Source organism: Aricia agestis, chromosome 1, assembly GCF_905147365.1.
Source record: "Aricia agestis chromosome 1, ilAriAges1.1, whole genome shotgun sequence".
Classification (NCBI taxonomy): Eukaryota; Metazoa; Arthropoda; class Insecta; order Lepidoptera; family Lycaenidae; genus Aricia; species Aricia agestis.
In genome coordinates this window covers 16,138,271-16,209,648 of record NC_056406.1, presented here as the reverse complement: position 1 = coordinate 16,209,648, position 71,378 = coordinate 16,138,271, and the positions used below count along the sequence as shown (strand labels likewise).

The following is a 71,378-nucleotide window of genomic DNA, read 5'->3' as shown; positions in this document are numbered from 1 at the left end:
AACTTGAAGTGCATTCTATAGTTTCTATTCGAGATAATGCATCTGCTACAATATTATCTTGTCCACTAACATGTCGTATATCTGTAGTAAATTCACTTATAAAACTTAATTGCCTAATTCGTCTTGGACTTTCTTTCTTATTATTTTTACTTAATTTAGAAAATGCAAAAGTTAATGGTTTGTGATCGGTAAAAATTATCAAGTCACGACCTTCAAATAAACTTCTAAAATGTTCTACACCTAAAAATATAGCAAGTAACTCTCGGTCATAAGTGCTATAATTTTGTTGTGCCTGCGTTAACTTCCTACAAAAATAACCTAACGGGTTCCATTTACCGTCAACATGTTGTTGCAAAACTGCACCTACGCTGTTATTCGATGCGTCTGTAAAGAGTGCAAGCGGCACGTTGTTCGCAGGAAACGACAGAGTCGCTGCGTTCATGAGACCGTGTTTACACTCTAGGAATGCTTCTTCAGCATCCGGTGTCCAATGTATAGGAGTCTTATCGTTCTTTTTAGCTTTATGAATATAACTATTTAACTTATCTAAATATTCTATCGCTTTAGGTAAATGACTTCTGTAAAAATTGACCATGCCTAAAAATTTTCTTAACTCGCTAACATTTCGCGGTTTAGGGTAGTCGATAATTGCTTGTACTTTAGTTTTTAGTGGCCGAATCCCCGATGTTGAAACTTGGTATCCTAGAAATTCTACACTCGTAGCTTTAAAAGAACATTTCTCTAAATTAATTGTAATACCATATTCATTTAATCGACTAAATACCTGCTCTAAATGTTTTTCATGCTCCTCGTCACTAGAGGACGCTATAAGAATATCATCACAGTAACAGTATAAAAAATCTAGTCCCGATAGCACGATATTAGACATGAAACGCTGGAATGTTTGCGCTGCGTTTTTCAAACCAAAGGTCATGCGCTCGAATTCATATAATCCGAAGGGCGTAATTATTGCTGTCTTAAGTACCCCGTACACGGTAATTCAGCATGACCATTCATTTACGTGAATTACATGCTGCATGATGAACGCTCATTTTTCATCATGCAGCATGATAATTCAGGAGGATAATTCAAGAGTATTATAATAATGTTATTTACTAAACTAAAAAATACGTGGGAGAGCCATGCTTCGGCACGAATGGGCCGGCTCGACCGGAGAAATACCACGTTCTCACAGAAAACCGGCATGAAACAGCGCTTGCGCTGTGTTTCACCGAGTGAGTGAGTTTACCGGAGGCCCAATCCCTTACCCTATTCCCTTCCCTTCCCATCCCTACCCTCCCCTCAGGGGCGTCTTTCCCATAGGTGCAACGTGTGCGGTGCACACGGGCGCCGCGGTCCTAGGGGCACCGAGCGCCGCTCGCACTTGGCGCGCGCCCGCGCTGGCCGGCCGCCACGGCCCACGCTTTATTGACCAACGTAAAAAGAACTCCAGTTTGAAAACATTTTTGGGTAATTTTTTTTTAAAGAAGGCAGGTCTCTGTAGCCCTGACGTCACTGCGACCCATGAGGATCTATTGTGACTCCTTCGCACTAGAGTATCATCCCCAACCCAATACTGCTCATAAATTGAATGATATGGTTGGGGTTGGTGCCACGAATTTCCTCTGTGGACGAGTATTCGTGGCGACCAAGGTGCCTGTTCCTGCTCTGAGTAGAGCAGGGCAGTCGAGGAGAAGGTGAATAGGTGTTTCATCCTCCTCTTCACAGAATCTGCAAGTCCTAAACAGAATGGGTATTTGTAGCATAATTTTTGTGTAATATCCGAAGCTCTTCTTATATTTGTAGAATTACAGCAAAGCAAGGCGCGCCATTAGCAGCTCGGCTTTTGCAATATAAATATTATAATCTTTATTTTTCAACGTGAAATGAACCTTAAATGTGAAAAGCATAGTGTTCTAATTTAGAAAACAAACTGTGCCATGCTGGCTCTTCGGATGTAGAGAAGTTAGAGCTCTTCAATGAAATCGAATAATGAAATCGAATTAATACCGATGTTGTGATGATGTGATGTTAAATAAGTATATAACATGAAATTTAAAGTAAAATTGAAGTACTTAAGCGATATAAAATTTATGTTTTGGGGTTAAGCTTGTTAGGGTCAGTCAAGACATCATGGTCAAAACCGAAAAAAACTTCAATCTACAAACAAATAACAATAGAGTTTGTTATCTATTTATATTGGAGAAATTTGACAGTACCTATACTAACTTGATGTGCTGTTATAGTTCGTCTGGTGGAACGAAGGAAGCCACCGCCTAGAGTCCTCACCCTCAAACAGCCGGACAAACTGTACTTTTACTTTGTACCCATTTCATTTTGACCGCGCGCACGCTTCTTAGGGGGCGCTAGGGTAATGTTTGCACACGGGCGCCACATGGGCTAGAGACGGCCCTGCGGCTCCCCTATTACCCTATTCGCTCTTAAAAGGCCAGCAACGCACCTGCAGCTCTTCTAATGCTGCGAGTGTCCATGGGCGACGGAAGTTTCTTTCCATCAGGTGACCTGCTTTGCTCGTTTGCCCCCTTATTTCATTAAAAAAATATACAAAATTTTAATTGTTCTCAATAGTTTATAATTTATATTATAAACTATTAAAAACTAATTATTATAATTTATGTTATAAACTATTAAAAATAATAATTAAAATTTAGTGCTGGTGTCTGTACACGGGTGGCGGGGCTTTTGTCATAATAAACACACTCGTGTTATTAACAAGTTAATTAAAACTAGCGACCCGCCCCGGCGTCGCACGGGTAGGTATAAAATATATAGCCACTAAAAAACTGATTAAAATCGATAGCCTATGATCCTTCACGTGGGCTACTTCTTATCTGTGCCAAATAACATAAAAATTGCCGCAGTAGTTCGCGAGATAAGCCCTTTCAAATTATTTCCTCCGTTTTTTCCGCATTCTTCTATTAGTCTTAGCGTGATAAAATATAGCCTATAGACTTCCTCAATAAATGGACTATCTAACACTGAAAGAATTTTTCAAATCGGACCAGTAGTTCCTGAGATTAGCGCGTTCAAGTTAGCCCTTTCAAATAATTTTCCACATTTTCATCTCTTTTTCGCTCATATTAGTCTTAGCGTGATAAAATATAGCCTATAGCCTTCCTCGATAAATGGGCTAACACTGAGAAAATCATCAAAGTCCGTTGCGTAGTTTTAAAGATTAAAGGGAACAATGGGACATGAGGGAGAAAAAGCGACTTTGTTTTATAATAAGTACTAGCTGTCCCGGCAAATGTTGTTTTGCCTGTTTACCCAGTTTTCCTGCTTTTCTCTTGAGGTTTTTCTGATTTTTTTTTGTTTTATAAACCTCACGGAGCCCGAGACCTTTCCAACGAATGCAAAATCGTGGAAATCGGTTCGTGCGTTCTGGAGTTATAGCGTCAGGAAGGAAACCCCGACTTATTTTTATATATTAGCTGTGATATTAGATAGATACAGATATGTATTGAAAGAAGTTACATATTAAAACACTATATTGAACAATAAAACTAAAACGTAAATTAATAAACTAATAAAATGAAATAAAATGAAATGCGAAAACAAGTTACCGCGTGGAGCTCGGAAAATTATCTCCTTCTCTATTCTATTATTAAATTTCGAAATTCAGAACAGAAGAAAAAAAAAACACATACCTATTATCATAGACATAATATATACCTAAAGACCAACAAAGAGTGCGAAAGAGAAGAAAATCCTTTATGGAATTATAACATGATGAAAAGAGAGAGGCAGTCTAATGAAAATTGTAACAACTTTTATTTGACAGGTCGTCAAAAGTCGTCAATCGTTTTTATGCCCTTTCGGTATTTGCAATTTATTATTTAAATCGTATGTTATTTTCAACAAATACTATTATATATAACAATAATAACTTGTGCTGTGAGTGATTGCAGTGTAAATCATAGGAATAATCCTGAAAAATATACATTTCACCCGTAATTAATCTTCATGTCCTAATTGCTACGATGTGTTTATTTTTGCTACATTCTGGTCTTTAGTTCTCTATTTCAAATAAAATATTGTGAATCCTCCCTTTTACTTTCATATTTTGCGTAACTAAAGGTACTATTGTTCCTATATTACACAAATTTTGAAGAAAAATTTTTCATCAAAATTTCTTACATATACGCTAGTGCTTGAATCAAATTTATCGATATGCTTATCGATATTTTACAATAACATAAATCTAAAATAAAAATCATTTACCTTTATATTTATCACCTTAAGCCCGGCCGCACATTATCCGAAATTTCTGATCAGAAAAATTCGGACGCCCGGCGCAACGCACTCTGTTCATACATTTTGTTGTAGACCCATCATACTAAAATAATTTCTGACGTGTCAAAATGTATGAGCGGGGCGGGGCGTCCGAATTTTAGTGATCACAAATTCGGATAATGTGCGGCCGGACTAAAAGGACATATTATCTTATTTTAACTAATAGTATATTATAATATAGCTAATATAATATAACTACTATAATATAGAGTGACTCTAAAACTAGAGGAAGGTTTATATTTATATATCATAATCATTTGTTTTACAGATTCCCTCAAGATCCTCTAATAAGAAGAAAATGGCTGAAATTAATTGGGCGTGTTGGTTGGAATCCCAAAAAAAAATTCAACAATATGTAGCAAACATTTCATTGAAAATTTTTAAAGAAAAATTAGAATAAATACTATTTTGTTTAAAGGAGCTATCCCAACTTTATTTGTGCCAGTAAGTTTGACATACTGTTGCACTTGTTACTGAAGCAATTATTAAAAATAAGCAATTAATGCTTTTTAGTTCATTTAAGATTATACTTATATGAACTAAAAAGTATCAAATAATCCTTATTCTGTACTCAATCTTCATTTCGTGAACGTTCTTGAACATTTTCTGGGACCATATGTTCCCATTTGAATATCAAGGAGTCACTTCGATTTCTCATTGTTTCCATCACCAGACCACCACTTTTGTGAACATGATACCTACTCGGAACAATACAATGTACAGCAAAAGAAAAAATTTGAAAATCGGTTCATAAACGGCGGAGTAATCGTTGAACATACATAAAAATATATCCACAGGCGAACGTCTAGACTCCTCCTGTTTGGAAGTCGGTTCAAAATAATTGTAATAAAATATTATGATATTTTATGATATGTATTTAATTTAAGAATAAAATATAATATACTATGTGTGTTGTTTACTTTCAACGTTTACTTTCAATGTAAGGACTGATTTACCAGATAGATTTTACCTGAGTAATAAATAAGTAACTTTATAATGTGTTAAGTGTAAATTATTTACCCCTATAAGAACCTCATGTCATAACATATCCAACGATTGAAAAATCATTCCAAAAGAAAATGTGTATCTACTTTTCAATCGTCACCTTTTTTTGCCAATTAAAATTTATGATACCTAATTTGAAATACAAATCTATCAAAGTTGCATATTATTTATTTCTTATAGAAACTCAGGTAAAATAACTCGAACGGACTAAACTATCGATAGCAAAATACTATACTATCGATAGTAAAATATACATCACTAGCACACGCACACATTGACAGATCAAAAATGGTCACGCATTTTCGAGTTGTCAGGTGGTCTTTACGACAGTATATAATAAGTCTATGCCTATTATATCCGATAAGTACTTATATTTTTTTTTTAATATAAGTTTAGGCACAGAATATATATTAGTAGTACCAAGTATAGGTTAAACATTTTAAGAAACATTTCAGTCTAAACTCTAAACTGCCAAAAATTAAAAAAAAAAATAGCTCGAATAAATGGCCGTGTTCGTCGGCGTATTTTTGGACAAACCTTTTATTGCGCATGTCCAGGCCATTTTGACTGCGTGTGAAGGTAAAATGGACCACGGTAAAGGGCAAAATGGTCCCAATGCATATGTCATTTGGGGAATACCTTTTACAAATAAATGTTGTATACAACTAAACTACAATGTGCCTAGAGGAGACAAATCATGCACTGCACCCGTCTTTTTTGTTTTTAGGTTCTCATGAATAAATGTCACATTTTGAAGTTAACCGTTTTACCCCTTTCATTCTTTACATACTATATTAAAGTTAAAATCATGCAGAACACTGTGTCATATCATTAAATAGAAAATATTAATTACAACAAAAGTGCGGACTGGTCAAAAATTGTGTTTTTTACATCAAAATGTGAAAAAAATATGTAACCGCAATAAAAATCCGCTGTTCCGTATGACAGTTTCGCCGGCAATGACCGAGAACGGGAAGGGCCCGAGTAATTAGTAGCGTTACCTAGCAAATAGATGGCCCTAGTAGGTTTCAAGTAATTTGACCGTTCCGTTTTGCCTGCATGGTCCGTTTTTCATGCAGTTCCCCTACACTCAAAAATAGACGTCGCTTCACCGCACTGTTCAATGCCAGAGAGGGGGAGAGAAACAAGCACTACCGCACGGCTTACAACTATTTAGCATTTTTGCTATAGTTTTTAAAGTAACTAGTATAACATGTAAACTGGACCTTCGTTCCATCCGGGTGTCCCTTGACACCTCTCAAGTTTTTTATGATGATAATCTTATTCATTGCACCTTGAATAAATTATTGTACAAATATTTCCGGTTTCCCACACCGGTTTTGGTGACGGTGGCCGGTTTCATTGAGAAGCCCACAGGAGTAATTTTATAGTGCTCAAATGTGTGCACAGTACACAAGAGTATACTCTCTATTCCTTTTACTCTCCTAGCCCAGTGGGCCGAAAGAACGACACGACTGGCGAAAGATCAGGCGCAGGGCCGACTTTTTACATGCCCATCCGACGCATGGATCATTACTTGTCAGACGATTAGGTGATTTAGGCCTGCATTGTCCTAACCAATCTTGGAAATAAAATATTGTTTCCAACGCGAGAATCAAACCCACGACCACGCTAAACCACTGGACCACGGAGATCACGATACGTTCTTGTAAATACTTACCGACGTTTTTTGTATAAATTAAATTGAAAAAGTTATTTCATCATCATCATCATCATCATATCAGCCTATATTCGTCCAAAAGTTATTTATTAGCAATAAAATATTATATTATGGCAAAATATATTATTTGATTTATTAATTTTGCGCACATTAACAGTTTGTATGCCCTGTTCAAAGAAACGCATAATTTTTTTAAGTGTTCGGGAGCACCACCCTGGAACTGAGTTGTCCCATGGGCATGCCGATGACATGCCGATCGCGCGATCCGCTGCATTATTGCATGACGAAAAATTAAACCACTTGTAAATCAATGTACAGCACGTAGTTTGCATGTCATTCGCGTCATTCACTACAATAAACGATCATGCGTGAATTACAGCACGTAACTCATGTCGTGCTGAAAAATTAAAGAAGTTGTAATTCAATGTACAGCACGTGGTACAGCACGTAGTTTGCATGTAATTCGCATCATTCACTGCAATACACGATAATTCGTGCATTACAGCACGTAATGCATGTAATGCAGAATTACCGTTTAGCGAGCGCATTACAAATATCCTCTGGATTAATTAAAATATTATGATAAGCCTTTTTTATATCGATCTTAGAAAACAATTTTTTTCCTGAAAGTAAATACGTAAAATCCTGCACGCGGGGAATGGGATATCTGTCAGGTTTAGTTATTGCATTTAAAGCTCTATAGTCACCACAAGGGCGTACCTGTCCATCTTTTTTAGGAACTAAATGAAGTGGGCTCGCCCAAGCAGATTTGGACGGCCTACATATGCCTGCTTCTAACATATTTTGAAATTCCTCCTTAGCGATTTTATAACGCTGTGGCGCTAACGGTCTAGGCTTACAAAAAACGGGTGGACCCTGCGTGTCAATATAATGATAAATAGAATGCTTTGGGGCCTCTTTAAATGACATCGGCTTAAGAATGTCCGGATATTTTTTTAAAATTTCGTAAACTGGATGGTTAATTTTTAATGTGGAAATCGTACTTTCACAATGGTTTACGATCGTTCCACATACGGCCAAGTTAGTTATTTTATCTACTAAGCAGCGTCCATTAATATCTAAAATAAGTTTAAAATGATTTAAAAAATCTACGCCTAAAATTGGCTGCTTAACGTCACAAATTACGAATGACCATTTAAAAGATCTCTTCAATTTTAAATCTAAGGTAAGAATTTTAGTGCCATAAGTCTTAATTTTAGAACCATTCGCTGCGAAAAGCGAGTAATTAGAATTTAAATTTATGTCCAGTCTATTTTTTACTACACTCTTTGGTAAAACAGAAATACATGCTCCTGAATCTACTAAAAATTTTAAATTGGATATTCTATCACTTACAATTAGGCGGTGATCGGAAACTGCGCTGCCTCCCGCCACCGGCTGCAGTTCTGCTAGTTTTCCGGCCTCGGGACGGGGGCTTCTCTCTTGTTCTCCCAGCTGCATGGGGGCTCGCATCGGAAAGCTCGTCCTCGATACTTCCAGTGGTACGTGCACAGCCAACCTGGACTCCCTGGCGCTCGACGTGGTCTCGATTGTGTCCGCTCCCTTGCATAGTTCCCAGTCAGCCTGCTCCTGCTCCTGCTTCTGCTCCGGACTCCATCTCTTTGTGCTTCTAACTGGTTAATTTTCAGGTTCATTTTCGCGATCTCTGCTATTATGGCTGCTACCTCGAAGCTGGTTGACGATGGCTGCTGCTGACCACTTGCTACTTCGCCGATATTACAGGGCTGGTGAGTGTCCATGATTTTATCTGCTATTCCTGCTAATTCTTCTAGATTACTAGTGGACGTCACTGCTAGGACCGCTTGGACCGAAGAAGGTAAGTGACCTTGCCACAAAATCTTCAGGGTCTCGTCTTCGATTTTTCCTCTAGCTAATTCCTTCATTCTTCTAAGCAGCTGACTCGGTTTCTGGTCACCAAGCTCGATTTCGGAAATTAATTTTCTTACTTGCCGCGCCTCCGATTCTTCATAAATTTGCAGTAGTCGATTTTTCAGCGCTTCATATTTATTCTGCTGCGGCGGATTTGCCAAAATGTCTGCAACTTGCTGAATGGCGTCCCTGTTCAGCTTCGCGACGCACATAAAATATTTATTCGCATCTGATGTCTTTTGTGGAGCTAGAATTGCCTCGACTTGATAAAACCACAGGCGAGGGTTATCCTTCCAAAATTCTGGGATTCTGCTACCAATGGAAATTGTTGCTAATTCTGTATCTTCTTTCTTCATAGCTGGCGAAAATCCGCTTGTTGAGGCTTGTGGTGCGGCGCCCATCAGGTTATGCTGCTGCTCGTTCATTATATTTTCAGCCCGGTGGTCGTCTGGGTGGAGCCTTCGTTGGTCGGAGTCTTCGCTGTCTTAGTTTTAGCCGGAGTCGGAGCTGTCTTCGTGTTCAGGGGTCACCAATGTTATGTCTATGCTGTATGTCTACGGTGGTATATGGGACACACAGAGACATAGACTACGGAGCAGTAGCAGGAGGGCACAAGTGAAAGACTCGAGAGCGTTGGACCAACTGTTTATTGAAAATAATATTTTACTTATTCTAAGCTCCGTTCATACGTCACATCTTACATACACGATTGCAACTCGCACGCGTCAGCATTCACACACTTACAAACAGGGTTCAAAGTACAGACCCCACACACCCAAATAAATGAATGTAAAATATTATGTTGTGTCATTTTATCAATACATAGTGATAGCAGAGACCAGCCATGATAGTTACAAATAATTACTAATAATATTTTAAAGATCGTATCGATCTTCCCATTTTTAGGGTTCCGTACTCAAAGGGTAAAAACGGGACCCGTTACTAATGCCGGTATAAATAGTCAGTACTTAAGATGCGACGCGGTCTCAAGACGCGGTTCGGCTCTGTGATTGGTCCAAATTTTGACAGCCAACCAATCACAGAGCCTGAACCACGTGTCTTGAGACTGAGATGCATCTTGAGCACTGACTATTTATACCGGCCTAAGACTTCGATATCTGTCTGAAACAGTACCGTCCTGGCTTTCACCCGCGCAACCCGTGTTCTCGTGCTCCGTACGTCGAGGTCCCTCCGTACGTCGTAGCCGTCCCGCGAGTTGTGCGACCGTGCCGACCTTACTGCAGTGCGCCGTGAAACCAATAGCGATCGATATATCCAGCTTATATTTGTCAAATATAAGCGGGATTATCGCCTGCTGGGAGCTGCACTGCCTTTGACTCACCCGTCGGGAGAAATTCTGACGTTGGGGTCACGGGGAGCCAGTTCCCCTTAGTGTGTGTGCCGTGTTCTTGTGCGTACACTAAGTGACCACAGTTCTGTGTTGTTGTGACCTTTTCGTGTGTGTCCCGTTACGGAGTATTACCGTAAGTACTTTTAAATTCTAACTGTGCAACATGATAGATATAACATAAGTGCATAGACAGTATCAGACTTTAATCATGGCCGATCGCGACCCGCGGCTAAGCCGCGACCCGCGTTTCCGCCGCCGAGCCGACTCGGAGTCGTCGAGGAGCTCGACCTCGAGCAGGTCCAGCTCGCGTACGCGTCCCGAGCAGGCTACTTTTACTCCGCCCGCCGAACTGAGCAGGAGCGAGACGGACACCGCCCGCCACGGACCGTCTTCGGCATTCGCGAGGGGAGGTACTGATACCCTCCCGCCCCAATGCGCCCCGACGATGGCCCGAGGCGAGACCGGGCTCCCGCCCCGCCCTGCCGACACCAGTTCGGCCGCCCAGCCGCGCCCACAGCGCAGCACAGCCGAGGTGCGCGACCCCCGCCACCCCCCGGCCTCATCCGGACGCCTAAACGTCGACAAAGCGGGTCCCGCCCGCCCCCCATCAGGTACAACCCGCACCGCAGCGCCCGCCCTAACGCGCGCCGCCCGCCCAGACACTCCGGCCTCCCCGCCTAACGTGTCCGACCAGTCCGCGACGCCGCATAGCCGCCGCAGCACCGCCGCCGAGGCATTCGCGGGTGAGGGGCATTCTCCGATGCCCGCCCTAGCCCGCCCTACACCCGGAGCACCCGAGACGCGCCGCCCAGCAGCAGCATCGACCTCAGGTGCGGCCCCCATCATCCCAGGCGACGGCCGCCCTACGTTGGGTGATGCCCGCCCAGCCGCTAGCCAGCGACCCCTCATCGCAGCCCGCGCCCTCCGCGCAGGCCACCAAGCGCCCACGGCAGGATGTCGCTTCGTCGAACGTGTCGCCGCCTGCCAAGCGTACCGACCGCCCGGAGACGTATGCAATGGCCGCCTCCCCGCCCGCCCAATCAACCAGTGGCGGAATAACATCGGGGCACCCCCGACCCCCCTCACCAATGGACACCACCGCAGCAGTGACGCATACTGCAGCGTCCTCAATGCCTTCCCCGCCACTCCGTCGTTCCCCCCGCTGCCCTCCGCTGGTAGTGGAGGCACTTAAAGACTGGGTGGGCCATTTTCGTCGCCTACGAGAAATCCTAGGCCACGCCCCCAACGCCCGCCCTTACGGCAAGGGCGTCAAGTTTGCTCCCCAGTCCGAGAGGGAGTACCGTGCCATTCAGCACTACCTGACAGAACTGAGTAAGTCAGAGAGTCTGAGCTGGTACTCGTACGCCCTCCCCCAGGAACAAGGGCTGAAGGTAGGCATTTATGGCCTGCCTATGACCACGAGCACTGAGGACGTGACTCAGGAGCTCGCACACCTAGGATACGAGGCCCTTCACGTATCCCGTATCTTCGCCCGTCAGGGCAGACCAGGGTGCACTTTTTTCGCACTCCTGAAGCGCACCCCAGGCCTTACCCCCGGCATATTTGAAATAACTGAAATCCTAAATATGCCGGGCATTAAAGTCGAAGCCTGGAAGAAGAAGGCAGGACCTGCGCAGTGCTACCGCTGCCAGAAGTTCCGGCATTCAAGCCAGAACTGTCACAGGAAGGTGGCCTGCGTCAGGTGTGGAGATGAACACGCCGCAAAAGACTGCCCCCTTCCCCCTGATGGAGAGCCCCGTTGCGCGAATTGCAAGGGGCCCCACCCTGCTAATTCCAGGGACTGTGAGGTGTACCAGCGGGAAGCGAATAACAGGTATGCAGGCCCGCTGGCACAGACCACTCGAACTGAGCGCACCCTACCCCCCCGCACAAGGGACCCCCCCATACCGGACCAAGAGGTCCCCCCCCCCCCTCCGCCCTCTGCCACTTCTCTCATGGCGGAGGCAAATCCTCCGACTCTTCGGATTGCTCCCATTTCCGCTCCTGAAACCCAGGAGCGGAAAAAGAAGAAGAAGAAGCCCTCAAAAAGGAGGAAGTCCAAGTCGGGTGGTGCGACTTCCACAGCCGCCACCGACTCGGAATATGAGGCCCCTGCCCCTCCTCCAGCTAATGAGACGACTCTACCGCCTCCCCCCCTCCCTCAGCGCACCCCACGCCCCCCTCGAGCCTCTCGTACTACGCGAGCAGACAGACCTGCCACTACATCTACCGAAGTAAACTCGGTGAACTTTGCCGTCTGCCGGCAACGACCCCCTCCCGCCCTCCCCCCCCCCAAGACGGGAAAGGAGTAGGCATAGTAGGGATCCCACCCCCTCCATGGTGGACTGTATACAAGCATTGTTCTCTCTGGTCATGGAGACATATACGAGGATTCAGGCCGGAGAAGCCACTCTTTCCGCCATTTTACGGGCGCTTCCAGAGGGATTAACCCTCTTATCTAATTTCATTTCCCAATGGGTACCCCAACACCCACAGAACTAAAGGTCGTGCACTGGAACGTCCGGGGGGTCCGCGGCAAGGCTGTCCGCATAATACATGTTCTAAAAGAATACGGTGCGGATATAGCCTTGCTGAGTGAGACCCTCCTGTCCCCTTCGGACCGCTTCAGTGCTCCAGGGTACCACGTGTACCGTCAGGATTTCCTGGGTGGAGACAGAGTCTGCAGGGGTCTCGCTGTCCTGGTAGGCAGGAGACTACTGCACCAACTCCTCCCAGCCCCCAATGTTTCCACTATCTACGCTCTCGGCGTAGAGGTGCTCCTAGGCCATACCCGCACGCATTTCTACGCGAGCTACAAACCACCCGGAAGGCGTTTAGATATCTCCGACATCACCGGACTCCTATCAGAGGAACCCACAGTGATTGCCGGAGATCTAAACTGTAAACATCCTGGGTGGGGCTCGCGCACAGCGAACGCGGATGGCCGCCGCCTTTTTTCTGACGCCGAGAGGGCCGGGTACTCTGTGGTGGGCACCTACACGCCCACCCACATTCCAGACCACCCAGCCCATTCGCCAGACGTCCTAGATGTGGCCATCACACATAACCTCTCCGGGGACTTCCATCAAGAGGTCCTCGAAGAGGTACATGGCTCGGACCACCTTCCGGTCCTGGCCATTATCCGGGCTGCTCCCGCGAGCATTCCCCCATTGCCTCCGCCCCCTTTTCGTGACTGGGAGAAGTTCACCTCCCAGTTGCACGAAAACACACCCAATTTCCCGGTGGATTCTGTGGAGTCTGTAGATACTATGACTCTGCAGATCACCGAGGCGATCACGACGGCATTAGACGCGGCAACCCAACCGCCCCGCCGTAGGTTTAAACGCCCCTCCCTGCCTCGCCACATAGCCGAACTCTTGGCCGAAAAACGCAGGGCCCGCCGGCTTTGGCAGTCCACGCGGTGCCCAACCGCAAAAAATAGGCTTAACCGGCTGAACGAGCAGGTCGGCCAAGCGCTGCACGACCTGAAGGCGGCAGACTGGACCCAGCGCATCCAGGAGGCAGGGGAGGACTGGCCGTCCCTCCACCGCTTCTGCCGTACCCTTACCAAAACCTCCCCCCCAGTGAGACCTCTCCTGCACCCGGACGGTAACCCACGTTACCGTGCCGAGGACAGAGCGGAGATACACGCCGACCACCTCGAACGCCAATTCTCCCCTCTACCGACCACCGCAACGGACCACGCCCGTGCTGTTTCCGAGGAGGTAAGGACAGCTCTTCTAACCCCTCCAGGCCCCCCAACTTTTAGTTTTTCCCCGAGAGAGGTACAAAAGGTACTCTCCCGGCTCAAGCCTCGAAAGGGGATACCGTCCGCCCCGGGGGGGGCGGACGGTATCCCCAATTCCGCCCTGCGACATCTCCCATTTCGAACAGTGGCCGCCCTGACCCGCCTTTACAACGGGATAGTAAGGACCGGCCACTTTCCCCCCGCCTGGAAAAAGGGGATTATCATAACGATTCCCAAACCCCATAAGGACCTTTTAGAGGACCGGTTGGTCTCTCTAAGAGTTCACTAGAGGTCGGAGGAGTAAATAGTAAAACTCGATTTACTGTGGTGAACTGAAGTGATTTATTTACAAAAATGCGCTGCTTATATACAAAAAAATGAGTTAATTATTATTATTACAAAATGTACAAAGGTTAAAAGATTGATTGTGATTGGCTATTACAATTAGAAAGAGATGTACAGAAAGGGATAACAACATTTACAAAAATTAGAAAGGGAAAAAAATTGAATAAGAAATATTTACAAGGTAATTATGATTGCCGCGCGAGAAACTGGCCGCGCCGCGGCGCGCGGCGCTGGCATCGCCCGAGTATAAATATGGGCTCTCGCGGGCCGCGAATTCAGTTCGCCCGCGCGCGCCATTCCGATATCGTCTCGCTGCTGCTCGTCGCTACGCCGGTAATAACAGTAGTGCCGCCATTTTGTGAAGATGTTATGAAGAATTCTTATTAGAAAAACGCCCTTTTCAGGGCCGGTTCATGTCCGGTATTATTACACGGACAGCTGTTTCTCTTGTCATTGCGAACGTACGTTCTTTGCAGAGCGATTTTCTTCTGTGTTTCAACTTCTATAACGAACGTATACAAAGACGGCGTGCGTTCTTTTCAGAGCGCGTTGTTTTCTTTGTTTCATCGGCGAACGAACGTAGGTACTGCTACAGTGCTCCCCCTCAAGCGAAGCGTACCGGCAGTCTGACGGCACGGCCTGTTCTTGTTGTCTTCTGTGCTGGACTTGCTGGTAACTTCTGCTTGATCGGTGTTGCACTTGGTAATGGTTGTGAGGTAACAGGTAAAGGTAATGAGGTAACGGTAAAAGGTAATGAGGTATTTTCAGGTAAATTATTGGTATGTGAAGGTAAGGTAACAGGTAAATTGGTATTAGGTAAGTTGAGAATTACCGGTGACTGTTGTACATTGCTCGTTGACTCGCCGAAGTAATCTTCACTCAGTATGTAGGCGGGCTTCAAACGATCGATGGATACTGTTGCTGTGCGATCGGGTAGTTGTATTACGTAGTATTTGTCTTCTCGTCGGAGAACTCTGTACGGCCCGTCGTACGGTGTTTGAAGTGGTTTTCTCACGGCGTCGTTACGTAAAAATACGTATTCGCACGTAAGTAGATCACGATGTATGAAGATGTTGCGTTGGTTACCGTGGCGCTGTACATTGTTTTTCGGCTTGAGAGAGTTGATGTTTTTTCGTAGTTGCTCAATGTAGGTATGATCTAAGCTCGATGATGATGTTGTTTCGAAGAAGTCGGCCGGTAAACGTAGGTTACGGCCGTAGGTTAATTCGGCGGCGCTGACTCCGGTGTCCTCTCGTATGGCGGCGCGTAGTCCGAGTAAAACTGTAGGTAGCTCGTCGATCCACGATGTATTACTGTTGATGAGTCTTGTTTTCAGTGAATTCTTGAGACTTCGATGCCAGCGTTCGATCATTCCGTTAGATTGCGGGTGGTACGGTGTTGTACGGGTTTTTTCTATTCCCATACATCGAGTTAAGTTGACGAACAGCTGACTCTCGAACTGGCGTCCTTGATCGGTTGTTATTGTAGTCGGACACCCGAATCTCGCTATCCATTGCTCGTAGAATACTCTTGCGACGGTTTCGGCGGTGATGTCGGTGAGTGGTACAGCTTCAGGCCATTTTGTCGAGCGATCGATCATAGTAAGTAGGTATCTATGACCACTCGCTGTTGTAGGCAGCGGACCGATGATGTCGGTGTGTGTGTGTTGAAAGCGGTCGACTTGTGGGAATGTCGACACGGCGCTCGATGTATGTCGTTGTATTTTGCTTCGCTGACATTGTATGCAGGTTTTCGTCCACTCGCTAATGTCGGAGTTCATTGACGGCCAGAAGAATTTTTGCGCGATGAGTTTTCTTGATGCTTTTGTTCCAGGATGACTTATGTTATGAATGGAATCAAACACGGCGCGTCGAAAGTCTTGCGGAATGTACGGCCGGACGTATTTTGTTGAAGTTTCGCATACAATCTTGATATCGGAGTTAGGTAGCGTAGTTGTTTTGAAACTTAAGTTTTCTTGGCTGTAGAGTGTAGGTAGCGTGCTATCTCGCTCTTGCGCGCGAGATAACTCTTCATAATTTACAGCTGACGGCGTGTTGATTGTTTCGATGCGGCTGAATGTATCGGCGACTATGTTGTCTTTTCCACTGATATGACGAATGTCGTGCGTGAATTCGGAGATAAAAAGTAGTTGTCGAGTTCTTCTCGGAGTTTCCGATGTCGCTGTTTTCTTCTGTAGGGCGAATGTCAACGGCTTGTGATCGGTGAATATTATGAGTTCTCGGCCTTCGAATATTTTTCTGAAATATTTTACTGACATGTAGATGGCTTGAAGTTCGCGATCGTAGGTGCTGTACTTCGTTTGCGCTGTTGTAAATTTCTTCGAGAAGTAGCCGAGTGGTTGCCATTTGTTATTGTTGAATTGTTGTATGACAGCTCCCGCTGCGGTGTCCGAGGCGTCGGAGAAAATAGCGATCGGTGCTTTGTGATTCGGGTGGGCAAGCAAAACAGCGTTTTTGATGCTATTTTTGCAAGCCGTGAATGCTTCCTTCGATGTTTCGTTCCACTCGATCGGTGTCTTGTCTCGCTTTTTCACATTATGTAGGTATGCGTGTAGCGGGGCTTGAATTGTAGCGGCGTTCGGAATGCTGTCTCGGTAGAAGTTTAGCATGCCGAGAAAACGTCGTAATTCTTCTATGTTCTTCGGTAACGGAAAATCTTCGATGGCTTGTAATTTATCTTGTGGCGGCTTGATTCCGTCGCTGTTTACGGTGAAGCCGAGGAATTTAACTTCTTGCTTGCCAAGTACACATTTAGCTGGGTTGATTGTGATACCGTTTTCTTCTAGACGTTGAAGAACACACCGCAGGTGTTGGCGATGTTCTTCTTCGCTGCTGGATGCGATCAACAAGTCGTCGATGAACGAGAAGACGAAGTCGTAGCCTTGCAGTATTTCGTGTATAAAACGTTGAAATGTCTGGCCTGCGTTCCTAAGGCCGGGACACATTCTCGGGAATTCGAATAAACCGAATGGTGTGATGATTGCTGTCTTCTCTATATCCTCTTCATGGACTGGTAATTGTTGGTAGGCTCGGTTCAAGTCGATCGTCGAGAAAATAGTTTTTCCGGCGAGTTGGAAAGTGAAATCTCGAAGTCGTGGTATAGGGTAGCGGTCGGGCTTCGTTACTGCGTTGAGTCGTCGGTAGTCGCCGCACACCCTTATGTCGCCGTTCTTCTTTGGTACGACGTGAAGTGGAGAAGACCAGGCGCTCTTGCTGGGACGACAGAGACCTTGTTGCATCATATTTTCGAATTCTTTTTTTACTTGATTGTAGCGATGTGGCTGTAGCGGTCGGGCGCGACAATGTAGCGGTGGCCCAGACGTCTCGATGAAGTGTTCGACCCTGTGTTTCGGTGTAATATTCATCGCTGTCAATCTCGTGATGCCGGGGAAGTCTTCTAGTATGTCGTGGTACGCCTGCGTGCTGTCGACACTACGGACAGTAGGTACGTTCGTGTAGCGTCCGGGAGCGTTAATATGTAGACTGGTTCTCCCGTCGATGAGTCTTCTATTTTTCAGGTCGACGATGAGTTCGTGGTGTTGTAGGAAGTCGGCACCGAGGATTGGTTTCGAGACTGCGGCGACGATGAACTTCCATTTGTATGGTCGGCGAAGTCCGATGTTAAGTTCTAATGTCTTCTCGCCGTATGTCGGTATGACGGTGTTGTTGGCGGCGTAGAGTTGAAAAGGTAGCGGCTGGAGATGGAGGCCTTTCTTTTTTGGTATGACGGATATGTTTGCACCCGTGTCTACCAAAAAAGTGAGATTCGTAGTCTTGTCCGTGACGAATAGGCGGTATTGTTTATTGTGAACGCCGGATTCCGCCGCTGCCAACGTTCGGTCTAGTTTTCCGACTTGTTGTTGAATTTACACGGTTGTGTACATTTCCTCGCTTCCTTACCGAATCTGTTGTGGTAATAACAGAATGGCGATGGTGATGAAGAACGTGGACGCGATGTTGACCGCTGCCGGAATCTTGATGATGATCTGTGTCTTGAGCGTTGATAGTATCCTCTTCTATAATTATTGCTATCGAACTGTCGTTTTTTCAGTTCGGCGACCTCTAGGGAGAGTTTTCTTATTTCTTCTATGAGAAGGCACTCGATGTTCGATGAAGTTGATGCGGAGCTATTTACACGATGACTGGATGAGATGCTATGTACAGTATTTACATGTGACTGCTCCATTATTTTGTCGGCCAGCGCAGCTTGCTCGTCGAGTGTGGTCTTCGACTGGAACGTTTCACTGACGGCCAGGACGGAGCGAATATTTGTCGGGAGGAGGTTGGCCCACATGAGTTGTAGGGTGGAATCGGGGACCTTGTTGCGAGCCAGGTTTCGCATTCGTCGTAGTAGTTGTGACGGTTTTTGGTCTCCCAATTCCATGTCCGACAGCAGCGTTTGGAATTGCCGACTGTCGGATTCTTCGTATGCGGAGATGAGCCGGTCCTTGAGAGCTTGATACTTGTTTGTTTCTGGCGGGTTGTACAGAAGATCGGCGATTTGCTCGATGTCTTCTTTTTCTAGACGAGCGATGACCATCTGGGAGAGCTGGCTTTGGTTCTTCTGAAGGCTGCTGGTGGCTGCCTCGAAGGTGACGAACCAGAGCCTGGGTTTGTCCCTCCAGAATGGCGGAATTCTCATGGAGAGTGCGATGCCGGCGATCTCTTGTGATGATGGTGACGTAGCCGGGTTGTTCGTGATGGGTGCCGAGGTTTCGGGCAGGGATTCGCCTCTGGGTTCCATTTTGAAGAGATTTTCTTCAATATAATTTTGAGCAGCGATTCGTCGAGCAGCGTTTCCTGGTGCAGCGTTTCGTTCGAGCAGCGTTTCGTCGTGCAGCGTTTCTTCGAGCAGAGTTTTGTCGAGCAGAGATTTCCCGGGCAGAGTTTTCTCTTGATGGTGCTTGTTGTTCTTCGGGCAGAGTTTCTTCTTGCAGAGGTTGCTTGTTGTCCTTCGGGGTCACCAGTTTAGAGGACCGGTTGGTCTCTCTAAGAGTTCACTAGAGGTCGGAGGAGTATAGAGTAAAACTCGATTTACTGTGGTGAACTGAAGTGATTTATTTACAAAAATGCGCTGCTTATATACAAAAAAATGAGTTAATTATTATTATTAAAAAATGTACAAAGGTTAAAAGATTGATTGTGATTGGCTATTACAATTAGAAAGAGATGTACAGAAAGGGATAAAAACATTTACAAAAATTAGAAAGGGAAAAAAATTGAATAAGAAATATTTACAAGGTAATTATGATTGCCGCGCGAGAAACTGGACGCACCGCGGCTCGCGGCGCTGGCATCGCCCGAGTATAAATATGGGCTCTCGCGGGCCGCGAATTCAGTCCGCGCGCGCATTCCATACCGACGACGTCTCGCTGCCGGTCGCCACCGTGCCGGTAATAATTATAGTAGTGCCGCCATTTTGTGAAGATGGAAGCTCTGCAAACGCCATGAAGACCGTAGCCACGCTGCGAAGATCCCTCGCTCGACGTAGCCGCGATGTGAAGACGCGTAGTGTTGTTGCGAAGAATTCTTATTAGAAAAATGCCTTTTTCAAGGCCGGTTCATGTCCGGTATTATTACACGGACAGTTTCTCTCGTCATTGCGAACGTACGTTCTTTGCAGAGCGATTTTCTTCTGTGTTTCAACTTCTATAACGAACGTATACAAAGACGGCGTGCGTTCTTTTCAGAGCGCGTTGTTTTCTTTGTTTCAATCGGCGCACGAACGTAGGTACTGCTACAAGCCCAATACTGAATTCAAAGGAAAGAAAATTATAAGAATATTATAGATTCCATATAGATAGATGAATATTATCACAACTTTATATCAAAGAAATGGGTATTCATGAATAAATTATGTAGGTATTGCTAAATTTGATATAATAATAGTATGATATGCACTTAACCGAGGTGAACTCAATAAAAATTCACTTGCAAGTAATTCTAGGTACTTAAGTAAAGACAGAGTTATATTTTGTAAAGAATACTCACACGTTTCCACCGTTGACCACTTTTATTAGCTCCCGACCCATGAGCGTTTAATTTTTGGGCAAGATCGTTCCACTCTCTGTCAATGGTCTCTTTCGACCTTGCCCCAAGACCAACACCTTTGGCTAATGATGAATGACCAGCCAAGTGGTCCAACAGTTCTTCGATCTGTGAGTTGGAGACTCTGTGTTCCATTTTATACTAAAAAAATGCAAATACAATAAATTGTACGCGATTATACCTCAAAGAACCAACCTCGGTGAAAACAAATCTCATAATACTGAATACTCACTTGTTGCCTGCATACGTATAAGTTTCTTGAAAGTTTGCTTCGAGTGCTTTTCCAGAGCCAATAAATCCACTTTTTCTCACCACTCCAGCCCATTTTTTGTAATAAATAACTAAGAATTCACTTGTAAGTTTTGTAAACAAAACACGTCTTGACGTTTTAAATTAGTTCCACGTGTTGCTACAAGATCGCTAGTGGCGCTTTTTTTGTCGCTAAAAATGCATTTTAATAGCTAGCGGACAACAGCAGAGCGACAGGCTTATATAATACGATTTTTTTCAGCGATTAGCAACCGATCGCGCGACAACTGCGCGACCGGTTGCTGTCTGCTAACCATCTGCTAAAGATACATAATCAGCCTGCCGAAATCCCTGCGAAGTGCGAACATTTTGACTGCCATCCTTCGTAAGGGAATTAAAAATTCAGCACAAAAAGTATAAAAAGTAAATTTCGCAGTTGTAAAAGTGGGAAAACTAAGTTAGAGAAAAATAGAGGAATTAGTTCAGGTACTAAGTATATTAATATCTCAGCAGTTTTCCTTTCAAACGTTTTTTTTTAATTCTTCAAGCCCCCTAAGAGCACCGGTGATCGCGACAACAATAGAATACAATTCCTGGAAACTGTGATCGAAGTATAGTATAGAAAACTATAGTGTCTCCTTTTCAGGCGTTCTTAAATTACCTACGCACGTCAAAGAAAACCGCTCCTCGACAAACAAGGCATCATACGGACAATATAGTTACCTATACGTCTGGTGTAGAGCTTGAATTTGAAGCTCGGTACTAACAGGGCCGACAATTAGTGCACTGCGCAGGCCCTCAGACGGCCCTTCACCGACTGACTTCACTAAAAGTTGAGAATAAACGTGACAATCGCCGTACGCCTTTATTGACTCAAAAATGATATTTCGCAGACTTATGTCCTTTCGAAACATTCTGTCCCATAAATTGGTACCGTACTTATTATTGTATCATATTTAAACTTAATAAGTACGCTTTACGCATGAAAAATTTTCATTTAGTAAGCAGGTAAGTGTAAGTAAGCACTAAGCAGGCACATAATCATGTGTGTACCCATTTATGTAAAATCCCTATCTCACTGCACCGATTTTCGGACATTTCTGGTAATATTACATACATTACGGATCTAATTAATAACCTCCTAATAAAATTTTTGAAGTCGGTCAAAAATTAGGTTTTAAGGATTTAAGATTTTAGAAACTTTGTCACCAGCGTATTGGTGAAAATAAAGGATTATTGCACCTCATCTATTCTGAGATAACATCGCGTTTATTTTAGTCTAGAAGGCAGAAGCGCCGTTATCTTGTCATTTAGCCGGCTAGTTGGAAAAGACATAGAACAATTTGCCATATTTAGACATAGCCTCCTGGAGGATAAACAGTTACTGAAGTTTCAACTCAGTACCGTTATAGAAGGTTCTTTTCTAGTTTCTACCTACCTAGTGGATAAAGATACCTAAATTATTATACCCGATATGAACTTTTAGTAACTAGGTACATATTAATACTTACTCATTAATAATATGTTAGACTTATAATAATTATTGTATTGAGTCCTTGTTCTTTCGTCTATTTGTAAATATTGTGTTCAAGTGTGATGTGCATTCTCCAATTATATCTGCTATTATTAACACAATCTAAACTAATATTAAGTAAGTATGAAAGATTATGGGCTAAAAAATTTACCGGTAATAAGTATTATGAATTGAATATCGAATCTGAATCTCTTTGCGAGGAATCACCGTTGGAAAAATTTATCCATCCCATGGTAATGCAGAAAATTTCCGAGAATCAAATTTTGTTCAAAATCTCGTTACTTATCTCGTTCCCGTCCATACTTAATATTGTTGTCGAATGTATAGCTATATTATAATAATATTTCTGCTGTCTGCGCAGAAAATATTTATTCTGCGAGATATTTTCTTTTATTGCGACCGGATTAAGGCTCTGGTCCAAGGGAGACATGGGGTGTCCGAGCCCATATCTCCCTTGGACCAGAGGCTTTTCATGGGTTCGGTACATAACTACTCGTGGGTCTCCTTAAAAGCAATCATAATGGATTATTATGCATATTCAGAGACGTATTTATGTGTTTCTTATTTTATATTGCAATTACACAAGCTACTTAATATATTTATGGTTCCATAGTTCAGTCTTAAAATAAAACGTTCATAATAGAGGTATTACAGTTTCATCGTGTCTTATTGTTAAGTATGATTAACATTGATTAAACAATATAAGTACAGGTATTTTATTTACTTTAATCTAACAACGTTTATTATTTAATTATCTAGTCCTAGACTAATGCTCTAAATTAAATGTGGAACATGCTCTCGGTTCTGTAGACTTAATCAAAAGGAAACAATCTCACTTGCCACCGCAAACTGTTTGAAATCTGAATAACATTCAAAAGCGATGAACAAAACGTGTTTATGATATTTCTATATTAATACTTATATCATTAAGTACAATGGTTTCGTGGTTTGCTGGTTACGACAGTTTCATTAAACTCTCTGATGTTTCATGTTTAGTTCTTTGTTGTTTTAATTGAATCTCGCTTTTACAGTCGTAACTCGTAAGTTACCACTTTACCAGCCATCCGATATCAACTGATACTAGGGTTGCCAACTTTTTTCACAAGAAATAGAGTATATTCAGATCACTGAAATATTTTAAACAGTATTTTAGAAAAATGAACAGTATATTATTTATTTATTCGTTTAAATACGTACATTATTAGAGCTTCTCGCCAAACTTACTAAAAATAAAAATAAAATGTCTAAGCGTCTAAGTTTAATATGGCATAATAAAGTGTTCTCACTTTGATGCTAAAAACAGTATTTTGTATACTTTATTTTTGTTCAACAGTAAAAAGTATAATTTAGTGAATAACAGTATAATACTGTTCAAAACAGTATAGTTGGCAACCCTAACTGATACCTACATTACAGATCTGTTTAATAATTAAATAAAGCTGAAGACTTTCTTCAGCTTTATTTAGGAAGTAATGGTAATAGGTACCTAGTACGGGAGCCCTAGAACTTTTTTTTTATTACGGTACTATCAAGCTAATTTTTTGTGAGTAGCTTCATTTTATTAAGACCAACAACATATTTTTATCTGCGAAAAATGGCGAGACAGTCCCGCTTTCAGCCAGTCTGTCCCGAGTCCCGACTCCCGATGTCCCCCGCGAGGCCGAAATTGTCCCGCTTTTGCAGCTTAAAATTTAAATACATTACTTATATTATTATCATTCACAAAACACTCAATTATTATTGTAAGTATTTAGTTATTTACCTCTATACTTGCATAATCCATATCCATATTAATATTATAAATGCGAAAATGTGTCTGTCTGTCTGTCTATTTCATGCTCAAACCACTGTACAGATTTTGCTGTTTGGCATGAAGATACTTTGAGTTCCGGGAAAGGACATAGGATAGTTTTTATCTCGGAAAAATGTACAGTTCGCGCGCGATAAATGAATGTTGGCACAACAGAGTTGCGAGCGACATCTAGTTAATAATAAAATGAAATTAAAATTAATGGGGGGGGGGGGGGGGGTGACCCGTAGATGTCCCGCTTAGGGATTGCAATCCGGATACTTCGAAATCCGAAAAATCCGGATTATCCGGATTTTTTGGGTCTTTACAAAATCCGGATTTTTAAATTTCAAAATCCGGATTTTCGGTTTTTTCGAATAGTAGATAAAATTATGAAATATAAGCTTTTACTAAATATAAAATTAATTTAAATGTGTCGTGTAATATGTGACATACAAATTCACATTTGTTTAAAGGCGCTATCACAACTTTGCGTTGTCTACACGTACCAAAGTCGGAATTTCGTATGTCTAATATTCCATTGTATTTGGTGTTATTTGGTGGTTGTAATTACATTTCTTTACATTTTTCATTTTATTTAAAAGAAATAAGGACATATAAATTAGCATTGTTTACGTAACCAATGCTGATTTGTGATTATGTCTAATTAAATAAAGGAATATAGTAAGTTTATAATATAACGAAATGTTGATTTAAAGTTTAAATTATTATTTTAAGTCATTATTCTGTGCAATGGCCTAAATATAAATATATTATCCAACTGCTGGGCAAAGGCGCCGCCCGAATCTTTCACTTATCTTGCTCCAGCGTCACCGTTTACCAGCCCTGCTGATATGCAGTTTTTAAAGTCTTCGCAATCCTTGGTTCCTCATTGGTAAATGGTAACGTAACCGCTGACGAGTTGGCTAGTAAGGAAAAAAAGGAAAAATAGAATCCTTGCCAGAAGCCTAACTGGACAAACAAAAACCCTGGTAACTGGTACCCCTCTTAGGGCCGCGCTACACCGGAATGGCAGCGCTGAAAGTGCTCGCCTTGCCGCTGCCATTCCGGTGTAGCGCGGCCCTTAATTAATCAAAATACCCAAAAACAGCTGTGCAGTGTGCACATAATCTGTCTGTCTGTCTGTCAGTCTCGCTTTCACGCCAAACGCCAAAACTACCGAACCGATTGTAATGAAATTTTGTATACAGATAGTCTAAAGCCTGAGAAAGGACATAGGCTACTTTTTTACTGAAAATGCGGGTGGAAATGCGTAAATTTGTTCAAATTAAGTTAGTTCCAAAAAATCCATAATAGATGGCGCCGTGCGTCTTCTACATCGCGCTGACGCTTGCTCAAAAGTCTTTCTATAAGAGGTAGTATCATCTTCCATCTAAGTTTCGATTTTTTTCGATTGTTGATCTATTCTACGGTAGGTATTAAATAACTCAGTACTTTATCTGTGCAGTGACGTAACCTTAAACCTATCAATGATAAATAGTTTATGGGTAAAGTTGTGTAATTGGGGGGCTAAATAAGCTTTAAAATTTGGCATAAAATATAAAGTTTAATATAAAAAAATGAAATACTTATTGTGTGCACACTGGACAGCTGTATTGATTTAAGGGGTACCAGGGTTTTTTTTATAAAAGCAATTGACACCAATTTTGTTGACATCGCGCGCTATAAACTGAAGTCCACGCGGACGAAGTCGCGGGCAACAGCTAGTAATATTATAAAAGCGAAAGTTTGTTTGGATGTATGGAAGTTTGTTACACTTTCACGCAAAAACTACTGAATGTATCTTAAGGCGGGGATTAATCTCAATCCAAAACGATAACTTTGCACACAACCAAAGACCAAGCGTATACGTATTGCAATAAGATTCATTTTAGCTTAGCATAAAACTGTAGTCACTCGAGCGGATCTTCTCTATTTTTCATGTTTTTTTTAAATATCTTTGGAAATAAACATTAAGAAACAAAATTGTTCGGTTAAAGAATTTTTAATATAGATTTACTTAACTATTTATTCAAATAAAATGTATAATTATCCTAGTTATTACTTATATTTCGATGAAATAGATTTTTATCGGAGGTGAGTTTGTAAATTAATTACAGCCAAAGTATTAAGTTTTATTAAAATGTTTATAGTTTAAGATATTTTAAATATTGTGCTTTATACCTCATATTTTTTAAAACTTCGTTATTATATTGGAACTAGGTAAACCGGAAGTCGCGGAATAACAAATTGGGGTTTATCCTCGCCTTAATGAAACTTTACAATAATATAGCTTTAAATACATCAGAAGTGTGGCAACATTGCAAACATGTCGCGAACTTTGCGAGTGTGGATCAGTAAATTTGGTAGAATACGCGATGCGCGCCGCGGCACGGGGCGCGCTGTCGCGCGCGAGATTGGATCAGCAGTAAGAGGTCTTAAAAGCTGTATATGTCGGCTTTACGTTTTTATTATAAAATAAAATAAAAAAAATCTCCACAGCCGAACATATAACCTCCTCCTTTTTGGAAGTCGTTTAAAAAAGAAACGGCATCAATGACAGTTTGTTTGACACATGTTTGACATAAACAAAAGTTGACATTAGAATTTGACAGGAGTGCTGTGTGTTTGTCGTAAAATTGTTTCTTTTGTTGCTTCTGCTGCTAGAAACATTCTTTTAACTATAGTATTGCTTTCTTTTTACATCCAATAATGTTAAAAATACCATTATTGTAATAGCATGTAACGATGAACAAGGTATGTAACTCATTGTTTCTGAATATGTGTTGCATAGATTGTATACATTGCTACGACTGATACCCTCTCGACCTGTGTACTTTTATTCAACGAACACTGTGTTTTTCGACATTAATGTTGATAAATACAGACAAACATGAAGTACTTAAAGGCAAACAGTATTTCTACATCGTTATATAAATCCTTTGTTTCCTAAGAAGAACCTAATGTTCATAATAATATAGTATGTATAATCAACATCTCAATTTATCTAGAAATAACCTTAGCAACACTATGTTTTGTAGGTAGAAGGTACCTTATGAGGTCAATAGCTCTATTAAAATAACAAGTGTTACAAAATATATTATTCTACTATATTGTTATCTTTTCTTAAAGCTTAATATTATCTTTAAGGAAGGTTTATATAACCTATACAAGAATATTGCAACTAAATTTAAGCTGCTCTAGTGCACTGAATAGATCAGTTCAATAATTCAAGATTAATTGTCAAAAATGCTGTAAGGGGTTTTCATAGTTTGGCAAACACCTGTACATTTCTCAGGCCCGGTTTCCGGGGCAGGAGGCAAGCAGAGTAAAAGCACTTGTAAAATTTTAGTGTTGACAAGAAAAACCCATAGTATAATAAGTAATATTTAAATTACTGAAAATTTACTTAAAAATATAGACATTAAACATTTTCAAATTATATTTCAAAAATGTCAAATGCAAGTTAAACTCATGAATAAAAGGATTTGTAAGAAATTAAAATAATACTCGATAATAATATTATATTCATAGTTAACCCTTTGATCGTGGAAAAACAAGACACATTAGAATTTCTATTGTGTCTGGTGGTTTTTGCCCGATTTGGAGTATAACTATAGAGTAAAACCGTCATGTAAGTTCTTAGCATAAGAGGAGTGTTAGTACATATTATTATTTATTCATAGCTGTGATCCTTTAACCCAGTGTTACGCAACTAGTGTGCCATGGCATACTGTTGTACCATGGTCAGTAGTTGGTGTGTGATTATTTTGTGGTGTACCTTCAAAAATTATCATTTCTCTAGATGTACCTCAAACTTTCACTTATGAATTGAGTACAACTAGCAATATACCTATGAAATGATCTTTTCCAGATTCTGCTGATGTTGATTTCAAAAGATTAAAGGTAATATGGCTTAAATGATTAAGTTATTTTTCTGAAATGAATTTTTGTTTATTGTATTGTATTACAAAGGAAACGGCAAGAAATTTTACACAACATAATATATTTTTTATTTATTTTAAAAATATGTATGTTCATTTTTTTGTAGGGTAATGGATCCTGTGATTGATTCTGAATGGCTTGGTTTCAAAAATGATCCAATAGACGAACCCCAAACCTTAGGCAATGTCGCTCGCAGCTGGCAATGGAGGGAGAGAGGGATTGATCCCCCAAACTCCTCCGCAAACAAAATGGTTCTTGAAAATATTGCTGAAGACATTCTTGTCAAGAAACCCCTGAAAATAAGGGTAAGTATATTATATTCTCTTCTTATAAATCCTTGGTCCTATATATTTTATTTATTTATGATATTTAAAGTGTTAATAATAAGTTCTAGAAAAGTCTAATATTAATATTTTTTATTGAGGAAAAATGTTGAATGAGTCAGAGTTGATATTATTATTATGTAACAAATTGCTGTGCAGTGAAGTTGCAGACATTAAGTTATAGGTAGTTAACAGTAATTATTGTTAGTAACTGTACGTTGTAAAGTAACATTTATAAAATTTTTACAGTGCTGTGATCTACCTGGCTATCCCAGATCTACTTTTCTTATGGTGTTTAGTCCTGATGGGTATGTAACTTACTATTTCTATTGAAATTGTAAATTTTTAAATATTGTTTGATCTCTTATCACCACCAGAGAAATTATTCATATGCATGGTAGACATAGAGACATGGTGGACGTAATTTTGTCTGGTGATGTCAAAGCCAGCCAGAATCACGACCAAATAACATAGGTCTAAACAGTGACATTACCCAACAATAACATGTTATTTGGTTGATGTTACAACAAATTCATAGGACATATAATAGAAATAGAAATCATTTATTTGCTGAAATAAGGTACAATAATATGATGTTACAGTTGGGTGATCAACATGTCTTATTATGCCTTTCAAATCTTATACTAATATGTTTTGGAAGATGGCTGACTCTCGCCATCTGCCTATAATTTTTTTAGTAGTTGATTTAATTAAAACTAGGGGAAATTTTATGAAAGTATTTATTGTTTCAGGACCAAAGTAGCATCTTCGCACGCTAATCACAATGTGTACGTGTCGGACCTCGCCACCGGTAAACACGTGAGGATATTGAAGGGTCATCCTCGCACGCCCTGGTGCATCGCCTTCCATCCCTCTCACCCACAACTTATCGGATCAGGGTGTCTCGGAGGCCAAGTCAGAGTATGGGACATCTCTAGTGTAAGTTTCTTAACGGGTTTGCGTAGCGCTGTGCTATACGAGGGCTGCTATTTATGTATCCGGAATTAAAAAAAGAAACAAACATATATCATTTAATATGGTTTTATTACTTTTCAAAATATTCGCCGCGATGATCGACACACTTTTGCATACGCTGGAACCAATTTTCATAGCACTTTTTCCATTCTGATTGAGGTACTTATCTCCAAAACGTGCATTTTGAACGCATCAACAGCCTCTTCGCAGCTCGAAAAACGTTGACCACGTAATTTGTTCTTCGCGTATGGAAATAAAAAGAAATCGTTAGGTGCCAAATCAGGGCTGTACGGCGGATGACCAGTCAATTCGATCTTTTGACCCTCCAAAAACTGAGTTGTTTCAGCTGAGGTGTGACAGTTAGCATTGTCGTGATGTAATATGATTCTGCGTTGTCGGTTGTCCTTTCTTATTTCTTCAAAGACTTCTGGTAAACAAATGGTCGTATACCATTCAGAATTAACCGTTTTACGATTCTCTAATGGCACTGTAGCCACATGTCCATTAATTCCAAAAAAACAGGCGACCATTTGCTTCAAAGTACTTTTTGCACGAGTAACTTTTGTTGGTTTCGGCTCATCTTGGAACACCCACACCGTTGACTGTTGTTTAGTTTCGGGGTCATATGCATAGATCCAAGATTCATCACCTGTGTAGATATTATAAACGGCTTTTGACGTACCACGGTTGTATTTTTTTATCATTTTTTTGCACCAATCGACACGAGCCCGTTTTTGATCGATTGTCAAGTTGTGCGGAATCCAACGCGAACATATTTTTTTTACAGCCAAATGTTCGTGTAATATCTTATGTATGCTCGTCATACTTATGCCTAAGGACGCCTCTATCTCGCGATATGTAACATGACGATCACGCATTATTAGTTCCCGCACAGCATCTATATTTTGTGGGACAACAGCTGTTTTTGGGCGACCTTCTTTATTTTCATCCGTGAGCATAGACCGCCCACGATTAAACTCACTGTACCAGTGATAAACAGTGGTTTTTGATGGTGCTTCATCTCCAAAAGTTGCGGTGAGTTGAATAAAGCACTGTTGTTGATTTAGCCCACGCCGAAAATCGTAGTAAATCATTGCACGAAAATGTTCACGCGTTAAATCCATGGCAAATGAAGACACGCAATTTTCAAAATGACGCCACAATGGAAAAATAATTGACAGTCACATGAAACAAAATGTATTCTTCAACCAAAGAGTTCTATTTTCAAATGTTGTAATTACTTTTTAAATATTGTTCTTGTAAGTGGCCAGTTCCGGATACATAAATAGCAGCCCTCGTATCGGATATCGCGGGCGATAAAAGTATTCGTGTAAGAATTAAACATACCGTACCAGTAATACCTGGGTTTATCATTTTCTAGGCAATATTTGTCAAAATTTATATATTGAAACTAGCTGTCCCGGCAAACGTTGTTTTGCCATATAAATAATTTTTGGTATGAAAAATAGATGTTGGCCGATTCTCAGACCTACTTAATATGCTCACAAAATTTCATGAGAATCGGTCAAGCCGTTTCGGAGGAGTATGGCAACGAAAACTGTGACACGAGAATTTTATATATTTGATAGTGCTCCTATGTCGCATATATCTATAATCTAAACTCTTATGTTTGTAGCTTTTAAACGCAAAATTCGAACGTATAGACTTCTTTTGTATTCTAACTGTTGCTTCTCAATACATTTTGGATAATGTATTGTATGTTAGAAAGAATTTAACTAAATTTAAAACTAAAAGTGATAGTCACGGTAGAAACACTAGAAATAGGCACAAGCTGGAAATACCAGTGATCAGACTTAGCAAAATAAGTAAATCTTTTAAAGGTCAATGTATACGCCTTTACAATAAAATCCCGGAAAACGTTCAAAATCTATCAATTAATAAATTTAAAAAAGTAATTAAAGAACGTTTGTGTGCCAAAGCCTACTATACGGTCAAAGATTTCCTAAACGATAGCACATCTTGGGAGTAGGATGGCTGCTTGCAAGGCTGCTTCTACATTTATTATATGTGACTTACAATTGTGTATTCATATTGTATAGATTAAGTTATTTACATTGTAAATTTTATTTTTCTAAAAGACAAATTTTCCACTTTTTTACTAAAAAGTGGCCCCGTGCGAGTTTCTTACGCCGGTTCTTCTCGCCGGGTTAGTTCCCGAACCGGTGGTAGGCAACATGTAGTTCAACATTCTGAAAATATTTGATTCAAATTTATTCAGAAATAAAACAATTTTTATTTATTTATTTATTTACTTTATCTCGAAATAATAGTTTGTAACGAAAATATTACGAAGGTTTAAAGAATTATAATTTATAATTAAAAAATGTTTCAGGGTGGCAGCGAAGTTTGGAATGTTCGTAATGAGACTGTGATATCTTCCATTGCGTTTCATCCCAGCAAGCAGCTGCTAGTGATAGCTACGTACAATGAACTTTATTTCTGGGATTGGAGTCAGCCCGCACCATTCACTAAAGTCACTACAAATTCTGTCAACGAAAAAGTCAGGTAAACTGTTTATCAACTAAAGTATGGATGAGGGACACAAAGAAATTAGTGTATCGATCTATGTATCTATCTATCGCTACTCGTCTCTATCACTTTAGCAAGAATACATTCCTTCATAATTTTTTTCCATAATATGGTTAGGTTTTATTCCTTCATATTTTTTTTTTCCATATGTATTAGGTTTCCATATGTACCGATAAATACGCGATACCAATTTTTCCGTGCTCTAGTGACAAAAAGCAATAGATAAATGTATGAATTTCTGTGCGTGCTTCGTGACTGGACTTAAATTATTTTACTTTTCTTTAAAAGTAAAATAATATTTCGAGCTACATCTATGCTCTCATGTTTTCAGATATGTGGCTTTCGACTCGCTGGGTTACAAACTAATAACCGGCATATCGTTGAACGCCTCCGCTTACAACCCAATCAATATGTCCATCCACCAAAGTAACCCTGCTAATAACAACGACCAAAACAATCCAAGGAGGGACGAGTCAGACGAAAACGGTGGGCACGGGAGGAACCAGGACAGCAATGGTTCAGCACAAGATCTCATAGTGAACTCCTATCAGAACCTAGTGCAGCGTTACGACAGTCTAGTGAGGAATTATCAGAGGCTGTTCATGGTCCGACACCGACTGTCCTCTACTCCTTCACCTCCCAGCACAGTGAGTATTTATATCTAGGTGCTGCTTTGCATATTTTTTATATTAATTTATTTCAAGAAACTTAAAAAGTAATACGTTTACGTTGAGCCGAAATTTGTTTGTAACAGAAATGCATGTTCTTGGAAAAAAATAATGATGTCCTTTTCCGAGACTAAAAATATCGATATACTTACGAAATTTTATCTCAATCGACTGATATAATATAATATCAGCGTGAACGTAATATACAGATAGTAAGAGAGACACGCCTTCGCCTTAATAACATTGTAACATATAAAATTATTATAGATTTATTAATTTTAAAGCAACTTTATTAAACGATGTCCCTTAAGGACGCTATCACATTTTTTCACAAATATCAGCAATTTTCAGGTACCATTTTAAAGAATTAGGAGTCACACTGCGAGGATATTTTGGTTTCAAATGAAAGATAATATGTTCATCTCCACGTCCACGCCATAAATTTTTACCGCCGCCGCGGTATATATAGCCGCATACAAAATCTTCACATAAATACGTTTTAACCATCACAATAATTTCAAAATATTAAAAAAATGGGGTTTGATTAGGTACCATTATAGCTAAATACACTGAACTAAGGAAAATAAATATACAAAAAAAATTGTTGCTTATTTAGTTCCCTATACGAATAGCTAAATATTTTATTTAAAAATAAATAACATTTCCATTTATAAGAAAAATAACAAACGCTTTCAAATTTCTTCATACATTTTCGCCCTATCAAGAAAGCGGCGAGCGTCGTAACCGCCACTGTACAAGGCGCGCTGATATTAAATGTTATTTTAATGTCCTTAACGTCGATATTCGTACTGACCTGCTAATTTTTGTAACAATTTTTGTGATAGCGTCCTTAAACTTTTAACATAATGTATAGCCACATAACAGCGACAAAAAATAATATAATCAACTTCGATGTTTCAATTTTCAACCGTGACAATTTTTAGACTGACCGCGGGACTGACCCGATGGAAACAGACCCGTCGCCCGAAACGAACAGCTACACGCGAGTGGCTCGAACGTTCTCAGTACCGCCTCGGGAGGACGATGGTAATATATTGGCATTGAAGTGGTGTCATGCCCTAATGATGTTGTTTGTAGAAACGAGGTTGCTTTCCAGAAAATTCTACGACGCGGGAAGATACCGACCCCCTCGCCGGCGGCGACGGGGAGGCCGGTAGCAGCAGAATTTTCAATCTCGACGCTCTGTCTTTCGATACTTTGTCCGCGAGGTACGATAAACGGCTTACAGTTTCCTTACAGCTTGCAATTTAGATCACATAAATAGAAGTTGTTAATACAAAACGTTACCTATCGTTTTCAGGGAGCCGGGTACATCGCGAGACCGATCGTCGTTTGGCTCGCGACAATCTGCATTCCAACCCTTGAACGATGGCGGCAGGCGCACGTTCCGCACAGTCGACCAGAGGGAGCGGACCTCGAGACTCCTACCTAACCCGTTTTCGTCCACGAACGTTACACCCCGACCCAGTAGGTTCACGTTCACGAGCGGCTCGCTCGACCCGCCGGACGACAACTCCGAGTCCTCGCGGACCCGCGTCTTCCTCTGCCCCACCTACCGCTCCGTCACACCGCCCGAGGTGCTGGATCTGTCCTCGCAGAGATCCACCGACAGCCAGCAGGCGACGCTCTCGGCCTTGAACGACAATCTGACCAACGACACGACGGCCCCCCGCGACACACCCTCGACTTCCGCCGCCGCCGCCCAGCGAGAGACCCCTTCCGCGAACGCTTCTACCCCAATGTCGGGCCCCGTCGACGCCCAAACTATCAACGAAAGCTTGGACCTGATTCGCGATATACTGCGCGATTCGGGGACGAGATTATTGAACCTAATAACGAACATGTCGCTGTCGACGCTGGCCAACGTCGAGCGCCGGGAGCGGAGCCTGCCGCGCCGGCGGACTAACTCCCGTGCGCAGTCCGACGAGAACGACGTCGGCGACCGCGCGCGGACGACGCGCCCTCGCGTGCGCCTCTTCAGCTCGAGCCTGCGCCAGGAGTTCCTCTCCTCCAGCTCCGAATCCGACGGCGACCGATCACCGGAAGTCAATATATTCCGAACTCGGAACACCACGTTCCGGGAAGACGACCCGAGGCGGCCGGCCCGCGCCGCCGAGGTGCCCTACAGGTTAATGCGGCCGACCGATAGATTGGTGATCGAGCTGGGGGAGCCCGAGTCGACCGCCACCGACCGGCCGGAGGGCGTCAGCGTTACCGCAAACGGGAGCCGCTTCCGAGTGCGCTCCCAGAGCAACGGGCCCGACGCGGAGCCCGGGGCGGCGACGCGCGACGGCTCGGTCGACGCGGAGCGAAGAAACGAAAGTAACCCCGAGATCGATCTCGACCGACCCTCGACGAGTAGGGACAATTTATGGGTCGGCGGCGTGGTGTTTCCGCCGGACGAGGCCTACAGAAAGGTGAGGGAGGGGGTGAACGCATTACAGAAGCATACCACGCAGCTAACGAATTTGTGGCTTCGCGGTAGCAGGATCACCATGCGCGAGCTCCGCAACATGTGGGAGAACTTGCGGCGACGCATACTGATGCTCCACAGGGAGCCCGGACGGCGGGACGTCCCCACCTATTTCACTAGATCCCTCCTGGAGCGGTGCATGATGCTGTCGGACATGACCGATCAAATATCGCGCGGCTCCAGCAGGACCTCGAGAATAAACTCGAGAAATAGAGATGCCGCTCGGGACACCGAAAACGGTCCCGAAGTCAATATGACCTCCCGAAGCGACGGCGCCGTAGACGACAGCGAGCCCGGTCCATCCACGGGAGGTGCCGACGAAACGTCTCGCGAGAGGCCCCCGACACAGAGGTCGCCGCAGGCGAGACCCTCCGCCGTACTACGATCCACTCTCGCTCAGAGAAGACGACCGTCCGGCTTCAGATTGAGACTGGAGGAGGAGTTCAGACGAAGGTCGCGCAACTCCGTCGCGACTAGACTATCACAGAGATACTCGACGAGACCGAGAAGGGAGATCGTTCGAGCCGTGGAAATAAGCGCCACACGACACGAAATCCGCATGCGCGCCATGCAGGTGCTATCGGTGATGTTCAATATGATGATGATGTGCTTAGAGGAGAGGGGATTGAGCCAGCTGATAATAAATATGCTGCGAATTTTGAAGAAGGCGCTGGCCCTGACGTGCTTGATGTTGATGACCAACAGGCCCGGACGAGCCGGCGACGCCTCCTCGCCGCAGCGAGTGGACCCGGCGAACGTCATTCGCCTCGAAAACATAGACAACTCGGAGCCGATCAACGTGGACGGCCCCGACGAACCCCCCCATAATCTTATTCTTAACGAAACCGAGGACAGGCGCTCGCAAAGAGATGCGGACAAAGCGAAACATTCCAAGCGCGATTCGCCGTCTGACGTGAAACCCTCGACGTCCAACGCCACCAGCTCCACGGAGCCGACGCCGAGCACCTCGAGCGCTACTACCACCCAGAGGTGGAGTAATCGCTTGGCCGTACAAATAGCGGCCGCGAACAGAAACAACTCTGCGACCGCGAGGAATAGGAGGGAGTTGTACATGGAGAGCAAAAGACTAAAGGCGCTACATAGAACGAATCCCGCGGCTCATCCGCTGGCAAAGAGGAAAGTTTTACCGCCGGTTTCCACCTACAGAATTCCCGCTCTGCGTTGGGCGTCAAAAAAGTCGGTCCATATTGCGCAGTCTACTCCGAGAGCCCCACCGAATCCCGACGAGCCCGTGGCCGGCCCCTCGGGCGCCAACTCCACCGACTGCCCCAGGAGACAGAACCACGATGTACACAACTTCGAATACAGAATAAATTTAATAAGAATGGCGCACATGCAGGCCGTCAGATTACGGAACGCGGCCAGAAACAGGTTTCGACGCCTGCAAACGATACGCTTGTATACGCCCTCGTCCGTGCGGGAGATGTTCACTCTCCAACCCAACGGGGACGACCAGCAGGAGAATCGGTCCAACCTCCAAAATGGCCCGGAGACGAGCAACCGAAGGTCTCTATTTTACGAGTACACTACCGCGTCCCACGTGCTGTCGAGAGATCGCGTGTTCCATCGAGGCTCGACGAGAAACGCCGAGGGCTCCGGTCAGTTCCAAGCGGTCATCGGCAGTGCTAGCGCGCCCCTATTGCCGGGCGAGGTACCGACGGCCAACTCCGAGAATCGAGCGAATCAGCCCCCCAGGCGGCCGCGTATTCACGATTACCTCCAGCCGATCATACTCGCGCAGGTGAGCTAATTTTAAATCTCTACTAAAACCGGCCAAGTGCGTGTCGGACCACGCGTGCGATATAGGGTTCCATACTACGAATAATAAGAACTATAATTTATTATTCGTAGGTTCCATAGTACCGCTATAATGAAAATATATTTTATCTACGTCTTCCCTATTAACTGCTTAAATGTCGTATGTTTTAGAACGCTATGGTGGTGGACGAGGAGGGCGGTGCGGAAGGGGGCGGGGCCGGCGGCGGCGGGAGCGGTGGGGGCGGAGGAGGGGGCGCGGCGCGGCGGCTCGGCGGTATGGCGGGACTGCTCGACGCCGGCATCATCTCCGAGGCCCTCCCGCCGCTGTCGCACCGGATACAGGCCTGGAACTTCGCGCCCGGCCTCCCACCTGATATTTCTGACAGTTTGTATAGATTTCATTACAGAAATACAATATGCATTACGTTCTGAAGACCAGCTTAGATACAACTACTTCACTGATCTTGCTGTCACTGATTTTGTGTTTGATGTTATTGTTGTTGTTTGATATTTGATGGTGCGGATAAATGTTAGTGAATTATATTTCGCAGCAAATCTTGAGAGCTTCTTAAATCAATTTTCGGTTGCGCCATAATTTCTGAATTTATTTTATGAAGTTTTTCTAAGTTGATAGATTTCAAATTTAAAATATGTTCAGAGGGTTGATTTTCTTTTACAGGAACGATATCTGAGATTCTTAAGGGTTGTCCTTTAATAATATCATTTGAATTTGAAATAGTGAATTCTGGAGTCTGGATGGAACAGCCTTGAGGTATAATAGCGAGATGGCTTCCATTTAGAGTTTTATACTGCAATTTTCCACAGGATGTTTGAATTTTAGTTGATTTCGGAAAACTAAGAATGTAGTGCTTCTGGTCTAATTGCTCGAATGCTTCAGATTCTTGGGATATAGAGGTAAGTTTACAGGATGGCAAGAGCTGCTGCTTCGTAATAAGAGTGTGGATGCATTCATCATGATTATTGAAGGTATGAGCAGGATTCTCCTCGCAGATATAATATGCCGAATTAGCTTTTAAGCATTCTGTTTCTATGTACCTAGAATCTCTTTCCTGAATTGCTATATAAGGAGACATGGGAATAAGAATTTGATGATTTCGGTTAGGAACTGCAGAGAGTTTGAAAAGGTCAAAAGGTTTAGGAAGGACAATCGGCACTTTAAAAACTAAAACTATTTTATTATCTAGATAGTAATATCCAAATTTCATAACTCTAAAATATTCCCTTAAATCTATATCTAAGGTAAATTCATTTGAATATAAAACTTTAATTTTTGAAATCATACTTCTTAACATAGCTACACTAATAACTGAATGTGCTGTGCTCGATGCAAAGCTCAAATTCAACATATTTCCTAAATTAACTAATTCAATCGTTAAACTATCTATATTATCACCTAAAATTAAAAGATATTGAGATAAATGAGCGTATTTAATTAATTCAGTTTCTCTCTTGAAATCTTTTTCCATTATATAATTTAAAGTCTTATTAATTTTATCTTGATTTTCTACAATAGTATTTAATATTTTAGTATGATGCTGTAACCATTCTCTAGTTAAACTAATATGATTATTATATTCAGACTCCAATTTAAATTGATTTTCTTTTAAAACTTTTAAAGCATTTTCATATTTAATTGCATCAGTATAATCAAGATTACCTGATATACTTTTTATAATAGATCCTAGTCCATTGATCAAACCTCTTTTAACACGCGAAACTTTAAACGTTTGCAATATTTCTGTAATTTTATATAATTTGCCTGAGAGATATTCTAAATGTGGTTCATATAAGGATAGGGTTTTATTGTTAAGTAAAGGACGAAAATCTTGAATTTGGGAATATACTAAATTAATTTTAGATTCTATGTCTTCTAGGTTAACATGCTGTAAAAAGATATGATATTGGTGAATGATCCTGGTCTGTCCAAGTTTGAAAGGTAAGAGTCCTGGTCCGTCGTCAAGTGTCTCAAGTTGAATTTCTTGCGTTCTGCTTAGATGTAGAGTCGTCAGTATTGTCAGTATTGTCCTGTAACAATTGAGCGCTTTTAGGCACTCTTTTCAGCCGGGATTTTGCTATGGGTAACTTTTTCTTTTTAGTGTAAATATGAATTGGGAGATTTGCCATAACTTTATCGTGAGTATATCTAGAAGCTAATTTTTGTCTGGATGCTGAAGGATTTTTTATAAAAACTTGTTGTTCAGGTAAGTATTCTTTTTCAGGTTCTCTGTTCTTATTTCTATTGTCCATTATAATATTACGAGTTTCAGTAGTCATATCATTTATTAAGGAGTAAGCTAATTTTAAACGTTCTTTATGATCTACCATATACTGCTGTAACAGATGCGACGTAAGGTCTACATTAAAAGGATCTCTTGGATCAAAATGTCCTGTAATTAAATCTATTGGTTTGCATTTTGTAAAACTATGAATAGAGCTATTATAACCTAAAATTGCATAAGGCATTAAAAGTACTACGGAATCATGTTTCTTTTCTAATCTAAGTATACGTAAATGCTCTAATAGAGTTGAATGAAATCTTTCGACTAAACCATTTTCATTCGGTGTATTCGGTGCAACTTTATGATGTTGAATCTTATGTAACCTAATAAATTCGCTAAATAATTGGTTGGAAAATTCGGGACCATTATCTGTAATAATTGTTATGGGTAATCCATGGTGGGTACTAAATTGAAGTAAAGCTTGAACTACACTAATGGCTGTACCATCTTTTAAATAATAAGCTTGAGCATACTTTGAAAATGAATCGACTATTGTAAGGAACTTTTCACTTTGAGCTGTAAATAAATCTAAATGAACTAATTCAAAGGGCTTACTGGCTGGGGGAACTACTTTAAATTGCTGCTTTATAGGGTTTCTATCGTATTTGGCTTGTCCGCAAATTATACATTCATTAATAAATTTCGTAATTTGTTCTCTCATATGGGGCCAATAGTATCTACTAGAAAGGGCAAGATAACACTCATTAATACCACGATGATTTGTTTTACCATCATGATACTTATTAATTATTTCCTGTTGCTTTAAATATTCTTTTATATTCTCTAATTCTTTCTTTGCACAAACTAAATTCATAGCTGAACTTTTAAACATTCTTTGTAAAATAGGAATAACTGTATACATTGCCAAAGGGGGATTAAAAAGTAAAGCTGTTTTAATATTGGGATGAACATATTCTTTAACTGCATTAACTACATCTTCTTCTAGATTTGACTCGGATAACTGTATTGAAATTCTAGTATGAGTGTCAAAGGGTTTTGTTAAAATGGGTTTTCTTTTAATATCGCCTACTATACTAAAAACTATCTGTCTCTTGAATTTATTCAAGGGTTCATCAGTAATTGGGATTTCTAAAATTGGATTTTCGTCGGAAGTGTGAACGGTAAGTGTTCTGGAGTCATCTAATAATTCTGCTATTTCAGGTGCTGTAACTGTACGACTATCGTGAGACATATTAGCTATAATAGATTCTAATTCTAAACCTGGATCTTCATGAATATTTATTTCTATACGTGATAAGGCATCGGCATTCGTGTTACTTTTTCCTTGCTTATAGACTATTGTAAAATTATATTCACTAAGTTTTAAGCGCCACCTCGTTAAGCGAGAATTGGGCTCTTTCAAATTCATCATCCATTGGAGTGGTTTGTGATCGGTTATTATTTTAAATTTACGTCCGAAAAGATACGGTCTGAAATATTTCGTCGCCCACACTATTGCTAATAACTCTTTCTCTATTGTACTGTAGTTGGTTTCACTTGAATTCAAAGTCCTGGAAGCATATGCAATGGGTTTGTCTGAACCTATAACACCTTGTGATAACACAGCGCCTATTGCAACATTCGAAGCATCTGTTGTTAAAATGAATTCCTTGGTAAAATCTGGGTATTGAAGTACTGGGTCATTTAATAGTAAAGTTTTACAATGATTGAAGCATTTGATATAATTTTCATCTAAAGTTATTTTACTGTCTTTCTTTAAACATTGGGTCATGGGTTTAGTAATTCTGGCAAAGTCTGGAATAAATTTTCTATAGTAACCTAAAAATCCGAGAAAACGCTTAATTTCTGTAGGGGTTTTTGGTAAGGGATAATTTTCAATGGCTTTAATTTTATTTGGATTGGGTTTAACTCCTTCGTTACTAATTACGTGTCCTAAAAACTCTGTCTCTAATTTTAAGAATTCTGATTTATCCATCTGTATTTTAAAGTTCGATTCTCTAAGTCTCTGGAATACTTTTTCAAGGTTTACCATATGTTCCTGAAGGGAAGTGCTGAAAACAACGATATCGTCCAAATAAACTAAACAGATTTGATTTTGGAGTCCTCTTAAAACATTGTCCATAACTCTTTGAAAAGTAGCTGGAGAGTTCTTAAGTCCCATAGGCATTCTCAAAAATTCATAATGACTATTTTCTACGTTAAATGCTGTTTTGTGAATATCTGCTTCATCCATTTCTACCTGATAAAATCCGCTTGCTAAATCTAATGTGCTAAAATATTGACATCGGCCTAATTTATCTAGTACATCGGTAATATTGGGGATGGGATACTTGTCATCGATAGTTTTTTCATTTAGTTTCCTAAAATCTACTACGAGACGCCATTTAGTTTTTCCAGACGCATCAGCCTTCTTCGGTACTATCCATATAGGAGAGCTCCATGCAGAGTCTGAAGGTCTTATTATATTCTGATCTAACATCTTATTAATTTGGTTCCTAACTTCTTCTCTATGGACGTATGGATAACGGTAATTTTTAGCATGTACAGGGGATTCATCAGTAGTTCTAATTTTGTGTTTAATTTTATTTGTAAATGTAAGCGTTTCTCCATCTAGATAAAATACATCTGCATAACGGGCACATAAATTTTCTATATTTTTAGTTTCTTCGGGATTAAGATGAGAAGTACGAAGTTTAGATAAAACTGCTTTTGCTCTATCACTAACAATATTATAATTATGGCATTCTACATTATAAGATTCTGCACTAATTGGTTGGTTTAAAGAAAATATTACATCATTTGGGCTTTCATTAATTACCTGTATATAAGCTCTATTATTTTTAACTTTAGTAATGCAATCTCTTATTTTACAGTGACATACAATATGCTCGTTAACTATTGCTTCTCCGTCATGAACATTTATAGGAACTCTAACTATTTTAGAACTTTGAGCGGGAATTATATCTTCATATAAATTACAACTTTTTGAATCGTACATTAAAATTGGATTACTGGCTAATGTAGTAATTAAATTTCTATTCTTTAAATCAATTTTAGCTTCCCATTTGTCAAGTAAGTCAAGTCCAATTAGTCCGTCAAAATAGTCATGGAATTTATAAATGAATAAAGTTATATTATTTCTATCGTTAAATTCTGAAAAACAAGGTATTGTAATAGAATAATCGTTACGGGTTGTAGCATGTACATTGGTCACTTCAAATGGTTCATAATTACAAGGAAAATTAGGAAAATATCTACTAACTGCATTAGGGCTTATAAAAGATTGATTGGCTCCTGTATCTATTAATAATTTAAGTGGAGGATTTTTAATTTGAATATACGGTAACTGTCTTTGAGTCTGTAAATTAATTTCTATCGTGGTTTGTCTGATTTCGGGGTTTTCTGAAAATTTTGATTTTGGCTTTCAGTGTCCTGAGAGTCAGAATTTTCATAGCTAATATTATTTTCAGTCATAGGTAAAGAAGGTTGGTCATAGTAATAGTCATAAGGATATTCAATGGGTTCTGTATAATATTCATTAGGGTCATAGTACATGTAAGGGTCACAGTAAGTCTGGTCATAGCACTCATTTAAATTTAACTGTCGGGATTTAAAATAATTTGATGTGGGCGGATTTCCCTGTTTAGTCCAGTCATGTCCTCTTAAGGGTAACGGCTTAGGGGTAAAATGACTAACACCACTCATAGGAACAGGTCTATTAGATTGATTACTATTATTAAAATTATTATTATTCTGATTATTCTGTCCAAAATTATTCTGTGCAAAATTATTCTGTGAAAAATTATTTCTATTAGGGATTCTAAAGACATTACTCTGAGGGTTAAAATTTGGGGGTAAAGCACGGAAAATTTGTTGAGTACGAGAAGGTCCTTGATTTTGATTGAACATAGGCCTAGGTTGCCACATATTATTTTGAGGTCGTTGCTGCCAAAATTGAGGTGGTGGTTGTGGAGGGTTAAATGAACGAGATGTACTGGGCATATTAAAATTATTATTAATTTTATGATGATTACGTCGGTCAGTATGTGAGTCATTTCTGTCCTGCATATATATTATATTCATTTCGTCATGAACATATTCAAGAGCTTTTTCAATAGTTTCAGGGCGCATACAGCGTATCCTGGAACCTAGGGGATCTTTTAAACCACGAAGGAAGGCTTGCAAGGTTAACTTTTTATATAAATTACGTTTTGCCTCAATAGTAGTGGAAATCGTCTCATGCAAACTAATATAAGTCATTAAAGTGCTAAAAATATTCTGGCATTTTTCATAATATTCCTGAGGAGTTGAAGACCCCTGTGTCAAAAGTGCAAGATCATTATATAAAGAGGTTTCATCACGTTGGTCCGAAAAATTATTTACTAAAGCTGTCCTAATACCTTGCCAAGTATCGGGTATGCCATTCGAATTAATTAACCTGGCGGCAGGTCCAGTTACTTTATTTAATATACCGTTAATTAAAGCTAAATTAATTAAATCATTCCCTGGAACTACAAATTTTTCTACGAGCTGATCACATAATTTAATAAATCTAGTAAGGACATTCGAGTTTCCATCAAAATCTGGTACTAATCTTAATGCTTTAAAAATATCATCCATAGTTGCCATATTTAAATTTGAATTTTCTTCACTAATTTCTCTAATCGTATCTAAAAATTTAAATCTACTACTAATTCTAGAAGTCCTCGATTGTCGCGGATGGAAAATCTTGAAATTAAATTTAATTACTTAAAGGATAAGAAAGGAGCAAATTCAGAGTGATTCTAAAAGTACTCACATAAGCTGCATTTCGGCTCTTCTTGGGCGTATCGATGGCTGGATACAGTCTTCTGCTGCGCGAAGGTTCTTCTTTCTTCGGTAAAGACTTTTGGAAGTCAAGTAGCGATCGCATGCGCCCGATTGCGATATCCTTTACGAGGGCTACTTCCGAATCCGTACGACTGCGCCAATTATATTTCGCAGCAGTTCGACTTCCAAAAAAAAACAAAATTTCTTAAAATATTTTATTAATTAAATCTTACAATAATTAAGCTATAATTAAATTGACTCGACTATTCGACGATCGAATAATAAGTGACGCGAAATAACTATTGCAAAAATGCTGTAAACTGAGGAATGCTGACTCCGCGCCTCGTGCCGCTGCCGCGTGACTGTGGTCGGGTGCTGCGTCGGCGTTCTTCATAGGGATCCGCAGCGTAACAAGTGGATAATTTAGGCTAAACATCGGAAGCCGTTATTGATGCTTATACGTTCGCGACATACATTTATTTCGATTACAATAAGTCATAAGATGATGATATTATGTAATTTATTCACGATTTACTTTAAAATATATTCCCAAAACAAATTGAGTAAGGGGGATATTAGATTATCATATATATTGGATCCGAGATCATTGAGTCAATTATATTGGATAATGTAATATAGACATATGATTCATTTCTTCCTTGATCATAGATTTTTGACATTTGCTGAGAAATTGGATCTAATACGGTCATAGAAATAGGTGTTGCCAGTTATTTAATATAAAAAAGAGTTTTTAATTTCTTGTTCGTTAATATGTTTCAAATAATGTAATCTAATAATTTTTCTAATTATATGCTTGGACGAGCTTTTGCCCGCGGCTTCGCTCGCGTTAAGAAGTACTATTATAACTTTCATCCCCTATTTCAACTCCTTGGGGTTGGAATTTATCTAAATCCTTTCTTAGCGGATGCCTACGTCATAATATCTACCTGCATGCCAAATTTCAACCCGATCCGTCCAGTGGTTTGGGCTATGCATTGATAGATCACTATGTCAATCATTCAGTCAGTCACCTTTAAGTTTTGTTGCTGAAATAACAAAAAACAAGCCATATTAAAAATGACGATGTCTTTTGACAAATCGAATTCTCTGAGATCTAGTAACCCTGACGTCAATACCTGTCAGCGTTAGCGCTCTCCATTGGCTATTGAAACCACATTTGACGTAAAATAGGATCAATGAAATATGATAATGTAATATGCAGATATGATCAAATGATCATATATATTGGATCCTATATATGATCATATAAATTATCCAATATAAATGATAATGTAATACCCCTATTAAACACATTCCATTTCAATTTAATTTCTTATGGGAATGAAATGATAACTTTTTTTATGTTGTCTGTCTTCTCATTTAGGTACAAAGAACATAGTGGTCCAGAAATGCAGAATACATAATGATGCTAGCATTGACATATCGAAAGACGGCAGATTGCTTGTGGCTCTACTACCTGTACCGAGACTAAGAAATACCAATCATTGGTTAGGTATGTTTTACGATTATATATTTAATAGAAATTTTAGTGTGCTTACACCAAATTACTTAACAAATTGGTTAAAATGACGCCATATTTAACAATAACCGTAACCACAAACGCTCAATTTTGGTCGGTTATCGTTAATGTTGACAAGGCTCACAGACCACAGTGTTGTCATAACAAATATTTTTTCCCGTCAATTTCTACTGCCCACTTTGAGAACAATATGTTTTAGCGCCTCCATTGTTTCAATTTGAAATGCTTAACCATATGAAATACATCACCCCCCAGGCCTCAACACAACGCTCCCATTTTTTTCTAGACCCCAAACCCCCCTAAGGGCCGATTCACACCGGAATGACAGCGGCGAGGCGAGCACTTTCAGCGTCATATGATTTTAAACTTTATCTTCATAGTATCGCTTAAGAAGTCTACGGCCGCTCGTGGCCGCTCGTGGCCGCTCGTGCCTGCCACGAGCGGCCGTAGACTTCTCTGCCTGCGGCCGCGATTTCTCAAGCGATACTATGTATTACAATAATGAAGATAAAGTTTAAAATCATATGACGCTGAAAGTGCTCGCCTCGCCGCTGCCATTCCGGTGTGAATTGGCACTTAAGATCTTCAGCGCCCACAAGGGGGCCCACTTTGGGAAAGGCTGCTCTAAAGCATTATCACTTTGTTTTGTTGCACCCTGTATATATTTCGTCATTACGTATTCAGGTGTTTACTCCCTGGAGTGGTCGCGGCTGGGTCAGTGCCTGCACACGGCGGCGTTCGAGCACAGCGCGGTCTCGGTGGCGCTGTCGCCGACCGCCCGCCACCTCGCCGTGGGGCTCGGCGCGCGCCGGTTCAGCTCGGCGCCGGCTAGGACCAACCTCTTCGCTCTGCTGTACCGCCTGGATCCACTGGGTATTTAAACAATGTCACATAAACAATTCTTTGCAAGAAACAATGTCTTTGCAGCTTGCACTGTTTTTGGTAAAACAGTGCAAAAAAAATACTGTCGCAAAAAGAAAATTAATTTGTGTGTGGGCCGATTTTTCAATCCTCAAATAAACAGACAGTATATATTCGACAGGTAGCAAAATATTGAATTTTTCAATCGTTAGATAGAACTTAACCGTCGAATAACCCCGCTAACAGAGGAATAAAACTATCCGTCGCGTGAACCACCAAAAAACCGCTATTAGACAGATAGTTCGGCGTTGACGTTGGTAAATGGTATTTGGCTTGAGGTTGTAATTTACGTTTATTTAATAATTATCGTTTAATATGGATATTTTCGAGGAAATTGATGATCTGGCAATTGAAGAAGAGGCCATAATAAACGAATAAACTTATATGAATTTTTTGGAAAGAAAAGAAATAATCGTCAGATCGAGGCCTAAGCATAATAAAATGTGGGATCCAAAAGTTTTCAGCGCCGATTCAGACTTTCAAAAGAAGAGTGCTACATTTGCTTTCCGTAGAATATAAATTAAGCAGGAAACACAAAGGACCTATCCTATCTACCTAATATAGTTGGTGCAGTTCAAAAAGTCTTTGTTTGTCACAGCATCTGTCTTTTTATTTTCAATCACATTAAGCAATAAATGTGCCCAGGCGTCAATTCGAACGAAACAGACAAATAACCTAAAAACAATGAGACACTTCGTTGACAGACAGGAAATAGTATGTCTTGCTCTAATAATAGAGTATTCACTATATTTGTTTCAACTGTGTAAAGTGGGAGTTGCCAGAGTTCAAAATTTCGGTCAGATAGTTAACTATGAAATAAATAACATTTGAAAAATTGACTATGACTTATTTGACGGTTAAACCACCGAATAACTTTATTCTTCAGTTAACTATCCGACATTTTATCTCGGGGTTGAAAAATCTGCCCTATGTGAACTAACCAGTGGTAGTGACTCTTTTATTTACTGCCAATTGATAAAAATAGTTGCACAATGTCAAGCGACTCTTGAGTTATGAGCATGACTCATACCCATTGTGTAGGTAATAAATATATTAATAACAGATTTAGTGTATATTTTCTGTTACATTTCGACTGCATGTGCATTTTTAAACTTTCACCTACAGGGTGCAATTAAACCTTTTGGCCAAATTAAACCTTTTGGCCAATTTTTTAGGGCATAGGAGAGTACATTTAACCAAAAAAAATAGGGTGTTAATTTTTTTACAATAACATTTTTTATCCCACTTAAAATCGTTTAACAGAATCACTTCGCGGCGGTGGGTATGAGCGGGGGTGACGCTCATACGCCACTACGCGCCTTTCCGTGGCGACGGAAAGGCGTGTAGTGGCCTTTACTTGTGGTGTTTTTAGGGTAACTTTCGGAAGCTATTTTTCAACATTTTAGTACTGAGTGATTATAAAAGAAAAAATACGTGTATTTTTATTTTTAAACAAGGATCAGTATATCGGAATTGTATCCTGTATAATGGCTTCTGATTTCAGAGAGTTCGAGTCGCACAGGCTTATCGCCGATTAAGGAGTTGGAGCAGACTTGGGAGCACGGCTTCACCAGCCTCAACTGCCTGCGCTGGGCGCCGCAGCCGGGCCAGGGGCTCGTGTACGCCGATAACACGGGACAACTCATCATCATGAGCTAAATGACGACTGATTCAGTTGAGATAAGACTCGAAGCGACTACTCGACGCCCGCAGAAATTCGGCGATTGACCTATCGTTGCTCGTGTCTTTCACTCACGCGCAAACATTTAGTTAGGTATGAGTTATGACGTTTCGACTGGTATATAGCATAGTGTGATAACTATATTTTCTCGTGTGAATAGAAGAAGTAGTAGTGGGTCGATGGCCGAATTATCTGTCTTCGGTGACCGGGTTATAGTATAATATGACTCCGTACGAATTAACTGCAAACCTTCTACTATGAAGTCACTTTGACGATACCAGAGAGTCACATTCCATTGAGGCCCACTTCCGCCAGTCTGGGTTAAAGTTAATCGTACGTTGTCTTTATGGTCCCTCTCATTTACAAAATAGAAGGAATGATATTTTAACAGAGTTAATTCACGCTGGCCCAAGTGGGCCTAAGGTGAACAGTTAAATCGTACGTTTTATGCGTATCGATCGTCAGCGTGCGTCTTTTATGAGTAGTGTGTACATGAAATTGCACTTTTGGTCACGTGGCTAGCTTTTTTATAAAAATGTTTTAATTCAGCAATCCTATAAATAAGGTCGATAAGAGATGGCGATGCATTTAAAACCCGACGATTTTTATCAACTTGTTTTAAAAGTAGACACTTTTCGAACGGCTGAAAAAACGTATGCAATTAAACACTGCGCATACATACACGTCACATACAAAATGAGCGCAGAGTGTGACCTTATCTCGACATCTTAAGTTTGTGAAGTGCTAACGTCGGATTTTAACAGCCTATAAAAGTTCTTGTAAATTAACACTTTGTTATTAAGTAGGTACTTAAGTGACGAGTTCTGCCCGACTTATTATTATCCGAAGCATGTATATAAAATAATATGTATATATAAATTACTTTCTCGCCTAGAAAATGAATCATTATAGGGTTTCTTTGTGAATTATCAGTTTTCAAATGTAGATTTGTTCCTCTTTCGTTTTTATACATACTATGTAATTAAATAAAGGGGGCCTAACGTTTATAAATATTTATTTTAGTTATATAGTTTTGAAATTATAAAACATCAATTATGGAAACTAGAATAAAGTCCTGTATTTTTTAAATAAAACTATCGATTTGCTTCTAAATTTTGTGTATTACTAGTAAAAGTCAATACGAATTATGTTTTATTTGGAGGTCTTAATCCAATGTCGGGATTGTGTTTATTAGAATGCGAATGTTTGAATTAATGTTTGTGACATAATGTATTTGTGATTCTCGTAATTAGGTATTTATTATCACAAAATTTGATCTCGTATCATTTCAAAAGACATGCCCTTTTTAGGGTTCCGTAGTCATCAAGGAACCCTTATATTTTTGGTCTGTCTGTCTGTCTGTCTGTCCGCGATTTTACTCAGAGACTGTAAGACCTATAAAGCTGTAATTCGGTATGAATGCAGATATTAAATGACGCCGACAAAATGGTATATAAAATCTTTAAAAAATTATTTTGTTATGGTACGGTATGGTATCAAGCGGGATGATATTTTTTTCGCGTCCACCCCACTGTGTGGGGTGTCGTTGGATAGGTTTTTTAAAAATATTATGGTTATTCATAGATCATTTTCCAATTTAGGGATCTATTTGTGAAATATGAAGTTTCAAAGCGGAAAAATCGTCCAGTGTCCCCCGCTTCTACCAGCAAAACGGTTGCTTCTGGAAATGTGAAAAAATTCACAGGAGTAGGAAAGATGCTGAATTTAAAAGAAATTGTCACGGCTCAGAAGACTTCATAAGTTATTGAGTAATAGTCGATCAAATTCGGCGATCAAAAAAAAATTCGGCGAAGTAAAAAGGAACTTTTCGTTCAAATTCCTTTGAACGTAACTGAAATGATGTTGTTAGTAGTGTAAAACATGTTATAAATGCACATTCATTGACCATACAAAAATTATCAAAAACTAGCGGTACTACGGAACCCTATATATTGCGCGTGGCCCGACACGCACTTGGCCGGATTTCAGTCTAAGGGCTCCCACACTTAAACACGACGTCGCGTCGTGGAACTCTACGACACGACGTACCGATCAATACCGACTTTATGGCGCACTATTTTTGTACGGCACTGCGCGCTTTTTTATTATTTTTAGACTGGATTGCACCAACTAACTTTAACTTTAACTGTAACTTTAACTTTGACTACAGTGCCAAATGTCAAATCTTTGGGTAAAGTTAAAAATGGACGCCATCAAGACGCCATATTTAACTATAACCATAGAGCTCGACAAGGTTTTAAATGCCTGTGGCGAAAAAAGGAACTAACGCTGTCATCATATTAACCGCCATTTTTGACAGTTCTCCTTTACCAGCAGCGCTCCCGCCCACGCGCATTTATAACCTTGTTGGATCAGCTGTCATCTGTCAATTTCTCCGGGAAAAGTTAAGGGTAAAGTTAAAGTTAAATTTACCTTAACTAAATATAACCATAACTTTAACTTTACCCACGCCTCTGGTGCAACCCAGTCTAAATGTATCTATCGATGGCGAAAATGCCGTACAAAAATATATGACCAAAATGTACTCACTCTACCTGCACTTTTGAATTCTCATCAGCACTCAGTTGGACAGCTTACAAGTGACGGCATGGTGCCATAATATTTTATGCTCTTATATCGTTACTCATAGTGTTAATCTTATTATTTTATGCTCTTATATCGTCCTATATACGTCACCAGGTGGTTTATATGATCCATCCATTTTCGACATGGGCCTATACCAGGGCTGTAGCTAGAGTCAGATTTGAGGTAGGGCAGCATTGGTTACAGGTAGGGCAGAAGTAAAAAAAATATCATAATTATTTGATTTTCTTAGGTTTTGGTATTTTTAAGGTAGGGCATTGCGATTTTAAGGTAGGGCATTGCCCCCCAATGCCCCCCTCTAGCTACGGCCGTGGCCTATACCCTATAGTAGATAGCCCCTCGTGCCACAGGAAATAACATTTCCCATGAATTAACTGCAACCAGTGTAGTGTCGCTAGAAATGCGTTATTGCCCTTGACACTACCAAAAAGTCAAAGGAAATAAAAAATTCCTATGGCACTACAAGTAGTGCGAAGCTATAGTTCCACGGGGGGAAAATGGTCGTAACGTGTGCGCACGATACGACCGCGACGTCATGACGTTAGAAACTCACGATGCAATCCCGCGCATTTCATTTTAAGGCATTGTACTTTTTATAAAGTGACTCCCGTTATTTATGGTTGAAAGAAATGGGTGGATTCAGTATCTTCTGAGTATGTCTTTTCTTTCTTCGTCTTATTAACAGCAGAAGCAGAATGCGTCTAGTGCGGTCCATTTTTCTAAATGAACTAACACCACCCCACTGTAAAGACGGCATCGTGCCGTGTATCGTGCGTACCACATTACGTTACGATGTCTGTTTTTTTATGATGATTATCGTATATTTCCACGACGCGCGACGCGACGTCGTATCTTGTAACGACGCCGCATCGTTGTACGACGCGACGTCGTATTGTGTTTAGGTATATGTGGGAGCCCTAAATCGTTAACAAAATACCGATGTTTAATCATACGAAAGGCAAAATATTTTGGTTTTTTATCTGGTAATCGTAAAGTATTTTATGTACTTTCAACCCAAAAAATATTTAGTTCTTCCACTAAGTTGTATCTTTTAATTCTTTTACGGTCCAATGAGTATGACTGAAACGTTTTGTTACTGATTGTATGCATTACACCCAAATAAATGAATGTAAAATATTATGTTGTGTCATTTTATCAATACATAGTGATAGCAGAGACCCCAGCCATGATAGTTACAAATAATTACTAATAATATTTTAGAGATCGTATCGATCTTCCCATTTTTAGGGTTCCGTACTCAAAGGGTAAAAACGGGACCCGTTACTAATGCCGGTATAAATAGTCAGTACTTAAGATGCGACGCGGTCTGGCTCTGTGATTGGTCCAAATTTTGACAGCCAACCAATCACAGAGCCTGAACCGTGTCTTGAGACTGAGATGCATCTTGAGCACTGACTATTTATACCGGCCTAAGACTTCGATATCTGTATGTCCGTCTGTCTGTCTCCAGGCCCTCTGGCTGTAACTCGAGAACGGTAATAGCTAGAGAAATGAAATTTTCACAGATTATGTATTTCTGTTGCCGCTATAACAACAAATACTAAAAACAAAATAAATTAAATATTTAAGGGGGACTAGCATACAAAAAACGTGTTTTTATTTGCAATTTTTCTGGTCTAGACTAGGAGTCTAGACAGACAGCGAAGTCTTAATAATATGGTCGCGTTTTTGTCCTTTGGGCTTTGGGTACGGTATGGTATAAGTCATAACCCTAAAAATTTATAATCATATTCAAATATTTATTATTAGAATTTGGAAGATTTCAGTTTGTGAATTGTGGGTTAGTCATCTGCTTAATACTTCCTATTAGAATAAAGAAAAAACATTATTTTTTTATTTTTAATATAATATAATTATTGCATTCATGACGGTGAGAAAAAAATGTGACATACAAAATTTTGAAAATCTATACATACTTACAATACAAAATATTTGTAAAACCATTACTCGTTAGGTTTTATTGCAAATACCAATGTTGCGGTAAAATGGACAATATTACTATTGCGTAATAAATAACCAATACTGACGATATCATATAAAATATACTTCCATTATGTTTAACAATCTTGAATCTATACTCCTGTAAAAGACGTGAAGTTACCATGAAAAAATTACGATATATTTACAAAATAAAAGTAGCGAATTTGTGATTTTCGTCTCGTTTAGTCTAATCAACAATGGCCGATAAACAAATATAATAAAGTTATTAAATCCTAATCAAATAATTGTGACTTAGGAACTGTCACTAAACACGTCATAAAACTAAAAATGGTTTTAACAACTTACAAAAGACATAAGTGAAACCATTTAAATAACACTAGTTCCTACAAATCTGTATTAAAAAAATGTTTTCTCGCTTTTAGCATAATATACTGCCATCCCTGACTCATCACAGACCGAATGTAAATCCATAAGAATTCAAATAGCTGATAATAAGGAGCCCTAGTGTTTTGGCGCGCACGACACCCTCTGGTGACTTAGAAGCGTAAATATAATAGCATCTATAACTAACTTCTTTTTGAGGAGGAAGTGGCGATCTCATAAAATGCAATAAATGTTAGTGTTCTAAGGGTTTTAACTCTTTGATTTGTTTTATAAGGTAAGCTTTTTCGTCATTGAATTGCTCGTCTTCTGAGCGATCTGTATGAAACTTGGTGAGGAAATCCACCAGCTTATCCTGGTTCCTTAGGAGTATGTCAAGTATAGGTTTTGGTTTGTTGGGGTTAGCTACAAATACCTGAAACAAAAATGATTGCTTTTGAGCATTGTTATTGCTAATACAATTACACTTTACAAATAAAGCTAAGCTGGCTTGCTTACTCTATCACACTCACTTACTATTTTCTTACATAAATTCAAATTCATTCTTCTCAAAAGAAGCACGATGTGCAAAATACCTTGAAAACATGGAAAGCTTCAAATTGTATGTTCCGCGACTTCTCTTTCAGCATATTCATCATGAGCTTCAGATTATCAGGATTTGTGATGTATCGCGTCATAATGGAGAAATTATGTCGGTCCAAAAGTAGTTCACCAAGTAGTTTCAAGCTTTGCCGTCTAGTTACATAGTTTTCAGAATTTAATAAACGTTGGTAATGGTTGAAAACTTTATCATAGTTAGCTTCTAAAAACTCGGCACATAACATTTTATGTCTTGTTAACAATTCCTGAAATTTTGAATACATATAAATAAAAAATAGTAAACAGAATAGTATAAGTACAAGAATTGCTCGTTTAAGGATATAAGATAAGATTAATTTTCTATTCATAATTCATCAATATCAATAAATGTAAATAATCATGATGTCAGTCTTCACTTGTCATGGAGGTGGTAGGAAATACACAACTTGTCGACGTTATTGTTAAGACAATATAATTTTTAACTGCTTTGTTGGCAACCCTATCTATAGTCCCCAGTACAAGAAAAAAATTTTTTTTGATACATACAAAATATGTAAAACTTTGTGAGTGCCTTTTTAACCCCCGACAAAAAAGAAAGGTGTTATAAGTTTGACGTGTGTCTGTCTGTTTGTCTGTGTGTGTGTAGATCTGTCTGTGGCATCCAAACAGGTGGACAGATTTAGATCTTTTTTTTTTGTTTGAAAGCTGACTTGATCGACAGTGTTCTTAGCTATAACTCATCATCATCAGCCTGCTCAGTGCTGGATAATCAGGGTTTATCTGGTTCATGAAAGGCCGTTAGCAACTTGTAGTCGTTCGATGGGTTTTATATTTCATTCTAGCTCGTGACATTTGTGGATATACAATATACGTATACACAATTTAATGGAAAGTTGACCTGGTGCTGCAGCATCACCTGGTAATCAATAGGATATCCAACTCCTAGCTAACTTAGAGCAGAGGTTTCGTGTTGTCAAATGTGTGTTTGTATACAAAAAACACATTTCACTACTTGACGCAACTTGACGCTCCGTCACTGACGCGTAGGTTTATTCTAAGCTTTAGCGGGCTTTCGCGCCGCGAGTGTGGAGCCCGCATAATACAACCGCGCTAAAAACCGCGATTGACAAAGGACTAGGAACATCTGACACTTTATTGTCAATCGCGGTTTTTAAAGAAAATGACAAGTTTTTGACAGGGAGTCAATGACCGCTACGGTTGTTTCGCCGAGTACAGTATAGTGCTTTTGATTAGCTGACATAAAAAAATTAAACATACCTTAAATGTAGAAAAGGCATCAGAGGCAATGTCAAAAGTAGAAACCTCTACATAACGAAAGAAATTATAAAAATCATCTGAATATAACATTATCTTAGCTAAAGCCTCATATCTAGCACACTCTCTTAACATTGTTCCACAGTTGGATGCTATTTCCTGATGTTCGTATCTAAAATTGATAAATAATAATTAGTTATAACCTAATTTTATTAATAATTAATCCCTCGATCGTGGATTCCTGGAAATCTATTGTTTTGAGAGTTGAAGCATTATCTCGGTAAGTACTGCTAATGTCTCAAGGTGGCACATAGAGATATTTAATGCTTGCTTAACATTTTTATGTGATTTTGTTGAAAAGCTTATGGAGTTTAAGTTAAAATCTTTGTTAAATTTTCATTTAAATCACTGCACCTATTATACATTGGCAACATTTTAAAACTACTATACTGTCCTGCTAAGCGCAAAAGCGATATCTCAATAAATCATCATGAAATATGCATCCAATGAACTAAGTCAAATGGCGGTATCTTTTTTAAAACATAAAAAACTCTTATGAAAGTTTTCTCTACCTCAATTTCATCAATCTATAATTATTAAACCTCAATTTTCTTAATACTTGCTTTCACTGAGCAGTGACTGATTAACCCTTAATCTGCCTGGGGGCACCACAAGAAGGACAAAAAACATCCGTCCTGAGGGCATCACATCTCACTCTCTCGTCACCAAAAACCACCCAAAAAGTTTCTAGGAAAAAAACTAATGTTTTTAGGCGGTAAAAGTTTAAAAGTCGATTCTAGTTGACATACGGATAGGGTCCCCCCCTATCCACATCCACAGGCTTGGATTGCTTGGTGCATCAAGTAGTCTTAATCTGTCACTGTCACTAAGACACCACTCTTGCTCTTAGCAGGGCAGTACAAGTTAGTAAAACATTTCCAAATTATATGTACAGTCAAAAAAACTCATCTAATACTCAGTAATAGTTACTAATACTAACTTACCCAGACATCAATGTGAATAAAATTTCAGGTTTCGTACAAATATATTCCACAGTTGGTGACCGAGTTCCAATTTGACGTCTCAAAACATTATTAAAGACTTGTGCCACATCTTTCTTCCCTTCAAAGTCGATACGGTTTAAATTCTATATTAAAAAAAAAGATTTATGAAATTATATAGGAAAATACAATAAAATGTTTGTGGGAAAAAATAAATGCAATTACTTGAATAAGAAGAAGAAGCAAATTTGTGTTGTATAACTCCTGGGCTAGTTGGGCCACAATAATGTCAGTTTGAGGTTCAGCGTCAGATGTGCCATATAGCATATTCTTTATCAACACCTACAAAAAGAAGATATTATGCATAATTAATAATATAACAATTATAATTTCTAAATGTATAATTTCAAACAAAAATGTAGTTTACTCTGATTGATGAATCTAAATCATGATTCATGTACTTACCAAATTTTTACTAACATCTTCCTGGGCCTTTTCAGCTTTCTTGTCACCCCTCTCTAAAGCGGTAACAGCATCTTTGAGTGATCTAACTAGCTCCGCGGGGCTTTTTTGAGATTTACCAAAAAGAGGCATATTATTGATGCAATGTTAACAAATTATTAATAGCTTCGTCTTCATACGATTGTACCTACAACGAAACGCTGATTGTAGCAACACAAACAAATACGAAATAATCACAGTACTGAATACTTGCACGTCTTTAATTCAAAGAATGCAAGATATAAAATTTGGTTCAAGTATTATAAGAGAACGTAATCCAACCTGGCACGATGTCACTAAATGTTAAATAAATGTTTACGTTACTTATAGTTAGATATCTCGTGATGAACGCTAATAAAATGGAAAATCACTCACTTTCTGATTATTACAATAAAATTGTATTCAGCAATCAGCAAGACAGACCACAACCAGGCAAAGCGAACAGCTGTGATGTCAATACAATTGTTGCCAGTTTAAAATTAACTACAATTAGTTTTAGGGTGAATGCAATGAATAAGGAAACAGATAGAAGCGACATAACTACAAAAAAGTGTGGCCGGCGCCATATTGCCAAGAACTAAACATGGCGACCTATAGTGATGGGACACTCGGTTGATATTTGTCGAGGATATCGATAAGTAAGATGTTATAAGTGAGCTATTAAGGTTAAAATCTTTTAAATAAATGATCAGATTCTTCACCTTATATTTTTTTAAATTCGATAAAAAAGTACATCACTAAACGTCAAATCTACTAATTTCTATGTTAAATGTCGTATCGCCAACGTGTAGAGGCGTACCGTACGTAATATATACTAGAAATCTGTGTGGGCCATCATCCTTTGATGTGCGGCCGAAAAACCGACACCGCCGCCATTCCACGGCAAGCGCTGGCGCCATCGGCCATCCTACGCCACTACGTCCTCCACACGCTGGCCGGTGGCCCATCGTGAAGAGCCGCAATAAAATATACCTGACACTTGACAGCTACAGGCCTACAGCTTGTTGGCAGTATTCTGTGTTCAGGGTTGCCAGATTGGGGGTTTTTTTCGCAATTCTGGGGAAAACTTTGACTCTAGGGGAAACAGTATTTTTGGGGAACTGTTTGGGGAAAATAAATACACTATGGGGATTTTTTGGGGTTAGCACTTCTAAAAAATACAACAAACACGAACGTGCTTTTCATTCGATTAACATCCTGGCAAATATGCAAGAATTCAGAGCCATTAAAAAAATGTCTAGCTAGTCTATGACTGATTCTGTCTTGTCTGTGACTGTCTGTCTCTGGCTGGGTTTGTTGTTTGTTTTAGTTTGTTTGGTCGAGTGCTTAAAAGGCCTGACAGACGTACGAACTTAAATCACGCGGGTTTTAAGTTCGCGAATTTACTCGGCTCGCATCGTCGCACACTGGTCCCAAAGTAAAATAAATGGGACATTAAGAATTTTTGGATCGAAGGTCAACGGATCCGCTGATTTTTTTTTGTCGACAGCTGATGCAATTACAAGTCACTTTTATAGATGTCGTTTTTTTCAAATATGCCGTATCTACAGAGATAAAAAATAATTAATTATTTTTTGTATGGACGAAATCATAATTATGTCATTTTATTCCAAGATTCAAACGTATTCAAAATAAATCATAGCACAGGTTATAGAGGGACTCTTGTCGTACATTTTTGTCATAGACACTCAACTGCGATTTTTGCTCCTTTTAGAGCTACAGGCACTTTTTTTTTGGTCAGCGGATGAAGCTGATTTTTTTTTAGCACCTGATGCAATCACAAGCAACTTTTATAAATGTTGTTTTTTTCAAATATGCCTTATATACAGAGAAAAAAAATATGAATTATTTTTTGTATAGACAAAATCATAATTTTGTCATTTTCTTCCAAGATTCAAACATATTCAACATAAATCATAGCACAGCTTATAGAGGGACTCTTGTCGTACATTTTTGTCATAGACACTCAACTGCGATTTTTGCGCCTTTTAGAGCTACAGGCACTTTTTTTTTTTTGGTCAGCGGATGAATCATCCGTAGTATCCCCTTAGTAGTCTGAGGATGATAAGGAAACAGATGGAAGCGACATAACTACAAAAAAGTGTAGCCGGCGCCATATTGCCAAGAACTAAACATGGCGGCCTATAGTGATGGGACACTCGGTTGATATTTGTCGAGGATATCGATAAGTAAGATGTTATGGTTAAAATCTTTTAAATAAATATATTTTTTAAATTCGATAAAAAAGTACATCACTAAACGTCAAATCTACTAATTTCTATGTTAATTAAATAATATCGAAAATCAAGCCATGTTATATTACTATTCTATCACAAATCTTATTTATTGTCTAATTATTAACTAAATTAGCACATACGAAGTCAAGCCATCGGTAAAATAATAAACATTTTAGTAAAATATAAACGTACCGATCCAAGGACAATTTTTTTAAATTTCTTCACTTTTTTGACGGACTATAAATTAATTTTAAAAAAAGCAAATTGGTCGAAAAATTTGACCGATATATCGATATTTTTTTCACGATATATCAAGACCGATATTGATATTTTTTCAAATATCGATGTATCGATATATCGATATTTTCTTTCAATTTCGACATCCCTATATTACGACACTTTGACAGTTTATGTACCTCGGAGAACCGGAACATAAAATGGCGGACCGGCCACGGTATTTTGATTTGGTAGAGACCATTATGCCGCGTCCACTTATAAAAGTCAATGGGACGAAATCATAATTTTGTCATTTTATTCCAAGATTTAAAGATATTCAAAATAAATCAAGCACAGCTTATAGAGGGACTCTTGTCGTACATTTTTGTTATAGACACTCAACTGCGATTTTTGTAAGTAAGTCCGCTGACCAAAAAAAAAAAGTGCCTGTTGCTCTAAAAGGCGCAAAAATCGCAGTTGAGTGTCTATAACAAAAATGTAACGACAAGAGTCCCTCTATAAGCTGCGCTATGATTTATGTTGAACACGTTTGAATCTTGGAAGAAAATGACAAAATTATGATTTTATCTATACAAAAAATAATTCATTTTTTTTCTCTGTAGATAAGGCATATTTGAATAAAAACAACATCTATAAAAGTTGCTTGTAATTGCATCAGATGCTACAAAAAAAATCAGCTTCATCCGCTGACCAAAAAAAAAATAAAGTGCCTGTAGCTCTAAAAGGCGCAAAAATCGCAGTTGAGTGTCTATGACAAAAATGTACGACAAGAGTCCCTCTATAACCTGTGCTATGATTTATTTTGAATACGTTTGAATCTTGGAAGAAAATGACAAAATTATGATTTTGTCTATACAAAAATAATTCATATTTTTTTCTCTGTAGATAAGGCATATTTGAAAAAATCAACATCTATAAAAGTTGCTTGTAATTGTATCAGATGCTACAAAAAAAAATCAGCTTCATCCGCTGACCAAAAAAAAAAAGTGCCTGTAGCTCTAAAAGGCGCAAAAATCGCAGTTGAGTGTCTATGACAAAAATGTACGACAAGAGTCCCTCTATAACCTGTGCTATGATTTATTTTGAATAAGTTTGAATCTTGGAATAAAATGACATAATTATGATTTCGTTCATACAAAAAATATTTAATTATTTTTTATCTCTGTAGATACGGCATATTTGAAAAAAACGACATCTATAAAAGTGACTTGTAATTGCATCAGCTGTCTACAAAAAAAAAATCAGCCTGATCCGTTGACCTTCGATCCAAAAATTCTTAATGTCCCATTTATTTTACTTTGGGACCAGTGTGCGTCAGTGAGTGGTGAGTGGTGACCCGTGACACACGAGAATCGCTCACACTGGATTACCATGCCCCCAGGCTCGCGGCTTGCGGCTCGCGGCTCTTTGCTGACACACAGGTGATTAAGATCGTCGAGCCATAAGTCCACGTACTTACTCGCACGTCTGTCACCCCCTTAAAAAAATTATCTTTGGTCGAGCGAGCGACCCTATGTAATTATGTATTTGTTTAACTGTCAAGTGATCGAAACTACTAAATCGAATGAAAGTAGTTTCAATTTTATATTCGGTTTTTTTCTGTAACAAAGCGATTGGGGATTTTTTTTCAAACGTATCATTTTGGGGAAATATTAAAATCAGTTTGGGGGAAATCGTAAAATTGCATCTGGCAACCCTGTCTGTGTTGGCAGTTGGCACTTGCGTTATGCGTACAGCTGTAGTTTTTTGGAACGTGAGCTAGGCAGTTTTAGGTTATCTTTAATTTTATTTAATACATGTTCTAATATCAAAAAGCGTAATAAGATAACAGTAGTAATACGTTAGTTTTACGATGGCAGAAACATCGAATGAAAAAATTTCCAAGAAGTGAGTATCGTTGAGAAAGTTGATCAAGATGATTTTATCCAGGACTTCAACAGTGGTTTCTTCATTAATTGGGCAAAGAATTATCAATTGTCCAATAACTTTTACAAAGTTCTCATCAGCAGTGCATTCACGGTTGGTTTATCTTCATACTGTCGAAAAATTTGTATAGTTCTTTAATTTCATCATTTGTTCCAATTACAGTGAATTAAAACGTCGGCTTAAAGCTGAACAGAAATTGAAGGAGAAGGCAGAAAAGGCTGCCCAACAGCCGGTTGCCAGTGAGAAAAAAAGTTCCAAAGCTGATGAAGAAATAAGTCCTAACGAGTATTACAAGTTAAGGACTGGAGCAGTTGCAGCTCTTAAAAATGGCAAAAAAGAGGAACATCCATACCCTCATAAATTCACAGTTACAATATCCTTGGAGGATTTCATTGAAAAGTACAACAATCTGAAAGATGGAGAAGTTTTAGAAAATGTAACTTTGTCTGTCGCTGGTAGAATACACTCTATTAGAGAATCAGGAGCTAAGCTTATTTTTTATGATCTAAGAGGGGAAGGTGTTAAGCTGCAGGTAAGATTTATTACCTAAAGTGCATACAAAATTTATTAAAATAATATAATAATAATTCTTCAAGCCCCATAAGAGCACCGGTGATTGCAACAACAATAGAATACAAAAGCATTTCCTGGAATCCATGATCGAAGTATTAATATGTAATGGGGCAATAAAAAGAGACTTAATGATTAAGTAAATGGTTACCACTTTCTTTGTCTTACCGAAGGTGCGATATATACAATAAACATATAAAAAAATGAATGTGAAGTCTTGTAACTTTAGTGTAGAGGTATAAATTTTTGCAGGTGATGGCCAATGCTAAGTTATATGAGTCTGAAGAAAAGTTTGTATCTGACACAGAAAAGTTAAGGCGAGGTGACATCATTGGATGTGTGGGACATCCTGGCAAAACTAAGAAGGGAGAGCTGTCAATAATACCCCAGAGCGTAAAACTATTGTCGCCGTGTCTGCACATGTTGCCACATCTGCATTTCGGGCTAAAAGATAAAGAAACTAGATTTAGAAAAAGATATTTGGATCTCATTTTAAATGATAAAGTAAGTTTTACGCTTTTAATTTAGTGATTGATTACTGATTCATTTTTAGTGTTCATATTATGAGACAAACTTCACATTTAATATAAAAATATTTTTTAGATTAAAGTAAATATTTAAGTTGTTCTTCCATATCACAAACAATTGCTCTTTGTAATAGTATTCCACTGTTACCAGTGGTGTAGATAATGTAATATTAGTTTTATAAAATTATACTTATTTAATTAACTAAAAAATATAAATAAATAAATTATATAAATAAAAAAAAAATTTAAGGTGCGTCAAACCTTTTACACAAGAGCTAAAATTATCTCTTACATCAGGAGATTTTTGGATAATATGGGTTTCTTGGAAATAGAAACACCAATGATGAACATGATCGCCGGTGGTGCCACCGCTAAGCCTTTTGTCACTCATCACAATGAACTTGACATGGATCTCTACATGAGGATTGCACCAGAGTTATATCACAAAATGCTCGTAGTAGGAGGATTGGACAGAGTGTATGAAATCGGACGACAATTTAGAAATGAAGGCATTGATTTAACACACAATCCAGAATTCACAACCTGCGAATTTTATATGGCTTATGCGGATTATAATGATTTGATATCTATCACTGAAACAATGCTCTCTGGAATGGTGAAAAGCATTCATGGAACTTACAAGGTAAAAGAAAATATCTTGAGTTGTTTTGGTTTAATTTTATTATTTAGTTAAGAAATGACATAGCATATTCTTGAGCTTGAAATAATATTGTATATTTTTTTTAATTCAATGAATTTGTGATTAAATTGAATTAAAGTTTTTAAAATCAACCCTTCTGCAGGTTAAATATCATCCTGATGGTCCTGACGGTGAGGAAGTGGAGATTGACTTCACACCACCATTTGCGAGAGTACCCATGATTGCCACACTGGAAAAAGTTCTCAATGTGAAATTACCCCCTGCTGATCAGCTGCACACTTCTGAAGCCAATGCCTTATTATGCCAGCTTTGTGAAAAACATGAGGTGATTTGATTCAGATAACTTCAAAGATATTACGTGATAGATTATACGTGGGAGAGCCATGCTTCGGCACGAATGGGCCGGCTCGACCGGAGAAATACCACGTTCTCACAGAAAACCGGCGTGAAACAGCGCTTGCACTGTGTTTCGCCGAGTGAGTGAGTTTACCTGAGGCCCAATCCCCTATCCTATTCCCTTCTCTACTCTCCCCTATTCCCTTCTCTTCCCATCCCTACCCTCCTCTATTACCCTATTACCTCTTGAAAGGCCGGCAACGCACGCGCAGCTCTTTTGATGCTGCGAGTGTTCATGGGCGATGGAAGTTGCTTTCCATCAGGTGACCCGTTTGCTCGTTTGCCCCCTTATTTCATTAAAAAAAAAAAAAAATTTTAGAAGTTTGTAGAAAGTTTTATGGGCCCTTGCACATTCTGCTCTCCAAGAAATTTAACTACCTATAAAGGGGATTATTATGTATAAGTAATAGTTAAATATTCACTACTAAAAAATATGTAGGATAATGTTAACAATAATCCTTGTCCTTCATGTAACAACTTAAAGAAAATATATTATTTTCCAGATTGAATGTCCCCCTCCAAAAACAACTGCAAGACTCTTAGACAAATTAGTTGGAGAGTTCTTGGAAGAAAAATGTATAAATCCGACATTTATTTTGGATCATCCACAAATAATGAGCCCCCTCTCTAAATATCACAGAGATATTCCAGGCTTAACGGAAAGGTGTGTTATTTTGTACATTATTATATTCATTGTTATTCTGATTATTCATAGTGTTGGTTTCAATTCATGTTAAATTTTCTGTTCAGGTTTGAATTGTTTGTAATGAAAAAGGAAATCTGTAATGCATACACTGAGCTGAATGATCCGGCTACTCAGCGTGAACGTTTCGAGCAACAGGCGAAGGATCGTGCGGCTGGTGATGATGAAACTCCGCCAACTGATGAAGCATTCTGTACTGCTCTCGAATATGGTCTACCACCTACAGCAGGATGGGGTGTTGGTGTTGATCGGCTCACAATGTTTTTAACCGACTCAAACAATATTAAGGTGGGTAGATAAAATATCTCATTCACCATAATAGTGTCATTAACATGATTGTATTGTAGTTGATTTTGAGTCAAGCTTTTAGAATACAATTGATGTAATTTCTGCTACTAAAACATAGTCAATATCTCAAAATATGTTTTTGTATTCAAATAACTGTGAAAACTATTCTAATTTTGTTTTCAGGAAGTATTGTTGTTCCCAGCAATGAAACCAGATGATCCCAACAAACATAACACTGAAGGTGAACCTTCTAAAGAAAATATAAATGGTGCCCAGTAATGCACAAAAAAACCAATTTTTATGGACAATCCTTTTATTTTGTGTTGATGTAAAAATAATATAAACAGTCCTTGTGACTTAACAAATTCTTTATAGATTGATTGTTGAGAAAATGCTTTTTTTTGAAAATACAAATTACTTATGTACTAGAAACTCCTTTTTTTCTAAACCCCGCTAACATTTTATTAGGAGAAAAGAAACATTGTAGTCTGAAAATTATTTATTTTAAATATAATATTAGCAAAATGACTAAAATTACATGGAATTAAATCCATTTAAAATTTTTAAATAATATTTCTAAAAAGATTTGAGGGTGATTTAGCTCTAGTTGGCAGTTCTCATATTTTACAAAACATTATGCCTAAACTTCTTCAGTTGTTGTTAAAGTCTGAGTAGAATTGTAATGTTCACCCAAGCTGTACATATGACGGTGGTAAGTTATGAATAAGGGAGGGCCAGTAAACTCAGTCCCCTGCTCAATAGTTTCTGGCCCTGTTGCTTGAATTATACTTATAGGACATTTCAAGTAGTTTGACAAAGCTCGAATCTCTACCTGCCCTCCCCATACATTTGTATTTCTAATTTTCTCGCAGTATTCTTCAAATTCTGCATCTGTTAACATTTCAAATGTCTCTGGATTACTGAGAAATGGTAGGAAATCATCTTTATTTTCCATTATGTATGATGCTGCATTGTTTCGTAAGTCCTGAACATTAAGTTTTTTATTGTGTTGAACTTCCAATTGATGCGCGATTGCTTTATATAAACAGTCTCCATCAGAGGGAATAAGAAAAATAGACAAATTTCTTGTTTTTAACCTGGTATGTATTGCTTGCATTTCTAAATTTCGAGGGCCATTTTTATTTTCTTGTTCCTGCAATTCTATTTGTTCATTCCTTTCCCTTTCCAGTAATTTTTTTTTGTCTCTACGTTTTTGAGCCTTTGATATTTTTGTTTTGGATGTCTCCTTTACTTCAAGCTCTTCTGGTTCCAACTGTAATTCAATATTTTGGTTTGCATTCTGTACTGATTCAAGTTCCTTTTTGTGTTTTTCATCTAACTCTGTTTCCAGCCTGGTGATTTCCAAAGTAAGTTCCTTCTTCTTTGTCTTATCATTTTTTGCAGCCTTTTTAATAGCCTGAATTTGAGCTTGAAGTTCCTTTTTTTCTTTTTTATGTTTTTGTTCTAAAATTTTTACTTCATTTTCGTCAGAATTATCATCCATTGTGCCGTGAAGCCGCCTATGCTATGATCACAGACTACCGTACTTAGGGATACTACGTACTGGCTATGATTAAATTTCGATCCGTATCCGTTAAATTCCAACAAGTCTTAACTGCAGAAGTTATTTATTATGGGGGTGTTAACTTACGATATTGTCAAATAATAAATGTAGCGTAGAAATTGCACAAATCCTATCGTTTAAAATGTTCCAAATTACCTAGTAATAATCATAAAAATCTTTAAGGTTATGTTTTGCAATTTGCTTTTTTTATCTGATTACTGATCTGTGCGGGTCGCGGGATTTTTAGACAGGCAAATGACATTTGGCATAATAAGAGCTTATTCCACTTCACTAAATTTAGAAGTTCTAAATGATTTAGTGACTAAATTTAGTCAAGTGAAATAACATTTAGAAAGCTAGGATCATTGAGATTTGAGATCATTTGAGATATATTATGTCTATGTTTGAGATACTATTTATAGGAGAGAGCCTTATATCGGTGTATAAGCCTCAAAAGCGTGTAATGTTATGTCCTACCTACTAGGACATAACAAAGGAGTCGGTCTGCATATTTCATGTAATAAAAGTATCCATAAAGGTTTTTAGTGAACATTTTTTATACTATATATTGTTGAGTTTTGTAGTTCCGCAAAATAATAAACCATAAGAATGGTCAAAGAATGCCTCAAACACGTGGATAGAACATAAAATACGTAAGTTTTGAACAACGTTTTTTGGGCTTTTCAATCGGTATTTTTGTAAGCTAAAAAGATAATTTATAAGGTTAATAATTCCTTCGTGCTATATAAGGCATTAGTGCTAAAATGTCACATCATTTAATAACTTGGCTTCAAAAATTGCATATGAAAAAATATCGATGCGCTTTGATTCTGTACCGCATCAAAATCGGTTCAGCCAAACGAGCGATAATTGCGGACAAACAAACATCATAGTATACATACACATATATACACGGTCATATACATTTTTAAATAATTTTATTAAAAAATAAACATACTGTATAGCGAACATGGTGGTATTTTGGACAAACAAACACTAAACTGGCACGTTATTTTAGAGAACTATCTCCATGTCGTTGTACTCAATCTCCATATACATAATTAGGTATGTCGGAAGAATTTTGGCCAATCTCCAATAATTAAATGAAATATAATGAGTGCTATAGTTATTGTTTTCAATTACTATTTCTATACCTACATATAAAGAAATACTACATTTTTCTAACTCAGCAAAAGTTTAATAAACTTCTAATATTATCCAGTAATAAGTAATTTAAAAAAAACGTAAAATTTGCCCACTGGTCGATTGGCCATTAAAGCACTAGGGCGGCGAACAGTGATTAATGAACCCTTAATACCCTTAAAACAAGACCTGTATCTTGTTTTGTAATTAAGGGTCGCACCATTTCTAATAATTCGTTGAAAGTATTTTCGTCCATTCTAAAATAATTGAGAAAATCATCCAATATTTTTAAAATGAATAAATGGCTCAACGTTTTTCTTTCTTCTAACCACCGTTTTATCTACAAGCGTCTTTTTTACGTTTTTTTTTCATCACATTTATGATATCTATACTAATATTATAAATGCGAAAGTATCTCTGTCTGTCTGTCTGTCTGTCTCGCTTTCACGCCAAAACTACCGAACCGATTGTAATGAAATTTTGTATACAGATAGTCTGAAGCCTGAGAAAGGACATAGGCTACTTTTTTACTGGAAAAAAAGGTTGTAAGGGGGTGAAAATACGAAAATTTGTTCAAATTAAGTTAGTTCCAAAAATTCATACTAGATGGCGCCGTGCGTCTTTTACATCGCGCTAACGCTTGACTAACATCTTTCTATAAGAGGTGGTATCATCATACATTCAAGTTTCGATTTTTTTTCGATTGTTATTTCTTTTCTACGTTATTTAATAAGTCAGTACTTAATATTATAATATACATTATACAGTGACGTAACCTTAAACCTATCAATGATAAATAGTTTATGGGTAAAGTTAAGGGGGCTTAATAAGCTTTAAAATTTGGCATAATTTATAAAGTTTAATTTAAAAAAAATGAAATATTATGTGCACACTGCACAGCTGTTTTGATTTAAGGGGTACCAGGGGTTTTTTTATAAAAGCTTTTGACACCAATTTTGTTGACATCGCGCGCTATAAACTGAAGTCCACGCGGACGAAGTCGCGGGCAACAGCTAGTAAGGCATAACTATACAAGCCAGCGCTATTGCGGTCTTTTGAGGTTTAGATAGTGATCCCATTGTTCACTTTTCCACAGCCTAGCCAAGGCCCAAGACAGACGAGTTGATTTACGTGTAGATAGAGATTCAACTTTGTTGACCCAACCAAGGTGACGTCTGTTGGTGGTTGGAACCGATCGTGTATTATACGGCCCGTCAACTTTGTTGACCCAACCAAGGTGACCTCTCTTGGTGGTTGCAACCGATCGTGTATACGGCCTTTTAGTGTACTAAATCGGAAAAAGTGTGGCTTCTAAAAGGGCCCATTCACTGCAGGACTGCCGTGCAGTTCTGCCATGAATGGGCCCTTTAACTGACTAAATCAGTGTTGCCAGATGGTTTCAACCTTTTATCTGTATTCTTCTGGAATAAGAAGCTTCTAATTTGTCTTCTTTTTGGGATCCTAGCTAGGACTTCTAAATTGTGAAATGGAATAAGTGCTTAATACCTCCGTGGTCATCACTCATAAGTCATAGTCTCTCTCTCTCTCATAGTCATGGACCATGGTTTTTAGCCCGGCCACACATTGTCCCAATGACATAAGAAACACTGTTTCTTATGTCATTGCATTGTCCGAATTCTGATCAGAAACAGTTGAATTTCGCCGGACCGCCACCCCGCACACTATCCGAAATATCCTTCCAGCGAGTTCGAGCTCACTCGGCTCAGTACAAAATGTAAGAGACAGCATGGACGTTCAACTGTTTCTGATCAGAAATTTCGGACAATGTGCGGCCGGGCTTAATCTGGGGGCACGGGAGTGCCCCCGCCAAGATGAGCCAAGCGAAGCGCCGCGCAAGGGCACTACCTACCTTTTCTCGAAACGTTTCGTCGTATTTTTGAACCCTCGTAACTTTGGTTCGATAAGTTTAAGTTCATGACTCAAGAACTCTCTAATAAAAAAACAAATGTCACTATGACAGATCGATTATGCGATTGACGTTTGATCATTGTATTGTCAAATCATTTTGCTTTTTTGGGATTTCTACAAAAAATAAAGATACCTACGAAATAAATATTGCAAATAAACTAATAAATAAGGTCTTGTGAAAATATGAATCCATGCTCTGTTGCTGCCCCACAACCAGATATTGAAGGCGATGGAAGATGGAATAGCATTGTAATGTTTTTTAACTTTCTGAATTTAATATAATCATTTTACGGGCGACTCGACGTGGTTATCTTGTAAATTTTTCAAAAAATATTTTATAGAAACAAATGGATATTGTAGTTGTAAATTAACTTTAAGTTTATTTTTATTATAGCACAACAGATTCCTGTCAGATGCCAAAGGAAAAGATGCGGATGTAATATTTATCGGTGATTCTGTTCTTCAAGCTTTGGAGCACACTGAAGTTTGGAATCAATGGTTTGCGCCGCTCCATTGCCTTAATTTTAGTATTCACAGAGACCAGACTCAAAATGTGCTTTGGCGTATAAAAAATGGAGAGCTTGATCATGTCGATCCCAGAGTAAGTATTTTTTAAACCCTTCTTCATGATAACAACACTAACTCGAATATTATTTATTAATATTTAATTTTTCACCAGGTAATTGTCCTACATATAGGAACAAACAATATTGAACATACTCCAGAACAAATTTGTGAAGGTATCTTAGAAATAATTCACACAGTTAGAGAGAAGCACCCAAGTGTCTACATTGTATTACCTGTAAGTATTATACGAGGGTTCCAAAATACGACGAAATGTTTCGAGAAAAGGTAGTAAGTGCCCTTGCACGCTTCACTTGGTTCATCTTAGCGGGGGTACTCCCGTGCCCCCAGATAAAGGTTGTGAAGAGGTTTGTTTGTATTTAACTCATCAAGGGGCAGAAAATTTATTGTCTGTGATACCCAAAATGAAGGTGCTAATAATCATTTAAACATTACTGTATGCTTATCACATTTGTTTCAGAGTTTACTACCTAGAGGACAGTATCCTAATAAACTAAGGGAAAAGAACAATAAAATCAATGAATTATTACGAGAAAAGGTGGCTAGTATGAAAAAAGTTGAGATGGTAACAATTGATAAAGGTTTTATTCAAAGTGATGGGACAATTAGCCATCACGACATGCATGACTATCTTGTCCCGACGAATGCAGCTTGTCGAAAAGCTTTCGAGCCAGTTTATGATCTCTTACAACAGATACTCACAGAAGGTGAACCAGAAAAGGACTTGACACCCTCTGAATGAGAAGTATGTGCTGTATTTAAAAAAAGCTTTTACTGCGCAGCTAGAATTGTGATGAAGTACTTAAATTTAAGCTTCTTATTATATTATAGTATTAAGAGTCATATTTAATTACAGTGTAGACTATTTAATATTTATTCATACATTCCAAATTTAGTAACTCACTTGGCTGTGGTAAGGTTAGAATAATTCTCAACAACTTGTGCAACATCTTATTGTGCCCCGAGTGTCACAGAATTTTTATACTTTTACACATGCATGAATCATGATAATTATATTAAGAAACCTCACCATAGTGTGTCCACGTGTTAAGGCAGAGTATATTTTTATTCATAAAAAGTTTTTATAATCTTAAGAATAACAACTGCCATGTGTATGTAAAATTTAATGGGAACCTAATAATAATTATAACACTCTGTTTTTTATTAACTGCTCATGCCTCTATTTATTTTTTATAAAATAAACTTTAGTCATAGATATAAATAATTTTACACAATGTGTGTATTATATATTTTCACACAAATTTAAGTTTTTAGTGTTTTGCATGCCAGTGATATCTGTACTTAAACTACATGAAATAAAATATTATCATGTTTATTATTTTTGTGCAAGTAGCGAACAAGTAGCTTTGTATAACTGATAAATATTAATTGGGCGCTGTTAAGCATTTAATAACATTTTCATATAAAACTTCAAATGCATTTACTTTTTTAAACTTTCCATAATTATTAAAAAACGATAAAACAATAAAGTTTTTGTCAACCAGTTGTTGTAGCACTGGTAAATGCATATGAAATTATTATTTATGTGAGTATGTTTTATATCTGATACACAAGCATTATGAGAAAAAAAAAATTTCATGCTATTTTATGCTATTTAACCTGAATAAAACATAACCAAAGACTTTTTAAACAAAATTACCAAAGTTAATCATCTTTTCTTACATGTACTTGTTTTCTTATTTATACTCAAATAATGGTTAATGTAATGTAACAAGAAACTTTCATAATTTTTTAAGTGTCAGTAAAATAAAATAAAAGGTTGCTTGTAAGATTTATTCACAGAGCAAAAACTTTGTTTTTGGTCTGGATTTATTATTGTAGTTCTATATTACTATGCATTTCTATATTATATACTACTCAAGTTGCCAAAAAGTGCTTGAATCTCAAGATTGTGGTTATTTATTTGCATGACTGTGCTTGGAGTAAACAGTGCAATTATTACTCTTCATACTGTTTTATTTTGTACCCTACTTATAAGTACAGGCTGGCGAACAAAACCGGAGAAGTCCACCGGAGTGCGAAAGTATATTTTTTTGACGTGGGAGAGCCACGCTTCGGCACCAATGGGCCGGCTCTACCGAAGAAATACCACGGGCTCACGCTTTAAACAGCGCTCGCGCTGTGTTTTGCCGAGTGAGTTTACCGGAGGCCCAATCCCCTACCCTTTTCCCTTCCCTACCCTCTCCTATTTCCTTCCCCAACCCTCCCCTATTCCCTTCCCTACCCTCCCCTATTCCCTCTTAAAAGGCCGGCAACGCACCTGCAGCTCTTCTGATGCTGCAAGTGTCCATGGGCGACGGAAGTTGCTTTCCATTAGGTGACCCGTTTGCTCGTTTGCCCCCTTATTTCATAAAAAAAAATATATGTT

At 39.0% G+C, this 71,378-nt stretch overlaps 5 protein-coding genes across 11 annotated transcripts; 3 read left to right on the top strand and 2 right to left on the bottom strand.

The window, feature by feature from the left end:
- Positions 1-26,592: 26,592 nt before the first annotated feature.
- LOC121738357 lies at positions 26,593-48,563 on the top strand. Of its 2 annotated transcripts, XM_042130383.1 has the most exons (14): positions 26,593-26,731; positions 27,849-27,880; positions 28,026-28,224; positions 28,492-28,550; positions 28,995-29,181; positions 31,571-31,743; positions 32,099-32,414; positions 33,380-33,482; positions 33,553-33,664; positions 33,757-36,691; positions 36,880-37,093; positions 45,163-45,291; positions 46,003-46,191; positions 47,744-48,563. In XM_042130383.1, the coding sequence occupies exons 3-14, from the start codon at positions 28,030-28,032 to the stop codon at positions 47,896-47,898; spliced, it is 4,767 nt and encodes a 1,588-aa protein (XP_041986317.1). In that variant the 5' UTR covers positions 26,593-26,731; positions 27,849-27,880; positions 28,026-28,029; the 3' UTR covers positions 47,899-48,563. The 2 variants fall into 2 exon arrangements, with proteins under 2 accessions (XP_041986317.1, XP_041986397.1); XM_042130463.1 differs by lacking the exon at positions 27,849-27,880.
- A 3,876-nt stretch (positions 48,564-52,439) lies between these two features.
- Positions 52,440-56,706, bottom strand: LOC121727905 (protein Mo25). Of its 4 annotated transcripts, none has more exons than XM_042115957.1 (7): positions 56,599-56,706; positions 56,188-56,371; positions 55,948-56,064; positions 55,726-55,868; positions 54,725-54,893; positions 53,443-53,712; positions 52,440-53,282 (listed from the first exon to the last, which is right to left on the bottom strand). In XM_042115957.1, exons 2-7 carry the CDS (start codon positions 56,314-56,316, stop codon positions 53,103-53,105), a joined length of 1,008 nt encoding a protein of 335 aa, XP_041971891.1. In that variant the 5' UTR covers positions 56,317-56,371; positions 56,599-56,706; the 3' UTR covers positions 52,440-53,102. The 4 variants fall into 4 exon arrangements, with proteins under 4 accessions (XP_041971891.1, XP_041971916.1, XP_041971899.1 ...); XM_042115982.1 differs by having other exon boundaries at positions 56,188-56,384; positions 56,599-56,677; XM_042115965.1 differs by having other exon boundaries at positions 56,506-56,602.
- A 3,716-nt stretch (positions 56,707-60,422) lies between these two features.
- LOC121726252 (lysine--tRNA ligase) lies at positions 60,423-64,051 on the top strand. Of its 2 annotated transcripts, none has more exons than XM_042113525.1 (8): positions 60,423-60,716; positions 60,786-61,155; positions 61,446-61,697; positions 61,971-62,363; positions 62,524-62,706; positions 63,281-63,441; positions 63,528-63,768; positions 63,952-64,051. In XM_042113525.1, the coding sequence occupies exons 1-8, from the start codon at positions 60,613-60,615 to the stop codon at positions 64,045-64,047; spliced, it is 1,800 nt and encodes a 599-aa protein (XP_041969459.1). In that variant the 5' UTR covers positions 60,423-60,612; the 3' UTR covers positions 64,048-64,051. The 2 variants fall into 2 exon arrangements, with proteins under 2 accessions (XP_041969459.1, XP_041969467.1); XM_042113533.1 differs by having other exon boundaries at positions 60,424-60,584.
- A 38-nt stretch (positions 64,052-64,089) lies between these two features.
- On the bottom strand, positions 64,090-65,481 carry LOC121726266 (deubiquitinase OTUD6B). 2 transcript variants are annotated; one of them, XM_042113551.1, is made up of 2 exons: positions 65,336-65,481; positions 64,090-65,288 (listed from the first exon to the last, which is right to left on the bottom strand). In XM_042113551.1, exon 2 carries the CDS (start codon positions 65,270-65,272, stop codon positions 64,409-64,411), a length of 864 nt encoding a protein of 287 aa, XP_041969485.1. In that variant the 5' UTR covers positions 65,273-65,288; positions 65,336-65,481; the 3' UTR covers positions 64,090-64,408. The 2 variants fall into 2 exon arrangements, with proteins under 2 accessions (XP_041969485.1, XP_041969479.1); XM_042113545.1 differs by having other exon boundaries at positions 64,090-65,293; positions 65,341-65,481.
- Positions 65,482-68,502: 3,021 nt separating this feature from the next.
- On the top strand, positions 68,503-70,197 carry LOC121740405 (platelet-activating factor acetylhydrolase IB subunit beta homolog). The gene is made up of 4 exons (XM_042133097.1): positions 68,503-68,653; positions 68,799-69,005; positions 69,084-69,206; positions 69,450-70,197. Exons 1-4 carry the CDS (start codon positions 68,588-68,590, stop codon positions 69,729-69,731), a joined length of 678 nt encoding a protein of 225 aa, XP_041989031.1. The 5' UTR covers positions 68,503-68,587; the 3' UTR covers positions 69,732-70,197.
- Positions 70,198-71,378: the final 1,181 nt, after the last annotated feature.

Bases quoted from the DNA above. Each gene is read 5' to 3' on its own strand.
- LOC121738357 (XM_042130463.1), top strand. From the start codon at position 28,030: ATGGATCCTGTGATTGATTCTGAATGGCTTGGTTTCAAAAATGATCCA. The intron at 28,551-28,994 runs GTATGTAACTTA...TTATTGTTTCAG, and splicing joins ATGGTGTTTAGTCCTGATGG to GACCAAAGTAGCATCTTCGC. The intron at 32,415-33,379 runs GTGAGTATTTAT...GACAATTTTTAG, and splicing joins CTCCTTCACCTCCCAGCACA to ACTGACCGCGGGACTGACCC.
- LOC121727905 (XM_042115957.1), bottom strand. From the start codon at position 56,316: ATGCCTCTTTTTGGTAAATCTCAAAAAAGCCCCGCGGAGCTAGTTAGA. The intron at 56,065-56,187 runs GTAAGTACATGA...TTCTTTTTGTAG, and splicing joins AAGATGTTAGTAAAAATTTG to GTGTTGATAAAGAATATGCT. The intron at 53,283-53,442 runs GTATTTTGCACA...TTTTTGTTTCAG, and splicing joins AAGCTTTCCATGTTTTCAAG to GTATTTGTAGCTAACCCCAA.
- LOC121726252 (XM_042113525.1), top strand. From the start codon at position 60,613: ATGATTTTATCCAGGACTTCAACAGTGGTTTCTTCATTAATTGGGCAA. The intron at 61,698-61,970 runs GTAAGTTTTACG...AAAAAATTTAAG, and splicing joins ATCTCATTTTAAATGATAAA to GTGCGTCAAACCTTTTACAC. The intron at 63,442-63,527 runs GTGTGTTATTTT...TTTTCTGTTCAG, and splicing joins ATTCCAGGCTTAACGGAAAG to GTTTGAATTGTTTGTAATGA.
- LOC121726266 (XM_042113551.1), bottom strand. From the start codon at position 65,272: ATGGATGATAATTCTGACGAAAATGAAGTAAAAATTTTAGAACAAAAA.
- LOC121740405 (XM_042133097.1), top strand. From the start codon at position 68,588: ATGAATCCATGCTCTGTTGCTGCCCCACAACCAGATATTGAAGGCGAT. The intron at 69,006-69,083 runs GTAAGTATTTTT...ATTTTTCACCAG, and splicing joins TTGATCATGTCGATCCCAGA to GTAATTGTCCTACATATAGG. The intron at 69,207-69,449 runs GTAAGTATTATA...CATTTGTTTCAG, and splicing joins GTGTCTACATTGTATTACCT to AGTTTACTACCTAGAGGACA.